The sequence below is a fragment of the Eleutherodactylus coqui genome, chromosome 6, assembly GCF_035609145.1.
Source record: "Eleutherodactylus coqui strain aEleCoq1 chromosome 6, aEleCoq1.hap1, whole genome shotgun sequence".
Classification (NCBI taxonomy): Eukaryota; Metazoa; Chordata; class Amphibia; order Anura; family Eleutherodactylidae; genus Eleutherodactylus; species Eleutherodactylus coqui.
In genome coordinates, this window is record NC_089842.1 from 111,557,136 (window position 1) to 111,629,224 (window position 72,089).

A 72,089-nucleotide genomic window follows, 5' to 3' on the forward strand; every position below is an offset into this window, starting at 1 on the left:
TAAAATTCCATTATGATGTCATAATGCAACATTCCATTATGATGTCATAATGCAACATTCCATTAAGATTTCATAATGCAACATTCCATTATGATGTCATAATGCAAAATCCCATTATGATGTCATAATGCAAAATTCCATTATGACGTCATAATGTAAAAATTCCATTACGATGTCATAATGCAAAATTCCATTATGATGTCATAATGTAAAAATTCCATTACAATGTCATAATGCAAAATTCCATAATTATGTCATAATGTAAAATTCCATTATGATGTCATAATGCAAAATTCCATTATGATGTCATAATGTAAAATTCCATTATGATGTCATAATGCAAAATTCCATTATGATGTCATAATGTAAAATTCCATTACGATGTCATAATGTAACATTCCATTATGATGTCATAATGCAAAATTCCATTATGATGTCATAATGTGACATTCCATTATGATGTCATAATGTAACATTCCATTATGATGTCATAATGCAAAATTCCATTATGATGTCATAATGTAAAATTCCATTATGATGTCATAATGAAAAAATTCCATTATGATGTCATAATGCAACATTCCATTATGATGTCATAATGCAAAATTCCATTATGATGTCATAATGTAAAAATTTTATTATGATATCATAATGCAAAATTCCATTATGATGTCATAATGTAAAATTCCATTATGATGTCATAATGTAAAATTCCATTATGATGTCATAATGTAAAAATTCCATTATGATGGCATAATGCAAAATTCCATTATGATGTCATAATGTAAAATTCCATTATGATGTCATAATGTAAAATTCCATTATGATGTAATAATGCAACATTCCATTATGATGTCATAATTCAAAATTCCATTATGATGTCATAATGCAACATTCCATTATGATGTCATAATGCAAAATTCCATTATGATGTCATAATGCAACATTCCATTATGATGGCATAATGTAAAATTCCATTATGATGTAATAATGCAACATTCCATTATGATGTCATAATGTAAAATTCCATTATGATGTCATAATGCAACATTCCATTATGATGTCATAATGCAACATTCCATTATGATGTCATAAGGTAACATTCCATTATGATGTCATAATGTAACATTCCATTATGATGTCATAATGTAAAATTCCATTATGATGTCATAATGCAACATTCCATTATGATGTCATAATGCAAAATTCCATTATGATGTCATAATGTAACATTCAATTAGGATGTCATAATGCAAAATTCCATAATGATGTCATAATGCAAAATTTTATTATGATGTCATAATGTAAAAATTCCATTATGATGTCATAATGCAAAATTCCATTATGATGTCATAATGTAAAAATTCAATTATGATGTCATAATGCAAAATTCCATTATGATGTCATAATGTAAAAATTGAATTATGATGTCATAATGCAAAATGCCATTATGATGTCATAATGTAAAAATTGAATTATGATGTCATAATGCAAAATTCCATTATGATGTCATAATGTAACATTCCATTATGATGTCCTAATGCAAAATTCCATTATGATGTCATAATGCAAAATTCCATTATGATGTCATAATGCAACATTACATTATGATGTCACAATGCAAAATTCCATTATGATGTCATAATGTAAAAATTCCATTATGATGTCATAATGCAAAATTCCATTATGATGTCATAATGTAAAAATTCCATTATGATGTCATAATGCAAAATTCCATTATGATGTCATAATGTAAAATTCCATTATGATGTCATAATGTAAAAATTCCATTATGATGTCATAATGCAACATTCCATTAAGATTTCATAATGCAACATTCCATTATGATGTCATAATGCAAAATCCCATTATGATGTCATAATGCAAAATTCCATTATGACGTCATAATGTAAAAATTCCATTACGATGTCATAATGCAAAATTCCATTATGATGTCATAATGTAAAAATTCCATTACAATGTCATAATGCAAAATTCCATAATTATGTCATAATGTAAAATTCCATTATGATGTCATAATGCAAAATTCCATTATGATGTCATAATGTAAAATTCCATTATGATGTCATAATGCAAAATTCCATTATGATGTCATAATGTAAAATTCCATTACGATGTCATAATGTAACATTCCATTATGATGTCATAATGCAAAATTCCATTATGATGTCATAATGTGACATTCCATTATGATGTCATAATGTAACATTCCATTATGATGTCATAATGCAAAATTCCATTATGATGTCATAATGTAAAATTCCATTATGATGTCATAATGAAAAAATTCCATTATGATGTCATAATGCAACATTCCATTATGATGTCATAATGCAAAATTCCATTATGATGTCATAATGTAAAAATTTTATTATGATATCATAATGCAAAATTCCATTATGATGTCATAATGTAAAATTCCATTATGATGTCATAATGTAAAATTCCATTATGATGTCATAATGTAAAAATTCCATTATGATGGCATAATGCAAAATTCCATTATGATGTCATAATGTAAAATTCCATTATGATGTCATAATGTAAAATTCCATTATGATGTAATAATGCAACATTCCATTATGATGTCATAATTCAAAATTCCATTATGATGTCATAATGCAACATTCCATTATGATGTCATAATGCAAAATTCCATTATGATGTCATAATGCAACATTCCATTATGATGGCATAATGTAAAATTCCATTATGATGTAATAATGCAACATTCCATTATGATGTCATAATGTAAAATTCCATTATGATGTCATAATGCAACATTCCATTATGATGTCATAATGCAACATTCCATTATGATGTCATAAGGTAACATTCCATTATGATGTCATAATGTAACATTCCATTATGATGTCATAATGTAAAATTCCATTATGATGTCATAATGCAACATTCCATTATGATGTCATAATGCAAAATTCCATTATGATGTCATAATGTAAAATTCCATTACGATGTCATAATGTAACATTCCATTATGATGTCATAATGCAAAATTCCATTATGATGTCATAATGTGACATTCCATTATGATGTCATAATGTAACATTCCATTATGATGTCATAATGCAAAATTCCATTATGATGTCATAATGTAAAATTCCATTATGATGTCATAATGAAAAAATTCCATTATGATGTCATAATGCAACATTCCATTATGATGTCATAATGCAAAATTCCATTATGATGTCATAATGTAAAAATTTTATTATGATATCATAATGCAAAATTCCATTATGATGTCATAATGTAAAATTCCATTATGATGTCATAATGTAAAATTCCATTATGATGTCATAATGTAAAAATTCCATTATGATGGCATAATGCAAAATTCCATTATGATGTCATAATGTAAAATTCCATTATGATGTCATAATGTAAAATTCCATTATGATGTAATAATGCAACATTCCATTATGATGTCATAATTCAAAATTCCATTATGATGTCATAATGCAACATTCCATTATGATGTCATAATGCAAAATTCCATTATGATGTCATAATGCAACATTCCATTATGATGGCATAATGTAAAATTCCATTATGATGTAATAATGCAACATTCCATTATGATGTCATAATGTAAAATTCCATTATGATGTCATAATGCAACATTCCATTATGATGTCATAATGCAACATTCCATTATGATGTCATAAGGTAACATTCCATTATGATGTCATAATGTAACATTCCATTATGATGTCATAATGTAAAATTCCATTATGATGTCATAATGCAACATTCCATTATGATGTCATAATGCAAAATTCCATTATGATGTCATAATGTAACATTCAATTAGGATGTCATAATGCAAAATTCCATAATGATGTCATAATGCAAAATTTTATTATGATGTCATAATGTAAAAATTCCATTATGATGTCATAATGCAAAATTCCATTATGATGTCATAATGTAAAAATTCAATTATGATGTCATAATGCAAAATTCCATTATGATGTCATAATGTAAAAATTGAATTATGATGTCATAATGCAAAATGCCATTATGATGTCATAATGTAAAAATTGAATTATGATGTCATAATGCAAAATTCCATTATGATGTCATAATGTAACATTCCATTATGATGTCCTAATGCAAAATTCCATTATGATGTCATAATGCAAAATTCCATTATGATGTCATAATGCAACATTACATTATGATGTCACAATGCAAAATTCCATTATGATGTCATAATGTAAAAATTCCATTATGATGTCATAATGCAAAATTCCATTATGATGTCATAATGTAAAAATTCCATTATGATGTCATAATGCAAAATTCCATTATGATGTCATAATGTAAAATTCCATTATGATGTCATAATGTAAAAATTCCATTATGATGTCATAATGCAACATTCCATTAAGATTTCATAATGCAACATTCCATTATGATGTCATAATGCAAAATCCCATTATGATGTCATAATGCAAAATTCCATTATGACGTCATAATGTAAAAATTCCATTACGATGTCATAATGCAAAATTCCATTATGATGTCATAATGTAAAAATTCCATTACAATGTCATAATGCAAAATTCCATAATTATGTCATAATGTAAAATTCCATTATGATGTCATAATGCAAAATTCCATTATGATGTCATAATGTAAAATTCCATTATGATGTCATAATGCAAAATTCCATTATGATGTCATAATGTAAAATTCCATTACGATGTCATAATGTAACATTCCATTATGATGTCATAATGCAAAATTCCATTATGATGTCATAATGTGACATTCCATTATGATGTCATAATGTAACATTCCATTATGATGTCATAATGCAAAATTCCATTATGATGTCATAATGTAAAATTCCATTATGATGTCATAATGAAAAAATTCCATTATGATGTCATAATGCAACATTCCATTATGATGTCATAATGCAAAATTCCATTATGATGTCATAATGTAAAAATTTTATTATGATATCATAATGCAAAATTCCATTATGATGTCATAATGTAAAATTCCATTATGATGTCATAATGTAAAATTCCATTATGATGTCATAATGTAAAAATTCCATTATGATGGCATAATGCAAAATTCCATTATGATGTCATAATGTAAAATTCCATTATGATGTCATAATGTAAAATTCCATTATGATGTAATAATGCAACATTCCATTATGATGTCATAATTCAAAATTCCATTATGATGTCATAATGCAACATTCCATTATGATGTCATAATGCAAAATTCCATTATGATGTCATAATGCAACATTCCATTATGATGGCATAATGTAAAATTCCATTATGATGTAATAATGCAACATTCCATTATGATGTCATAATGTAAAATTCCATTATGATGTCATAATGCAACATTCCATTATGATGTCATAATGCAACATTCCATTATGATGTCATAAGGTAACATTCCATTATGATGTCATAATGTAACATTCCATTATGATGTCATAATGTAAAATTCCATTATGATGTCATAATGCAACATTCCATTATGATGTCATAATGCAAAATTCCATTATGATGTCATAATGTAACATTCAATTAGGATGTCATAATGCAAAATTCCATAATGATGTCATAATGCAAAATTTTATTATGATGTCATAATGTAAAAATTCCATTATGATGTCATAATGCAAAATTCCATTATGATGTCATAATGTAAAAATTCAATTATGATGTCATAATGCAAAATTCCATTATGATGTCATAATGTAAAAATTGAATTATGATGTCATAATGCAAAATGCCATTATGATGTCATAATGTAAAAATTGAATTATGATGTCATAATGCAAAATTCCATTATGATGTCATAATGTAACATTCCATTATGATGTCCTAATGCAAAATTCCATTATGATGTCATAATGCAAAATTCCATTATGATGTCATAATGCAACATTACATTATGATGTCACAATGCAAAATTCCATTATGATGTCATAATGTAAAAATTCCATTATGATGTCATAATGCAAAATTCCATTATGATGTCATAATGTAAAAATTCCATTATGATGTCATAATGCAAAATTCCATTATGATGTCATAATGTAAAATTCCATTATGATGTCATAATGTAAAAATTCCATTATGATGTCATAATGCAACATTCCATTATGATGTCGTAATGCAACAATTCATTATGATGTCATAATGTAAAATTCCATTATGATGTCAAAATGCAACATTCCATTATGATGTCATAATGTAAAATTCCATTATGATGTCATAATGCAACATTCCATTATGATGTCATAATGCAACATTCCATTAAGATGTCATAATGCAACATTCCATTATGATGTCATAATGCAAAATCCCATTATGATGTCATAATTAAAGATGAGCGAACGTTTTCGGCTCTGCCCCTTTTCGCCCGAACACCGAACTTTGCGAGCAATTCCGTGCTAGGGCGAAAAAAGTTCGGGGGTCGCCGTGGCAGCGCGGGGGGGTGCGGCGGGGAGTGGGGGGGGAGAGGGAGAGAGAGAGGGCTCCCCTTGTTCCCCGCTGCTGCCGCCCACGCTGCCGTGCCTCTCCCCGCCCCCCGGCGCCCCCCGAATCTTTACGCGCGGACACTGAAGTCCTCGGTAAAGCCGGTGTCCGGGTGCGTAAGTGTTCGTTAAGAACACGTTCGCTCATCTCTAGTCATAGTGCAAAATTCCATTATGATGTCATAATGTAAAAATTCCATTACGATGTCATAATGCAAAATTCCATTATGATGTCATAATGTAAAAATTCCATTACGATGTCATAATGCAAAATTCCATTATGATGTCATAATGCAAAATTCCATTATGATGTCATAATGCAAAATTCCATTATGATGTCATAATGTAAAATTCCATTATGATGTCATAATGCAAAATTCCATTATGATGTCATAATGTAAAATTCCATTATGATGTCATAATGTAAAATTCCATTATGATGTCATAATGTAACATTCCATTATGATGTCATATTGCAAAATTCCATTATGATGTCATAATGTAACATTCCATTATGATGTCATAATGCAAAATTCCATTATGATGTCATAATGTAAAAATTCCATTATGATGTCATAATGTAAAAATTCCATTATGATGTCATAATGTAACATTCCATTATGATGTCATAATGTAAAAATTCCATTATGATGTCATAATGCAACATTCCATTATAATGTCATAATGTTAAATTCCATTATGATGTCATAATGCAACATTCCATTATGATTTCATAATGTAAAATTCCATTATGATGTCATAATGCAACATTCCATTATAATGTCATAATGTAAAATTCCATTATGATGTCATAATGTAAAATTCCATTATGATGTCATAATGCAACATTCCATTATGATGTCATAATGTAAAATTCCATTATGATGTCATAATGCAACATTCCATTATGATGTCATAATGTAAAATTCCATTATGATGTCATAATGCAACATTCCATTATGATGTCATAATGCAACATTCCATTATGATGTCATAATGCAACATTCCATTAAGATGTCATAATGCAACATTCCATTATGATGTCATAATGCAAAATCCCATTATGATGTCATAATTAAAGATGAGCGAACGTTTTCGGCTCCGCCCCTTTTCGCCCGAACACCGAACTTTGCGAGCAATTCCGTGCTAGGGCGAAAAAAGTTCGGGGGTCGCCGTGGCAGCGCGGGGGGGTGCGGCGGGGAGTGGGGGGGGGGAGAGGGAGAGAGAGAGGGCTCCCCTTGTTCCCCGCTGCTGCCGCCCACGCTGCCGTGCCTCTCCCCGCCCCCCGGCGCCCCCCGAATCTTTACGCGCGGACACTGAAGTCCTCGGTAAAGCCGGTGTCCGGGTGCGTAAGTGTTCGTTAAGAACACGTTCGCTCATCTCTAGTCATAGTGCAAAATTCCATTATGATGTCATAATGTAAAAATTCCATTACGATGTCATAATGCAAAATTCCATTATGATGTCATAATGTAAAAATTCCATTACGATGTCATAATGCAAAATTCCATTATGATGTCATAATGCAAAATTCCATTATGATGTCATAATGCAAAATTCCATTATGATGTCATAATGTAAAATTCCATTATGATGTCATAATGCAAAATTTCATTATGATGTCATAATGCAAAATTCCGTTATGATGTCATAATGCAACATTCCATTATGATGTCATAATGCAAAATTCCATTATGATGTCATAATGCAACATTCCATTATGATGTCATAATGCAAAATTCCATTATGATGTCATAATGCAACATTCCATTATGATGTCATAATGCAAAATTCCATTATGATGTCATAATGTAACATTCCATTATGATGTCATAATGTAACATTCCATTATGATGTCATACTGTAAAAATTCCATTATGATGTCATAATGCAAAATTCCATTATGATGTCATAATGTAAAAATTCCATTATGATGTCATAATGCAAAATTCCATTATGAAGTCATAATGTAAAATTCCATTATGATGTCAAAATGAAAGATTCCATTATGATGTCATAATATAAAATTCCATTATGATGTCATAATGCAAAATTTCATTATGATGTCATAATGTAAAACTCCATTATGATGTCATAATGCAACATTCCATTATGATGTCATAATGTAACATTCCATTATGATGTCATAATGCAAAATTCCATTATGATGTCATAATGTAACATTCCATTATGATGTCATAATGCAACATTCCATTATGATGCCATGATGCAACATTCCATTAAGATGTCACAATGCAACATTCCATTATGATGCCATGATGCAACATTCCATTAAGATGTCACAATGCAACATTCCATTATGATGTCATAATGCAACATTCCATTAAGATGTCACAATGCAACATTCCATTATGATATCATAATGCAAAATCCCATTATGATGTCATAATGCAACATTCCATTATGATGTCATAATGCAACATTCCATTATGATGGCATAATGCAAAATTCCATTATGATGGCATAATGCAAAATTCCATTATGATGTCATAATGTAAAAATTCCATTACGATGTCATAAAGCAAAATTGAATTATGATGTCATAATGTAAAATTCCATTACAATGTCATAATGCAAAATTCCATTATGATGTCATAATGTAAAATTCCATTATGATGTCATAATGCAAAATTCCATTATGATGTCATAATGTAAAATTCTATTATGATGTCATAATGTAACATTCCATTATGATGGCATAATGCAAAATTCCATTATGATGTCATAATGTAAAAATTCCATTATTATGGCATAATGCAAAATTCCATTATGATGTCATAATGTAAAAAATCCATTATTATGGCATAATGCAAAACTCCATTATGATGTCATAATGTAAAAATTCCATTCTTATGGCATAATGTAAAATTCCATTATGATGTCATAATGCAACATTCCATTATGTCATAATGCAAAATTCCATTATCATGTCATGATGCAACATTCCATTATGATGTCATAATGCAAAATTCCATTATGATGTCATAATGTGACATTCCATTATGATGTCATAATGTAACATTCCATTATGATGTCATAATGCAAAATTCCATTATGATGTCATAATGTAAAATTCCATTATGATGTCATAATGTAAAAATTCCATTATGATGTCATAATGAAAAATTCCATTATGATGTCATAATGCAACATTCCATTATGATGTCATAATGCAAAATTCCATTATGATGTCATAATGCAACATTCCATTATGATGGCATAATGTAAAATTCCATTATGATGTCATAATGCAAAATTCCATTATGATGTCATAATGTAAAATTCCATTATGATGTCATAATGTAAAAATTCCATTATGATGTCATAATGCAACATTCCATTATGATGTCATAATGTAAAATTCCATTATGATGTCATAATGCAACATTCCATTATCATGTCATAATGTAACATTCCATTATGATGTCATAATGCAAAATTCCATTATGATGTCATAATGTAAAAATTTTATTATGATATCATAATGCAAAATTCCATTATGATGTCATAATGTAAAATTCCATTATGATGTCATAATGTAAAATTCCATTATGATGTCATAATGCAAAATTCCATTATGATGTCATAATGTAAAAATTCCATTATGATGGCATAATGCAAAATTCCATTATGATGTCATGATGTAAAATTCCATTATGATGTCATAATGTAAAATTCTATTATGATGTCATAATGCAACATTCCATTATGATGTCATAATGCAGCATTCCATTATGATGTCATAATGTAAAATTCCATTATGATGTCGTAATGCAACATTCCATTATGATGTCATAATGTAAAATTCCATTATGATGTCATAATGCAACATTCCATTATGATGTCATAATGTAAAATTCCATTATGATGTCATAATGCAACATTCCATTATGATGTCATAATGCAACATTCCATTATGATGTCATAATGCAACATTCCATTATGATGTCATAATGCAAAATCCCATTATGATGTCATAATGCAAAATTCCATTATGATGTCATAATGTAAAAATTCCATTACGATGTCATAATGCAAAATTCCATTATGATGTCATAATGTAAAAATTCCATTACAATGTCATAATGCAAAATTCCATTATGATGTCATAATGTAAAATTCCATTATGATGTCATAATGCAAAATTCCATTATGATGTCATAATGTAAAATTCCATTATGATGTCATAATGCAAAATTCCATTATGATGTCATAATGTAAAATTCCATTACGATGTCATAATGTAACATTCCATTATGATGTCATAATGCAAAATTCCATTATGATGTCATAATGTAAAAATTCCATTATTATGGCATAATGCAAAATTCCATTATGATGTCATAATGTAAAAATTCCATTATGATGTCATAATGCAAAATTCCATTATGATGTCATAATGCAAAATTCCATTATGATGTCATAATGCAACATTCCATTATGATGGCTAATGTAAAATTCCATTATGATGTAATAATGCAACATTCCATTATGATGTCATAATGTAAAATTCCATTATGATGTCATAATGCAACATTCCATTATCATGTCATAATGTAACATTCCATTATGATGTCATAATGCAAAATTCCATTATAATGTCATAATGTAAAAATTTTATTATGATATCATAATGCAAAATTCCATTATGATGTCATAATGTAAAATTCCATTATGATGTCATAATGCAAAATTCCATTATGATGTCATAATGAAAAAATTCCATTATGATGGCATAATGCAAAATTCCATTATGATGTCATAATGTAAAATTCCATTATGATGTCATAATGTAAAATTCCATTATGATGTCATAATGCAACATTCCATTATGATGTCATATTGCAGCATTCCATTATGATGTCATAATGTAAAATTCCATTATGATGTCGTAATGCAACATTCCATTATGATGTCATAATGTAAAATTCCATTATGATGTCGTAATGCAACATTCCATTATGATGTCATAATGTAAAATTCCATTATGATGTCATAATGCAACATTCCATTATGATGTCATAATGTAAAATTCCATTATGATGTCATAATGCAACATTCCATTATGATGTCATAATGCAACATTCCATTAAGATTTCATAATGCAACATTCCATTATGATGTCATAATGCAAAATCCCATTATGATGTCATAATGCAAAATTCCATTATGACGTCATAATGTAAAAATTCCATTACGATGTCATAATGCAAAATTCCATTATGATGTCATAATGTAAAAATTCCATTACAATGTCATAATGCAAAATTCCATTATGATGTCATAATGTAAAATTCCATTATGATGTCATAATGCAAAATTCCATTATGATGTCATAATGTAAAATTCCATTATGATGTCATAATGCAAAATTCCATTATGATGTCATAATGTAAAATTCCTTTACAATGTCATAATGTAACATTCCATTATGATGTCATAATGCAAAATTCCATTATGATGTCATAATGTGACATTCCATTATGATGTCATAATGCAACATTCCATTATGTCATAATGCAAAATTCCATTATCATGTCATGATGCAACATTCCATTATGATGTCATAATGCAAAATTCCATTATGATGTCATAATGTGACATTCCATTATGATGTCATAATGTAACATTCCATTATGATGTCATAATGCAAAATTCCATTATGATGTCATAATGTAAAATTCCATTATGATGTCATAATGTAAAAATTCCATTATGATGTCATAATGCAAAATTCCATTATGATGTCATAATGAAAAATTCCATTATGATGTCATAATGCAACATTCCATTATGATGGCATAATGTAAAATTCCATTATGATGTAATAATGCAACATTCCATTATGATGTCATAATGTAAAATTCCATTATGATGTCGTAATGCAACATTCCATTATCATGTCATAATGTAACATTCCATTATGATGTCATAATGCAAAATTCCATTATGATGTCATAATGTAAAACTTTTATTATTATATCATAATGCAAAATTCCATTATGATGTCATAATGTAAAATTCCATTATGATGTCATAATGTAAAATTCCATTATAATGTCATAATGCAAAATTCCATTATGATGTCATAATGTAAAAATTCCATTATGATGGCATAATGCAAAATTCCATTATGATGTCATAATGTAAAATTCCATTATGATGTCATAATGTAAAATTCCATTATGATGTCATAATGCAACATTCCATTATGATGTCATAATGCAGCATTCCATTATGATGTCATAATGTAAAATTCCATTATGATGTCGTAATGCAACATTCCATTATGATGTCATAATGTAAAATTCCATTATGATGTCGTAATGCAACATTCCATTATGATGTCATAATGTAAAATTCCATTATGATGTCATAATGCAACATTCAATTATGATGTCATAATGTAAAATTCCATTATGATGTCATAATGCAACATTCCATTATGATGTCATAATGCAACATTCCATTAAGATGGCATAATGCAACATTCCATTATGATGTCATAATGCAAAATCCCATTATGATGTCATAATGCAAAATTACATTATGATGTCATAATGTAAAAATTCCATTACGATGTCATAATGCAAAATTCCATTATGATGTCATAATGTAAAAATTCCATTACAATGTCATAATGCAAAATTCCATTATGATGTCATAATGTAAAATTCCATTATGATGTCATAATGCAAAATTCCATTATGATGTCATAATGTAAAATTCTATTATGATGTCATAATGTAACATTCCATTATGATGGCATAATGCAAAATTCCATTATGATGTCATAATGTAAAAATTCCATTATTATGGCATAATGCAAAATTCCATTATGATGTCATAATGTAAAAATTCCATTATTATGGCATAATGCAAAACTCCATTATGATGTCATAATGTAAAAATTCCATTATTATGGCATAATGTAAAATTCCATTATGATGTCATAATGCAACATTCCATTATGTCATAATGCAAAATTCCATTATCATGTCATGATGCAACATTCCATTATGATGTCATAATGCAAAATTCCATTATGATGTCATAATGTGACATTCCAATATGATGTCATAATGTAACATTCCATTATGATGTCATAATGCAAAATTCCATTATGATGTCATAATGTAAAATTCCATTATGATGTCATAATGTAAAAATTCCATTATGATGTCATAATGCAAAATTCCATTATGATGTCATAATGAAAAATTCCATTATGATGTCATAATGCAACATTCCATTATGATGTCATAATGCAAAATTCCATTATGATGTCATAATGCAACATTCCATTATGATGGCATAATGTAAAATTCCATTATGATGTCATAATGCAAAATTCCATTATGATGTCATAATGTAAAATTCCATTATGATGTCATAATGTAAAAATTCCATTATGATGTCATAATGCAACATTCCATTATGATGTCATAATGTAAAATTCCATTATGATGTCATAATGCAACATTCCATTATCATGTCATAATGTAACATTCCATTATGATGTCATAATGCAAAATTCCATTATGATGTCATAATGTAAAAATTTTATTATGATATCATAATGCAAAATTCCATTATGATGTCATAATGTAAAATTCCATTATGATGTCATAATGTAAAATTCCATTATGATGTCATAATGCAAAATTCCATTATGATGTCATAATGTAAAAATTCCATTATGATGGCATAATGCAAAATTCCATTATGATGTCATAATGTAAAATTCCATTATGATGTCATAATGTAAAATTCTATTATGATGTCATAATGCAACATTCCATTATGATGTCATAATGCAGCATTCCATTATGATGTCATAATGTAAAATTCCATTATGATGTCGTAATGCAACATTCCATTATGATGTCATAATGTAAAATTCCATTATGATGTCATAATGCAACATTCCATTATGATGTCATAATGTAAAATTCTATTATGATGTCATAATGCAACATTCCATTATGATGTCATAATGCAACATTCCATTATGATGTCATAATGCAACATTCCATTATGATGTCATAATGCAAAATCCCATTATGATGTCATAATGCAAAATTCCATTATGATGTCATAATGTAAAAATTCCATTACGATGTCATAATGCAACATTCCATTATGATGTCATAATGTAAAAATTCCATTACAATGTCATAATGCAAAATTCCATTATGATGTCATAATGTAAAATTCCATTATGATGTCATAATGCAAAACTCCATTATGATGTCATAATGTAAAATTCCATTATGATGTCATAATGCAAAATTCCATTATGATGTCATAATGCAAAATTCCATTATGATGTCATAATGCAAAATTCCATTATGATGTCATAATGCAACATTCCATTATGATGGCTAATGTAAAATTCCATTATGATGTAATAATGCAACATTCCATTATGATGTCATAATGTAAAATTCCATTATGATGTCATAATGCAACATTCCATTATCATGTCATAATGTAACATTCCATTATGATGTCATAATGCAAAATTCCATTATAATGTCATAATGTAAAAATTTTATTATGATATCATAATGCAAAATTCCATTATGATGTCATAATGTAAAATTCCATTATGATGTCATAATGTAAAATTCCATTATGATGTCATAATGCAAAATTCCATTATGATGTCCTAATGTAAAAATTCCATTATGATGGCATAATGCAAAATTCCATTATGATGTCATAATGTAAAATTCCATTATGATGTCATAATGTAAAATTCCATTATGATGTCATAATGCAACATTCCATTATGATGTCATATTGCAGCATTCCATTATGATGTCATAATGTAAAATTCCATTATGATGTCGTAATGCAACATTCCATTATGATGTCATAATGTAAAATTCCATTATGATGTCGTAATGCAACATTCCATTATGATGTCATAATGTAAAATTCCATTATGATGTCATAATGCAACATTCCATTATGATGTCATAATGTAAAATTCCATTATGATGTCATAATGCAACATTCCATTATGATGTCATAATGCAACATTCCATTAAGATTTCATAATGCAACATTCCATTATGATGTCATAATGCAAAATCCCATTATGATGTCATAATGCAAAATTCCATTATGACGTCATAATGTAAAAATTCCATTACGATGTCATAATGCAAAATTCCATTATGATGTCATAATGTAAAAATTCCATTACAATGTCATAATGCAAAATTCCATTATGATGTCATAATGTAAAATTCCATTATGATGTCATAATGCAAAATTCCATTATGATGTCATAATGCAAAATTCCATTATGATGTCATAATGTGACATTCCATTATGATGTCATAATGCAAAATTCCATTATGATGTCATAATGTGACATTACATTATGATGTCATAATGCAACATTCCATTATGTCATAATGCAAAATTCCATTATCATGTCATGATGCAACATTCCATTATGATGTCATAATGCAAAATTCCATTATGATGTCATAATGTGACATTCCATTATGATGTCATAATGTAACATTCCATTATGATGTCATAATGCAAAATTCCATTATGATGTCATAATGTAAAATTCCATTATGATGTCATAATGTAAAAATTCCATTATGATGTCATAATGCAAAATTCCATTATGATGTCATAATGAAAAATTCCATTATGATGTCATAATGCAACATTCCATTATGATGTCATAATGCAAAATTCCATTATGATGTCATAATGCAACATTCCATTATGATGGCATAATGTAAAATTCCATTATGATGTAATAATGCAACATTCCATTATGATGTCATAATGTAAAATTCCATTATGATGTCGTAATGCAACATTCCATTATCATGTCATAATGCAAAATTCCATTATGATGTCATAATGTAAAACTTTTATTATGATATCATAATGCAAAATTCCATTATGATGTCATAATGTAAAAATTCCATTACAATGTCATAATGCAAAATTCCATTATGATGTCATAATGTAAAATTCCATTATGATGTCATAATGCAAAATTCCATTATGATGTCATAATGTAAAATTCCATTATGATGTCATAATGCAAAATTCCATTATGATGTCATAATGTAAAATTCCTTTACGATGTCATAATGTAACATTCCATTATGATGTCATAATGCAAAATTCCATTATGATGTCATAATGTGACATTCGATTATGATGTCATAATGCAACATTCCATTATGTCATAATGCAAAATTCCATTATCATGTCATGATGCAACATTCCATTATGATGCCATAATGCAAAATTCCATTATGATGTCATAATGTGACATTCCATTATGATGTCATAATGTAACATTCCATTATGATGTCATAATGCAAAATTCCATTATGATGTCATAATGTAAAATTCCATTATGATGTCATAATGTAAAAATTCCATTATGATGTCATAATGCAAAATTCCATTATGATGTCATAATGAAAAATTCCATTATGATGTCATAATGCAACATTCCATTATGATGTCATAATGCAAAATTCCATTATGATGTCATAATGCAACATTCCATTATGATGGCATAATGTAAAATTCCATTATGATGTAATAATGCAACATTCCATTATGATGTCATAATGTAAAATTCCATTATGATGTCGTAATGCAACATTCCATTTTCATGTCATAATGTAACATTCCATTATGATGTCATAATGCAAAATTCCATTATGATGTCATAATGTAAAACTTTTATTATGATATCATAATGCAAAATTCCATTATGATGTCATAATGTAAAATTCCATTATGATGTCATAATGTAAAATTCCATTATAATGTCATAATGCAAAATTCCATTATGATGTCATAATGTAAAAATTCCATTATGATGGCATAATGCAAAATTCCATTATGATGTCATAATGTAAAATTCCATTATGATGTCATAATGTAAAATTCCATTATGATGTCATAATGCAACATTCCATTATGATGTCATAATGCAGCATTCCATTATGATGTCATAATGTAAAATTCCATTATGATGTCGTAATGCAACATTCCATTATGATGTCATAATGTAAAATTCCATTATGATGTCGTAATGCAACATTCCATTATGATGTCATAATGTAAAATTCCATTATGATGTCATAATGCAACATTCAATTATGATGTCATAATGTAAAATTCCATTATGATGTCATAATGCAACATTCCATTATGATGTCATAATGCAACATTCCATTAAGATGTCATAATGCAACATTCCATTATGATGTCATAATGCAAAATCCCATTATGATGTCATAATGCAAAATTACATTATGATGTCATAATGTAAAAATTCCATTACGATGTCATAATGCAAAATTCCATTATGATGTCATAATGTAAAAATTCCATTACAATGTCATAATGCAAAATTCCATTATGATGTCATAATGTAAAATTCCATTATGATGTCATAATGCAAAATTCCATTATGATGTCATAATGTAAAATTCTATTATGATGTCATAATGTAACATTCCATTATGATGGCATAATGCAAAATTCCATTATGATGTCATAATGTAAAAATTCCATTATTATGGCATAATGCAAAATTCCATTATGATGTCATAATGTAAAAATTCCATTATTATGGCATAATGCAAAACTCCATTATGATGTCATAATGTAAAAATTCCATTATTATGGCATAATGTAAAATTCCATTATGATGTCATAATGCAACATTCCATTATGTCATAATGCAAAATTCCATTATCATGTCATGATGCGACATTCCATTATGATGTCATAATGTGACATTCCAATATGATGTCATAATGTAACATTCCATTATGATGTCATAATGCAAAATTCCATTATGATGTCATAATGTAAAATTCCATTATGATGTCATAATGTAAAAATTCCATTATGATGTCATAATGCAAAATTCCATTATGATGTCATAATGAAAAATTCCATTATGATGTCATAATGCAACATTCCATTATGATGTCATAATGCAACATTCCATTATGATGGCATAATGTAAAATTCCATTATGATGTCATAATGCAAAATTCCATTATGATGTCATAATGTAAAATTCCATTATGATGTCATAATGTAAAAATTCCATTATGATGTCATAATGCAACATTCCATTATGATGTCATAATGTAAAATTCCATTATGATGTCATAATGCAAAATTCCATTATGATGTCATAATGTAAAATTCCATTATGATGTCATAATGTAAAATTCCATTATGATGTCATAATGCAACATTCCATTATGATGTCATAATGTAAAATTCCATTATGATGTCATAATGCAACATTCCATTATGATGTCATAATGCAACATTCCATTATGATGTCATAATGCAAAATTCCATTATGATGTCATAATGTAAAATTCCATTATGATGTCATAATGCAAAACTCCATTATGATGTCATAATGTAAAATTCCATTATGATGTCATAATGCAAAATTCCATTATGATGTCATAATGTAAAATTCCATTACGATGTCATAATGTAACATTCCATTATGATGTCATAATGCAAAATTCCATTATGATGTCATAATGTAAAAATTCCATTATTATGGCATAATGCAAAATTCCATTATGATGTCATAATGTAAAAATTCAATTATGATGTCATAATGCAAAATTCCATTATGATGTCATAATGCAAAATTCCATTATGATGTCATAATGCAACATTCCATTATGATGGCTAATGTAAAATTCCATTATGATGTAATAATGCAACATTCCATTATGATGTCATAATGTAAAATTCCATTATGATGTCATAATGCAACATTCCATTATCATGTCATAATGTAACATTCCATTATGATGTCATAATGCAAAATTCCATTATAATGTCATAATGTAAAAATTTTATTATGATATCATAATGCAAAATTCCATTATGATGTCATAATGTAAAATTCCATTATGATGTCATAATGTAAAATTCCATTATGATGTCATAATGCAAAATTCCATTATGATGTCATAATGTAAAAATTCCATTATGATGGCATAATGCAAAATTCCATTATGATGTCATAATGTAAAATTCCATTATGATGTCATAATGTAAAATTCCATTATGATGTCATAATGCAACATTCCATTATGATGTCATATTGCAGCATTCCATTATGATGTCATAATGTAAAATTCCATTATGATGTCGTAATGCAACATTCCATTATGATGTCATAATGTAAAATTCCATTATGATGTCGTAATGCAACATTCCATTATGATGTCATAATGTAAAATTCCATTATGATGTCATAATGCAACATTCCATTATGATGTCATAATGTAAAATTCCATTATGATGTCATAATGCAACATTCCATTATGATGTCATAATGCAACATTCCATTAAGATTTCATAATGCAACATTCCATTATGATGTCATAATGCAAAATCCCATTATGATGTCATAATGCAAAATTCCATTATGACGTCATAATGTAAAAATTCCATTACGATGTCATAATGCAAAATTCCATTATGATGTCATAATGTAAAAATTCCATTACAATGTCATAATGCAAAATTCCATTATGATGTCATAATGTAAAATTCCATTATGATGTCATAATGCAAAATTCCATTATGATGTCATAATGTAAAATTCCATTATGATGTCATAATGCAAAATTCCATTATGATGTCATAATGTGACATTCCATTATGATGTCATAATGCAAAATTCCATTATGATGTCATAATGTGACATTCCATTATGATGTCATAATGCAACATTCCATTATGTCATAATGCAAAATTCCATTATCATGTCATGATGCAACATTCCATTATGATGTCATAATGCAAAATTCCATTATGATGTCATAATGTGACAATCCATTATGATGTCATAATGTAACATTCCATTATGATGTCATAATGCAAAATTCCATTATGATGTCATAATGTAAAATTCCATTATGATGTCATAATGTAAAAATTCCATTATGATGTCATAATGCAAAATTCCATTATGATGTCATAATGAAAAATTCCATTATGATGTCATAATGCAACATTCCATTATGATGTCATAATGCAAAATTCCATTATGATGTCATAATGCAACATTCCATTATGATGGCATAATGTAAAATTCCATTATGATGTAATAATGCAACATTCCATTATGATGTCATAATGTAAAATTCCATTATGATGTCGTAATGCAACATTCCATTATCATGTCATAATGTAACATTCCATTATGATGTCATAATGCAAAATTCCATTATGATGTCATAATGTAAAATTCCATTATGATGTCATAATGTAAAATTCCATTATGATGTCATAATGCAAAATTCCATTATGATGTCATAATGTAAAAATTCCATTATGATGGCATAATGCAAAATTCCATTATGATGTCATAATGTAAAATTCCATTATGATGTCATAATGTAAAATTCCATTATGATGTCATAATGCAACATTCCATTATGATGTCATAATGCAGCATTCCATTATGATGTCATAATGTAAAATTCCATTATGATGTCGTAATGCAACATTCCATTATGATGTCATAATGTAAAATTCCATTATGATGTCATAATGCAGCATTCCATTATGATGTCATAATGTAAAATTCCATTATGATGTCGTAATGCAACATTCCATTATGATGTCATAATGTAAAATTCCATTATGATGTCATAATGCAACATTCCATTATGATGTCATAATGCAACATTCCATTAAGATGTCATAATGCAACATTCCATTATGATGTCATAATGCAAAATCCCATTATGATGTCATAATGCAAAATTACATTATGATGTCATAATGTAAAAATTCCATTACGATGTCATAATGCAAAATTCCATTATGATGTCATAATGTAAAAATTCCATTACAATGTCATAATGCAAAATTCCATTATGATGTCATAATGTAAAATTCCATTATGATGTCATAATGCAAAATTCCATTATGATGTCATAATGTAAAATTCCATTATGATGTCATAATGCAAAATTCCATTATGATGTCATAATGTAAAATTCCATTACGATGTCATAATGTAACATTCCATTATGATGTCATAATGCAAAATTCCATTATGAAGTCATAATGTAAAAATTCCATTATTATGGCATAATGCAAAATTCCATTATGATGTCATTATGTAAAAATTCCATTATGATGTCATAATGCAAAATTCCATTATGATGTCATAATGCAAAATTCCATTATGATGTCATAATGCAACATTCCATTATGATGCCTAATGTAAAATTCCATTATGATGTAATAATGCAACATTCCATTATGATGTCATAATGTAAAATTCCATTATGATGTCATAATGCAACATTCCATTATGATGTAATATGGAAAATTCCATTATGATGTCATAATGTAAAAATTTTATTATGATATCATAATGCAAAATTCCATTATGATGTCATAATGTAAAATTCCATTATGATGTCATAATGTAAAATTCCATTATGATGTCATAATGCAAAATTCCATTATGATGTCATAATGTAAAAATTCCATTATGATGGCATAATGCAAAATTCCATTATGATGTCATAATGTAAAATTCCATTATGATGTCATAATGCAACATTCTATTATGATGTCATATTGCAGCATTCCATTATGATGTCATAATGTAAAATTCCATTATGATGTCGTAATGCAACATTCCATTATGATGTCATAATGTAAAATTCCATTATGATGTCGTAATGCAACATTCCATTATGATGTCATAATGTAAAATTCCATTATGATGTCATAATGCAACATTCCATTATGATGTCATAATGTAAAATTCCATTATGATGTCATAATGCAACATTCCATTATGATGTCATAATGTAAAATTCCATTATGATGTCATAATGCAACATTCCATTAAGATTTCATAATGCAACATCCCATTATGATGCCATAATGCAAAATCCCATTATGATGTCATAATGCAAAATTACATTATGACGTCATAATGTAAAAATTCCATTACGATGTCATAATGCAAAATTCCATTATGATGTCATAATGTAAAAATTCCATTACAATGTCATAATGCAAAATTCCATTATGATGTCATAATGTAAAATTCCATTATGATGTCATAATGCAAAATTTCATTATGATGTCATAATGTAAAATTCCATTATGATGTCATAATGCAAAATTCCATTATGATATCATAATGTAAAATTCCATTACGATGTCATAATGTAACATTCCATTATGATGTCATAATGCAAAATTCCATTATGATGTCATAATGTAAAATTCCATTATGATGTCATAATGTAAAAATTCCATTATGATGTCATAATGCAAAATTCCATTATGATGTCATAATGCAACATTCCATTATGATGTCATAATGCAAAATTCCATTATGATGTCATAATGTAAAAATTTTATTATGATATCATAATGCAAAATTCCATTATGATGTCATAATGTAAAATTCCATTATGATGTCATAATGTAAAATTCCATTATGATGTCATAATGCAAAATTCCATTATGATGTCATAATGTAAAAATTCCATTATGATGGCATAATGCAAAATTCCATTATGATGTCATAATGTGACATTCCATTATGATGTCATAATGTAACATTCCATTATGATGTCATAATGCAAAATTCCATTATGATGTCATAATGCAAAATTCCATTATGATGTCATAATGCAAAATTCCATTATGATGTCATAATGCAACATTCCATTATGATGGCATAATGTAAAATTCCATTATGATGTAATAATGCAACATTCCATTATGATGTCATAATGTAAAAATTCCATTATGATGGCATAATGCAAAATTCCATTATGATGTCATAATGTAAAATTCCATTATGATGTCATAATGTAAAATTCCATTATGATGTCATAATGCAAAATTCCATTATGATGTCATAATTCAAAATTCCATTATGATGTCATAATGCAACATTCCATTATGATGTCATAATGCAAAATTCCATTATGATGTCATAATGCAACATTCCATTATGATGGCATAATGTAAAATTCCATTATGATGTAATAATGCAACATTCCATTATGATGTCATAATGTAAAATTCCATTATGATGTCATAATGTAACATTCCATTATGATGTCATAATGCAAAATTCCATTATGATGTCATAATGTAAAAATTTTATTATGATATCATAATGCAAAATTCCATTATGATGTCATAATGTAAAATTCCATTATGATGTCATAATGTAAAATTCCATTATGATGTCATAATGCAAAAGTTCATTATGATGTCATAATGTAAAAATTCCATTATGATGGTATAATGCAAAATTCCATTATGATGTCATAATGTAAAATTCCATTATGATGTCATAATGTAAAATTCCATTATGATGTCATAATGCAACATTCCATTATGATGTCATATTGCAGCATTCCATTATGATGTCATAATGTAAAATTCCATTATGATGTCGTAATGCAACATTCCATTATGATGTCATAATGTAAAATTCCATTATGATGTCGTAATGCAACATTCCATTATGATGTCATAATGTAAAATTGCATTATGATGTCATAATGCAACATTCCATTATGATGTCATAATGTAAAATTCCATTATGATGTCATAATGCAACATTCCATTATGATGTCATAATGTAAAATTCCATTATGATGTCATAATGCAACATTCCATTATGATGTCATAATGCAACATTCCATTAAGATTTCATAATGCAACATTCCATTATGATGTCATAATGCAAAATCCCATTATGATGTCATAATGCAAAATTCCATTATGACGTCATAATGTAAAAATTCCATTACGATGTCATAATGCAAAATTCCATTATGATGTCATAATGTAAAAATTCCATTACAATGTCATAATGCAAAATTCCATTATGATGTCATAATGCAAAATTCCATTATGATGTCATAATGTAAAAATTCCATTATGATGGCATAATGCAAAATTCCATTATGATGTCATAATGTAAAATTCCATTATGATGTCATAATGCAACATTCTATTATGATGTCATATTGCAGCATTCCATTATGATGTCATAATGTAAAATTCCATTATGATGTCGTAATGCAACATTCCATTATGATGTCATAATGTAAAATTCCATTATGATGTCGTAATGCAACATTCCATTATGATGTCATAATGTAAAATTCCATTATGATGTCATAATGCAACATTCCATTATGATGTCATAATGTAAAATTCCATTATGATGTCATAATGCAACATTCCATTATGATGTCATAATGTAAAATTCCATTATGATGTCATAATGCAACATTCCATTAAGATTTCATAATGCAACATCCCATTATGATGCCATAATGCAAAATCCCATTATGATGTCATAATGCAAAATTACATTATGACGTCATAATGTAAAAATTCCATTACGATGTCATAATGCAAAATTCCATTATGATGTCATAATGTAAAAATTCCATTACAATGTCATAATGCAAAATTCCATTATGATGTCATAATGTAAAATTCCATTATGATGTCATAATGCAAAATTTCATTATGATGTCATAATGTAAAATTCCATTATGATGTCATAATGCAAAATTCCATTATGATATCATAATGTAAAATTCCATTACGATGTCATAATGTAACATTCCATTATGATGTCATAATGCAAAATTCCATTATGATGTCATAATGTAAAATTCCATTATGATGTCATAATGTAAAAATTCCATTATGATGTCATAATGCAAAATTCCATTATGATGTCATAATGCAACATTCCATTATGATGTCATAATGCAAAATTCCATTATGATGTCATAATGTAAAAATTTTATTATGATATCATAATGCAAAATTCCATTATGATGTCATAATGTAAAATTCCATTATGATGTCATAATGTAAAATTCCATTATGATGTCATAATGCAAAATTCCATTATGATGTCATAATGTAAAAATTCCATTATGATGGCATAATGCAAAATTCCATTATGATGTCATAATGTGACATTCCATTATGATGTCATAATGTAACATTCCATTATGATGTCATAATGCAAAATTCCATTATGATGTCATAATGCAAAATTCCATTATGATGTCATAATGCAAAATTCCATTATGATGTCATAATGCAACATTCCATTATGATGGCATAATGTAAAATTCCATTATGATGTAATAATGCAACATTCCATTATGATGTCATAATGTAAAAATTCCATTATGATGGCATAATGCAAAATTCCATTATGATGTCATAATGTAAAATTCCATTATGATGTCATAATGTAAAATTCCATTATGATGTCATAATGCAAAATTCCATTATGATGTCATAATTCAAAATTCCATTATGATGTCATAATGCAACATTCCATTATGATGTCATAATGCAAAATTCCATTATGATGTCATAATGCAACATTCCATTATGATGGCATAATGTAAAATTCCATTATGATGTAATAATGCAACATTCCATTATGATGTCATAATGTAAAATTCCATTATGATGTCATAATGTAACATTCCATTATGATGTCATAATGCAAAATTCCATTATGATGTCATAATGTAAAAATTTTATTATGATATCATAATGCAAAATTCCATTATGATGTCATAATGTAAAATTCCATTATGATGTCATAATGTAAAATTCCATTATGATGTCATAATGCAAAAGTTCATTATGATGTCATAATGTAAAAATTCCATTATGATGGTATAATGCAAAATTCCATTATGATGTCATAATGTAAAATTCCATTATGATGTCATAATGTAAAATTCCATTATGATGTCATAATGCAACATTCCATTATGATGTCATATTGCAGCATTCCATTATGATGTCATAATGTAAAATTCCATTATGATGTCGTAATGCAACATTCCATTATGATGTCATAATGTAAAATTCCATTATGATGTCGTAATGCAACATTCCATTATGATGTCATAATGTAAAATTGCATTATGATGTCATAATGCAACATTCCATTATGATGTCATAATGTAAAATTCCATTATGATGTCATAATGCAACATTCCATTATGATGTCATAATGTAAAATTCCATTATGATGTCATAATGCAACATTCCATTATGATGTCATAATGCAACATTCCATTAAGATTTCATAATGCAACATTCCATTATGATGTCATAATGCAAAATCCCATTATGATGTCATAATGCAAAATTCCATTATGACGTCATAATGTAAAAATTCCATTACGATGTCATAATGCAAAATTCCATTATGATGTCATAATGTAAAAATTCCATTACAATGTCATAATGCAAAATTCCATTATGATGTCATAATGTAAAATTCCATTATGATGTCATAATGCAAAATTCCATTATGATGTCATAATGTAAAATTCCAGTATGATGTCATAATGCAAAATTCCATTATGATGTCATAATGTAAAATTCCATTACGATGTCATAATGTAACATTCCATTATGATGTCATAATGCAAAATTCCATTATGATGTCATAATGTGACATTCCATTATGATGTCATAATGTAACATTCCATTATGATGTCATAATGCAAAATTCCATTATGATGTCATAATGCAAAATTCCATTATGATGTCATAATGCAACATTCCATTATGATGTCATAATGCAAAATTCCATTATGATGTCATAATGTAAAAATTTTATTATGATATCATAATGCAAAATTCCATTATGATGTCATAATGTAAAATTCGATTATGATGTCATAATGTAAAATTCCATTATGATGTCATAATGTAAAAATTCCATTATGATGGCATAATGCAAAATTCCATTATGATGTCATAATGTAAAATTCCATTATGATGTCATAATGTAAAATTCCATTATGATGTCATAATGCAACATTCCATTATGATGTCATAATGCAAAATTCCATTATGATGTCATAATGCAACATTCCATTATGATGTCATAATGCAAAATTCCATTATGATGTCATAATGCAACATTCCATTATGATGGCATAATGTAAAATTCCATTATGATGTAATAATGCAACATTCCATTATGATGTCATAATTCAAAATTCCATTATGATGTCATAATGCAACATTCCATTATGATGTCATAATGCAAAATTCCATTATGATGTCATAATGCAACTTTCCATTATGATGTCATAATGCAAAATTCCATTATGATGTCATAATGCAACATTCCATTATGATGGCATAATGTAAAATTCCATTATGATGTCATAATGTAACATTCCATTATGATGTCATAATGCAAAATTCCATTATGATGTCATAATGTAAAAATTTTATTATGATATCATAATGCAAAATTCCATTATGATGTCATAATGTAAAATTCCATTATGATGTCATAATGTAAAATTCCATTATGATGTCATAATGCAAAATTTCATTATGATGTCATAATGTAAAAATTCCATTATGATGGCATAATGCAAAATTCCATTATGATGTCATAATGTAAAATTCCATTATGATGTCATAATGTAAAATTCCATTATGATGTCATAATGCAACATTCCATTATGATGTCATATTGCAGCATTCCATTATGATGTCATAATGTAAAATTCCATTATGATGTCGTAATGCAACATTCCATTATGATGTCATAATCTAAAATTCCATTATGATGTCGTAATGCAACATTCCATTATGATGTCATAATGTAAAATTCCATTATGATGTCATAATGCAACATTCCATTATGATGTCATAATGTAAAATTCCATTATGATGTCATAATGCAACATTCCATTATGATGTCATAATGTAAAATTCCATTATGATGTCATAATGCAACATTCCATTATGATGTCATAATGCAACATTCCATTAAGATTTCATAATGCAACATTCCATTATGATGTCATAATGCAAAATCCCATTATGATGTCATAATGCAAAATTCCATTATGACGTCATAATGTAAAAAATTCCATTACGATGTCATAATGCAAAATTCCATTATGATGTCATAATGCAACATTCCATTATGATGTCATAATGCAAAATTCCATTATGATGTCATAATGTAAAAATTCCATTATGATGTCATAATGCAAAATTCCATTATGATGACATAATGTAAAAATTCCATTATGATGTCATAATGCAAAATTCCATTATGATGTCATAATGCAAAATTCCATTATGATGTCATAATGCAACATTCCATTATGATGTCATAATGCAAAATTCCATTATGATGTCATAATGTAAAAATTCCATTATGATGTCATAATGCAAAATTCCATTATGATGACATAATGTAAAAATTCCATTATGATGTCATAATGCAAAATTCCATTATGATGTCATAATGTAAAAATTCTATTATGATGTCATAATGCAAAATTCCATTATGATGTCATAATGTAAAAATTCAATTATGATGTCATAATGCAAAATGCCATTGAGATGTCATAATGTAAAAATTGAATTATGATGAAATAATGTAACATTCCATTATGATGGCCTAATGCAAAATTCCATTATGATGTCATAATGCAAAATTCCATTATGATGTCATAATGCAACATTCCATTATGATGTCATAATGCAAAATTCCATTATGATGTCATAATGTAAAAATTCCATTATGATGTCATAATGCAAAATTCCACTATGATGTCATAATGTAAAATTCCATTATGATGTCATAATGCAACATTCCATTATGATGTCATAATGTAAAATTCCATTATGATGTCATAATGCAACATTCCATTATGATATCATAATGTAAAAATTCCATTATGATGTCATAATGCAACATTCCATTATGATGTCATAATGCAACATTCTATTATGAAATCATAATGTAACATTCCATTATGATGTCATAATGCAAAATTCCATTATGATGTCATAATGCAACATTCCATTATGATGTCATAATGCAACATTCCATTATGATGTCATAATGTAAAAATGCCATTACAATGTCATAATGCAAAATTCCATTATTATGTCATAATGTAAAATTCCATTATGATGTCATAATGCAAAATTCCATTATGATGTCATAATGTAAAATTCCATTATGATGTCATAATGCAAAATACCATTATGATGTCATAATGTAAAATTCCATTACAATGTCATAATGTAACATTCCATTATGATGTCATAATGCAAAATTCCATTATGATGTCATAATGCAAAATTCCATTATGATGTCATAATGCAAAATTCCATTATGATGTCATAATGCAACATTCTATTATGAAGTCATAATGTAACATTCCATTATGATGTCATAATGCAAAATTCCATTATGATGTCATAATGCAACATTCCATTATGATGTCATAATGCAACATTCCATTATGATGTCATAATGTAAAAATGCCATTATGATGTCATAATGCAACATTCCGTTATGATGTCATAATGTAAAAATTCTATTATGATGTCATAATGTAAAAATTCAGTTATGATGTCATAATGCAAAATGCCATTATGATGTTATAATGTAAAAATTGAATTATGATGTCATAATGCAAAATTCCATTATGATGTCATAATGTAACATTCCATTATGATGTCATAATGCAAAATTCCATTATGATGTCATAATGCAAAATTCCATTATGATGTCATAATGCAACATTCCATTATGATGTCATAATGCAAAATTCCATTATGATGTCATAATGTAAAAATTCCATTATGATGTCATAATGCAAAATTCCATTATGATGACATAATGTAAAAATTCCATTATGATGTCATAATGCAAAATTCCATTATGATGTCATAATGTAAAAATTCTATTATGATGTCATAATGCAAAATTCCATTATGATGTCATAATGTAAAAATTCAATTATGATGTCATAATGCAAAATGCCATTGAGATGTCATAATGTAAAAATTGAATTATGATGAAATAATGTAACATTCCATTATGATGGCCTAATGCAAAATTCCATTATGATGTCATAATGCAAAATTCCATTATGATGTCATAATGCAACATTCCATTATGATGTCATAATGCAAAATTCCATTATGATGTCATAATGTAAAAATTCCATTATGATGTCATAATGCAAAATTCCACTATGATGTCATAATGTAAAATTCCATTATGATGTCATAATGCAACATTCCATTATGATGTCATAATGTAAAATTCCATTATGATGTCATAATGCAACATTCCATTATGATATCATAATGTAAAAATTCCATTATGATGTCATAATGCAACATTCCATTATGATGTCATAATGCAACATTCTATTATGAAATCATAATGTAACATTCCATTATGATGTCATAATGCAAAATTCCATTATGATGTCATAATGCAACATTCCATTATGATGTCATAATGCAACATTCCATTATGATGTCATAATGTAAAAATGCCATTACAATGTCATAATGCAACATTCCATTATTATGTCATAATGTAAAATTCCATTATGATGTCATAATGCAAAATTCCATTATGATGTCATAATGTAAAATTCCATTATGATGTCATAATGCAAAATACCATTATGATGTCATAATGTAAAATTCCATTACAATGTCATAATGTAACATTCCATTATGATGTCATAATGCAAAATTCCATTATGATGTCATAATGTGACATTCCATTATTATGGCATAATGCAAAATTCCATTATGATGTCATAATGTAAAAATTCCATTATAATGTCATAATGCAAAATTCCATTATGATGTCATAATGCAAAATTCCATTATGATGTCATAATGCAACATTCCATTATGATGGCTAATGTAAAATTCCATTATGATGTAATAATGCAACATTCCATTATGATGTCATAATGTAAAATTCCATTATGATGTCATAATGCAACATTCCATTATCATGTCATAATGTAACATTCCATTATGATGTCATAATGCAAAATTCCATTATAATGTCATAATGTAAAAATTTTATTATGATATCATAATGCAAAATTCCATTATGATGTCATAATGTAAAATTCCATTATGATGTCATAATGTAAAATTCCATTATGATGTCATAATGTAAAATTCCATTATGATGTCATAATGTAAAAATTCCATTATGATGTCATAATGCAAAATTCCATTATGATGTCATAATGCAACATTCCATTATGATGTCATAATGCAAAATTCCATTATGATGTCATAATGTAAAAATTTTATTATGATATCATAATGCAAAATTCCATTATGATGTCATAATGTAAAATTCCATTATGATGTCATAATGTAAAATTCCATTATGATGTCATAATGCAAAATTCCATTATGATGTCATAATGTAAAAATTCCATTATGATGGCATAATGCAAAATTCCATTATGATGTCATAATGTAAAATTCCATTATGATGTCATAATGCAACATTCCATTATGATGTCATAATGCAAAATTCCATTATCATGTCATAATGCAACATTCCATTATGATGTCATAATGCAAAATTCCATTATGATGTCATAATGCAACATTCCATTATGATGGCATAATGTAAAATTCCATTATGATGTAATAATGCAACATTCCATTATGATGTCATAATGTAAAAATTCCATTATGATGGCATAATGCAAAATTCCATTATGATGTCATAATGTAAAATTCCATTATGATGTCATAATGTAAAATTCCATTATGATGTCATAATGCAAAATTCCATTATGATGTCATAATTCAAAATTCCATTATGATGTCATAATGCAACATTCCATTATGATGTCATAATGCAAAATTCCATTATGATGTCATAATGCAACATTCCATTATGATGGCATAATGTAAAATTCCATTATGATGTAATAATGCAACATTCCATTATGATGTCATAATGTAAAATTCCATTATGATGTCATAATGTAACATTCCATTATGATGTCATAATGCAAAATTCCATTATGATGTCATAATGCAAAATTCCATTATGATGTCATAATGCAACATTCTATTATGAAGTCATAATGTAACATTCCATTATGATGTCATAATGCAAAATTCCATTATGATGTCATAATGCAACATTCCATTATGATGTCATAATGCAACATTCCATTATGATGTCATAATGTAAAAATGCCATTATGATGTCATAATGCAACATTCCGTTATGATGTCATAATGTAAAAATTCTATTATGATGTCATAATGTAAAAATTCAGTTATGATGTCATAATGCAAAATGCCATTATGATGTTATAATGTAAAAATTGAATTATGATGTCATAATGCAAAATTCCATTATGATGTCATAATGTAACATTCCATTATGATGTCATAATGCAAAATTCCATTATGATGTCATAATGCAAAATTCCATTATGATGTCATAATGCAACATTCCATTATGATGTCATAATGCAAAATTCCATTATGATGTCATAATGTAAAAATTCCATTATGATGTCATAATGCAAAATTCCATTATGATGACATAATGTAAAAATTCCATTATGATGTCATAATGCAAAATTCCATTATGATGTCATAATGTAAAAATTCTATTATGATGTCATAATGCAAAATTCCATTATGATGTCATAATGTAAAAATTCAATTATGATGTCATAATGCAAAATGCCATTGAGATGTCATAATGTAAAAATTGAATTATGATGAAATAATGTAACATTCCATTATGATGGCCTAATGCAAAATTCCATTATGATGTCATAATGCAAAATTCCATTATGATGTCATAATGCAACATTCCATTATGATGTCATAATGCAAAATTCCATTATGATGTCATAATGTAAAAATTCCATTATGATGTCATAATGCAAAATTCCACTATGATGTCATAATGTAAAATTCCATTATGATGTCATAATGCAACATTCCATTATGATGTCATAATGTAAAATTCCATTATGATGTCATAATGCAACATTCCATTATGATATCATAATGTAAAAATTCCATTATGATGTCATAATGCAACATTCCATTATGATGTCATAATGCAACATTCTATTATGAAATCATAATGTAACATTCCATTATGATGTCATAATGCAAAATTCCATTATGATGTCATAATGCAACATTCCATTATGATGTCATAATGCAACATTCCATTATGATGTCATAATGTAAAAATGCCATTACAATGTCATAATGCAAAATTCCATTATTATGTCATAATGTAAAATTCCATTATGATGTCATAATGCAAAATTCCATTATGATGTCATAATGTAAAATTCCATTATGATGTCATAATGCAAAATACCATTATGATGTCATAATGTAAAATTCCATTACAATGTCATAATGTAACATTCCATTATGATGTCATAATGCAAAATTCCATTATGATGTCATAATGCAAAATTCCATTATGATGTCATAATGCAAAATTCCATTATGATGTCATAATGCAACATTCTATTATGAAGTCATAATGTAACATTCCATTATGATGTCATAATGCAAAATTCCATTATGATGTCATAATGCAACATTCCATTATGATGGCTAATGTAAAATTCCATTATGATGTAATAATGCAACATTCCATTATGATGTCATAATGTAAAATTCCATTATGATGTCATAATGCAACATTCCATTATCATGTCATAATGTAACATTCCATTATGATGTCATAATGCAAAATTCCATTATAATGTCATAATGTAAAAATTTTATTATGATATCATAATGCAAAATTCCATTATGATGTCATAATGTAAAATTCCATTATGATGTCATAATGTAAAATTCCATTATGATGTCATAATGTAAAATTCCATTATGATGTCATAATGTAAAAATTCCATTATGATGTCATAATGCAAAATTCCATTATGATGTCATAATGCAACATTCCATTATGATGTCATAATGCAAAATTCCATTATGATGTCATAATGTAAAAATTTTATTATGATATCATAATGCAAAATTCCATTATGATGTCATAATGTAAAATTCCATTATGATGTCATAATGTAAAATTCCATTATGATGTCATAATGCAAAATTCCATTATGATGTCATAATGTAAAAATTCCATTATGATGGCATAATGCAAAATTCCATTATGATGTCATAATGTAAAATTCCATTATGATGTCATAATGCAACATTCCATTATGATGTCATAATGCAAAATTCCATTATCATGTCATAATGCAACATTCCATTATGATGTCATAATGCAAAATTCCATTATGATGTCATAATGCAACATTCCATTATGATGGCATAATGTAAAATTCCATTATGATGTAATAATGCAACATTCCATTATGATGTCATAATGTAAAAATTCCATTATGATGGCATAATGCAAAATTCCATTATGATGTCATAATGTAAAATTCCATTATGATGTCATAATGTAAAATTCCATTATGATGTCATAATGCAAAATTCCATTATGATGTCATAATTCAAAATTCCATTATGATGTCATAATGCAACATTCCATTATGATGTCATAATGCAAAATTCCATTATGATGTCATAATGCAACATTCCATTATGATGGCATAATGTAAAATTCCATTATGATGTAATAATGCAACATTCCATTATGATGTCATAATGTAAAATTCCATTATGATGTCATAATGTAACATTCCATTATGATGTCATAATGCAAAATTCCATTATGATGTCATAATGTAAAAATTTTATTATGATATCATAATGCAAAATTCCATTATGATGTCATAATGTAAAATTCCATTATGATGTCATAATGTAAAATTCCATTATGATGTCATAATGCAAAAGTTCATTATGATGTCATAATGTAAAAATTCCATTATGATGGTATAATGCAAAATTCCATTATGATGTCATAATGTAAAATTCCATTATGATGTCATAATGTAAAATTCCATTATGATGTCATAATGCAACATTCCATTATGATGTCATATTGCAGCATTCCATTATGATGTCATAATGTAAAATTCCATTATGATGTCGTAATGCAACATTCCATTATGATGTCATAATGTAAAATTCCATTATGATGTCGTAATGCAACATTCCATTATGATGTCATAATGTAAAATTGCATTATGATGTCATAATGCAACATTCCATTATGATGTCATAATGTAAAATTCCATTATGATGTCATAATGCAACATTCCATTATGATGTCATAATGTAAAATTCCATTATGATGTCATAATGCAACATTCCATTATGATGTCATAATGCAACATTCCATTAAGATTTCATAATGCAACATTCCATTATGATGTCATAATGCAAAATCCCATTATGATGTCATAATGCAAAATTCCATTATGACGTCATAATGTAAAAATTCCATTACGATGTCATAATGCAAAATTCCATTATGATGTCATAATGTAAAAATTCCATTACAATGTCATAATGCAAAATTCCATTATGATGTCATAATGTAAAATTCCATTATGATGTCATAATGCAAAATTCCATTATGATGTCATAATGTAAAATTCCAGTATGATGTCATAATGCAAAATTCCATTATGATGTCATAATGTAAAATTCCATTACGATGTCATAATGTAACATTCCATTATGATGTCATAATGCAAAATTCCATTATGATGTCATAATGTGACATTCCATTATGATGTCATAATGTAACATTCCATTATGATGTCATAATGCAAAATTCCATTATGATGTCATAATGCAAAATTCCATTATGATGTCATAATGCAACATTCCATTATGATGTCATAATGCAAAATTCCATTATGATGTCATAATGTAAAAATTTTATTATGATATCATAATGCAAAATTCCATTATGATGTCATAATGTAAAATTCCATTATGATGTCATAATGTAAAATTCCATTATGATGTCATAATGTAAAAATTCCATTATGATGGCATAATGCAAAATTCCATTATGATGTCATAATGTAAAATTCCATTATGATGTCATAATGTAAAATTCCATTATGATGTCATAATGCAACATTCCATTATGATGTCATAATGCAAAATTCCATTATGATGTCATAATGCAACATTCCATTATGATGTCATAATGCAAAATTCCATTATGATGTCATAATGCAACATTCCATTATGATGGCATAATGTAAAATTCCATTATGATGTAATAATGCAACATTCCATTATGATGTCATAATTCAAAATTCCATTATGATGTCATAATGCAACATTCCATTATGATGTCATAATGCAAAATTCCATTATGATGTCATAATGCAACTTTCCATTATGATGTCATAATGCAAAATTCCATTATGATGTCATAATGCAACATTCCATTATGATGGCATAATGTAAAATTCCATTATGATGTCATAATGTAACATTCCATTATGATGTCATAATGCAAAATTCCATTATGATGTCATAATGTAAAAATTTTATTATGATATCATAATGCAAAATTCCATTATGATGTCATAATGTAAAATTCCATTATGATGTCATAATGCAAAATTTCATTATGATGTCATAATGTAAAAATTCCATTATGATGGCATAATGCAAAATTCCATTATGATGTCATAATGTAAAATTCCATTATGATGTCATAATGTAAAATTCCATTATGATGTCATAATGCAACATTCCATTATGATGTCATATTGCAGCATTCCATTATGATGTCATAATGTAAAATTCCATTATGATGTCGTAATGCAACATTCCATTATGATGTCATAATCTAAAATTCCATTATGATGTCGTAATGCAACATTCCATTATGATGTCATAATGTAAAATTCCATTATGATGTCATAATGCAACATTCCATTATGATGTCATAATGTAAAATTCCATTATGATGTCATAATGCAACATTCCATTATGATGTCATAATGTAAAATTCCATTATGATGTCATAATGCAACATTCCATTATGATGTCATAATGCAACATTCCATTAAGATTTCATAATGCAACATTCCATTATGATGTCATAATGCAAAATCCCATTATGATGTCATAATGCAAAATTCCATTATGACGTCATAATGTAAAAATTCCATTACGATGTCATAATGCAAAATTCCATTATGATGTCATAATGTAAAAATTCCATTACAATGTCATAATGCAAAATTCCATTATTATGTCATAATGTAAAATTCCATTATGATGTCATAATGCAAAATTCCATTATGATGTCATAATGTAAAATTCCATTATGATGTCATAATGCAAAATTCCATTATGATGTCATAATGTAAAATTCCATTACAATGTCATAATGTAACATTCCATTATGATGTCATAATGCAAAATTCCATTATGATGTCATAATGTGACATTCCATTATTATGGCATAATGCAAAATTCCATTATGATGTCATAATGTAAAAATTCCATTATGATGTCATAATGCAAAATTCCATTATGATGTCATAATGCAAAATTCCATTATGATGTCATAATGCAACATTCCATTATGATGGCTAATGTAAAATTCCATTATGATGTAATAATGCAACATTCCATTATGATGTCATAATGTAAAATTCCATTATGATGTCATAATGCAACATTCCATTATCATGTCATAATGTAACATTCCATTATGATGTCATAATGCAAAATTCCATTATAATGTCATAATGTAAAAATTTTATTATGATATCATAATGCAAAATTCCATTATGATGTCATAATGTAAAATTCCATTATGATGTCATAATGTAAAATTCCATTATGATGTCATAATGCAAAATTCCATTATGATGTCATAATGTAAAAAATCCATTATGATGGCATAATGCAAAATTCCATTATGATGTCATAATGTAAAATTCCATTATGATGTCATAATGTAAAATTCCATTATGATGTCATAATGCAACATTCCATTATGATGTCATATTGCAGCATTCCATTATGATGTCATAATGTAAAATTCCATTATGATGTCGTAATGCAACATTCCATTATGATGTCATAATGTAAAATTCCATTATGATGTTGTAATGCAACATTCCATTATGATGTCATAATGTAAAATTCCATTATGATGTCATAATGCAACATTCCATTATGATGTCATAATGTAAAATTCCATTATGATGTCATAATGCAACATTCCATTATGATATCATAATGCAACATTCCATTAAGATTTCATAATGCAACATTCCATTATGATGTCATAATGCAAAATCCCATTATGATGTCATAATGCAAAATTCCATTATGACGTCATAATGTAAAAATTCCATTACGATGTCATAATGCAAAATTCCATTATGATGTCATAATGTAAAAATTCCATTACAATGTCATAATGCAAAATTCCATTATGATGTCATAATGTAAAATTCCATTATGATGTCATAATGCAAAATTCCATTATGATGTCATAATGTAAAATTCCATTATGATGTCATAATGCAAAATTCCATTATGATGTCATAATGTAAAATTCCTTTACGATGTCATAATGTAACATTCCATTATGATGTCATAATGCAAAATTCCATTATGATGTCATAATGTGACATTCCATTATGATGTCATAATGCAACATTCCATTATGTCATAATGCAAAATTCCATTATCATGTCATGATGCAACATTCCATTATGATGTCATAATGCAAAATTCCATTATGATGTCATAATGTGACATTCCATTATGATGTCATAATGTAACATTCCATTATGATGTCATAATGCAAAATTCCATTATGATGTCATAATGTAAAATTCCATTATGATGTCATAATGTAAAAATTCCATTATGATGTCATAATGCAAAATTCCATTATGATGTCATAATGAAAAATTCCATTATGATGTCAAAATGCAACATTCCATTATGATGTCATAATGCAAAATTCCATTATGATGTCATAATGCAACATTCCATTATGATGGCATAATGTAAAATTCCATTATGATGTAATAATGCAACATTCCATTATGATGTCATAATGTAAAATTCCATTATGATGTCGTAATGCAACATTCCATTATCATGTCATAATGTAACATTCCATTATGATGTCATAATGCAAAATTCCATTATGATGTCATAATGTAAAACTTTTATTATGATATCATAATGCAAAATTCCATTATGATGTCATAATGTAAAATTCCATTATGATGTCATAATGTAAAATTCCATTATAATGTCATAATGCAAAATTCCATTATGATGTCATAATGTAAAAATTCCATTATGATGGCATAATGCAAAATTCCATTATGATGTCATAATGTAAAATTCCATTATGATGTCATAATGTAAAATTCCATTATGATGTCATAATGCAACATTCCATTATGATGTCATAATGCAGCATTCCATTATGATGTCATAATGTAAAATTCCATTATGATGTCGTAATGCAACATTCCATTATGATGTCATAATGTAAAATTCCATTATGATGTCGTAATGCAACATTCCATTATGATGTCATAATGTAAAATTCCATTATGATGTCATAATGCAACATTCAATTATGATGTCATAATGTAAAATTCCATTATGATGTCATAATGCAACATTCCATTATGATGTCATAATGCAACATTCCATTAAGATGTCATAATGCAACATTCCATTATGATGTCATAATGCAAAATCCCATTATGATGTCATAATGCAAAACTACATAATGATGTCATAATGTAAAAATTCCATTACGATGTCATAATGCAAAATTCCATTATGATGTCATAATGTAAAAATTCCATTACAATGTCATAATGCAAAATTCCATTATGATGTCATAATGTAAAATTCCATTATGATGTCATAATGCAAAATTCCATTATGATGTCATAATGTAAAATTCTATTATGATGTCATAATGTAACATTCCATTATGATGGCATAATGCAAAATTCCATTATGATGTCATAATGTAAAAATTCCATTATTATGGCATAATGCAAAATTCCATTATGATGTCATAATGTAAAAATTCCATTATTATGGCATAATGCAAAACTCCATTATGATGTCATAATGTAAAAATTCCATTATTATGGCATAATGTAAAATTCCATTATGATGTCATAATGCAACATTCCATTATGTCATAATGCAAAATTCCATTATCATGTCATGATGCAACATTCCATTATGATGTCATAATGCAAAATTCCATTATGATGTCATAATGTGACATTCCATTATGATGTCATAATGTAACATTCCATTATGATGTCATAATGCAAAATTCCATTATGATGTCATAATGTAAAATTCCATTATGATGTCATAATGTAAAAATTCCATTATGATGTCATAATGCAAAATTCCATTATGATGTCATAATGAAAAATTCCATTATGATGTCATAATGCAACATTCCATTATGATGTCATAATGCAAAATTCCATTATGATGTCATAATGCAACATTCCATTATGATGGCATAATGTAAAATTCCATTATGATGTCATAATGCAAAATTCCATTATGATGTCATAATGTAAAATTCCATTATGATGTCATAATGTAAAAATTCCATTATGATGTCATAATGCAACATTCCATTATGATGTCATAATGTAAAATTCCATTATGATGTCATAATGCAACATTCCATTATCATGTCATAATGTAACATTCCATTATGATGTCATAATGCAAAATTCCATTATGATGTCATAATGTAAAAATTTTATTATGATATCATAATGCAAAATTCCATTATGATGTCATAATGTAAAATTCCATTATGATGTCATAATGTAAAATTCCATTATGATGTCATAATGCAAAATTCCATTATGATGTCATAATGTAAAAATTCCATTATGATGGCATAATGCAAAATTCCATTATGATGTCATAATGTAAAATTCCATTATGATGTCATAATGTAAAATTCTATTATGATGTCATAATGCAACATTCCATTATGATGTCATAATGCAGCATTCCATTATGATGTCATAATGTAAAATTCCATTATGATGTCGTAATGCAACATTCCATTATGATGTCATAATGTAAAATTCCATTATGATGTCATAATGCAACATTCCATTATGATGTCATAATGTAAAATTCCATTATGATGTCATAATGCAACATTCCATTATGATGTCATAATGCAACATTCCATTATGATGTCATAATGCAACATTCCATTATGATGTCATAATGCAAAATCCCATTATGATGTCATAATGCAAAATTCCATTACGATGTCATAATGCAACATTCCATTATGATGTCATAATGTAAAAATTCCATTACAATGTCATAATGCAAAATTCCATTATGATGTCATAATGTAAAATTCCATTATGATGTCATAATGCAAAATTCCATTATGATGTCATAATGTAAAATTCCATTATGATGTCATAATGCAAAATTCCATTATGATGTCATAATGTAAAATTCCATTACGATGTCATAATGTAACATTCCATTATGATGTCATAATGCAAAATTCCATTATGAAGTCATAATGTAAAAATTCCATTATTATGGCATAATGCAAAACTCCATTATGATGTCATAATGTAAAAATTCCATTATTATGGCATAATGTAAAATTCCATTATGATGTCATAATGCAACATTCCATTATGTCATAATGCAAAATTCCATTATCATGTCATGATGCAACATTCCATTATGATGTCATAATGCAAAATTCCATTATGATGTCATAATGTGACATTCCATTATGATGTCATAATGTAACATTCCATTATGATGTCATAATGCAAAATTCCATTATGATGTCATAATGTAAAATTCCATTATGATGTCATAATGTAAAAATTCCATTATGATGTCATAATGCAAAATTCCATTATGATGTCATAATGAAAAATTCCATTATGATGTCATAATGCAACATTCCATTATGATGTCATAATGCAAAATTCCATTATGATGTCATAATGCAACATTCCATTATGATGGCATAATGTAAAATTCCATTATGATGTCATAATGCAAAATTCCATTATGATGGCATAATGTAAAATTCCATTATGATGTCATAATGTAAAAATTCCATTATGATGTCATAATGCAACATTCCATTATGATGTCATAATGTAAAATTCCATTATGATGTCATAATGCAACATTCCATTATGATGTCATAATGTAAAAATTTTATTATGATATCATAATGCAAAATTCCATTATGATGTCATAATGTAAAATTCCATTATGATGTCATAATGTAAAATTCCATTATGATGTCATAATGCAAAATTCCATTATGATGTCATAATGTAAAAATTCCATTATGATGTCATAATGCAAAATTCCATTATGATGTCATAATGCAACATTCCATTATGATGTCATAATGCAAAATTCCATTATGATGTCATAATGTAAAAATTTTATTATGATATCATAATGCAAAATTCCATTATGATGTCATAATGTAAAATTCCATTATGATGTCATAATGTAAAATTCCATTATGATGTCGTAATGCAACATTCCATTATGATGTCATAATGTAAAATTCCATTATGATGTCATAATGCAACATTCCATTATGATGTCATAATGTAAAATTCCATTATGATGTCATAATGCAACATTCCATTATGATGTCATAATGCAACATTCCATTATGATGTCATAATGCAACATTCCATTATGATGTCATAATGCAAAATCCCATTATGATGTCATAATGCAAAATTCCATTATGATGTCATAATGTAAAAATTCCATTACGATGTCATAATGCAACATTCCATTATGATGTCATAATGTAAAAATTCCATTACAATGTCATAATGCAAAATTCCATTATGATGTCATAATGTAAAATTCCATTATGATGTCATAATGCAAAATTCCATTATGATGTCATAATGTAAAATTCCATTATGATGTCATAATGCAAAATTCCATTATGATGTCATAATGTAAAATTCCATTACGATGTCATAATGTAACATTCCATTATGATGTCATAATGCAAAATTCCATTATGAAGTCATAATGTAAAAATTCCATTATTATGGCATAATGCAAAACTCCATTATGATGTCATAATGTAAAAATTCCATTATTATGGCATAATGTAAAATTCCATTATGATGTCATAATGCAACATTCCATTATGTCATAATGCAAAATTCCATTATCATGTCATGATGCAACATTCCATTATGATGTCATAATGCAAAATTCCATTATGATGTCATAATGTGACATTCCATTATGATGTCATAATGTAACATTCCATTATGATGTCATAATGCAAAATTCCATTATGATGTCATAATGTAAAATTCCATTATGATGTCATAATGTAAAAATTCCATTATGATGTCATAATGCAAAATTCCATTATGATGTCATAATGAAAAATTCCATTATGATGTCATAATGCAACATTCCATTATGATGTCATAATGCAAAATTCCATTATGATGTCATAATGCAACATTCCATTATGATGGCATAATGTAAAATTCCATTATGATGTCATAATGCAAAATTCCATTATGATGGCATAATGTAAAATTCCATTATGATGTCATAATGTAAAAATTCCATTATGATGTCATAATGCAACATTCCATTATGATGTCATAATGTAAAATTCCATTATGATGTCATAATGCAACATTCCATTATGATGTCATAATGTAAAAATTTTATTATGATATCATAATGCAAAATTCCATTATGATGTCATAATGTAAAATTCCATTATGATGTCATAATGTAAAATTCCATTATGATGTCATAATGCAAAATTCCATTATGATGTCATAATGTAAAAATTCCATTATGATGTCATAATGCAAAATTCCATTATGATGTCATAATGCAACATTCCATTATGATGTCATAATGCAAAATTCCATTATGATGTCATAATGTAAAAATTTTATTATGATATCATAATGCAAAATTCCATTATGATGTCATAATGTAAAATTCCATTATGATGTCATAATGTAAAATTCCATTATGATGTCATAATGCAAAATTCCATTATGATGTCATAATGTAAAAATTCCATTATGATGGCATAATGCAAAATTCCATTATGATGTCATAATGTAAAATTCCATTATGATGTCATAATGCAACATTCCATTATGATGTCATAATGCAAAATTCCATTATCATGTCATAATGCAACATTCCATTATGATGTCATAATGCAAAATTCCATTATGATGTCATAATGCAACATTCCATTATGATGGCATAATGTAAAATTCCATTATGATGTAATAATGCAACATTCCATTATGATGTCATAATGTAAAAATTCCATTATGATGGCATAATGCAAAATTCCATTATGATGTAATAATGTAAAATTCCATTATGATGTCATAATGTAAAATTCCATTATGATGTCATAATGCAAAATTCCATTATGATGTCATAATGCAAAATTCCATTATGATGTCATAATGCAACATTCCATTATGATGGCATAATGTAAAATTCCATTATGATGTAATAATGCAACATTCCATTATGATGTCATAATGTAAAATTCCATTATGATGTCATAATGTAACATTCCATTATGATGTCATAATGCAAAATTCCATTATGATGTCATAATGTAAAAATTTTATTATGATATCATAATGCAAAATTCCATTATGATGTCATAATGTAAAATTCCATTATGATGTCATAATGTAAAATTCCATTATGATGTCATAATGCAAAAGTTCATTATGATGTCATAATGTAAAAATTCCATTATGATGGTATAATGCAAAATTCCATTATGATGTCATAATGTAAAATTCCATTATGATGTCATAATGTAAAATTCCATTATGATGTCATAATGTAAAATTCCATTATGATGTCATAATGCAACATTCCATTATGATGTCATATTGCAGCATTCCATTATGATGTCATAATGTAAAATTCCATTATGATGTCGTAATGCAACATTCCATTATGATGTCATAATGTAAAATTCCATTATGATGTCGTAATGCAACATTCCATTATGATGTCATAATGTAAAATTGCATTATGATGTCATAATGCAACATTCCATTATGATGTCATAATGTAAAATTCCATTATGATGTCATAATGCAACATTCCATTATGATGTCATAATGTAAAATTCCATTATGATGTCATAATGCAACATTCCATTATGATGTCATAATGCAACATTCCATTAAGATTTCATAATGCAACATTCCATTATGATGTCATAATGCAAAATCCCATTATGATGTCATAATGCAAAATTCCATTATGACGTCATAATGTAAAAATTCCATTACGATGTCATAATGCAAAATTCCATTATGATGTCATAATGTAAAAATTCCATTACAATGTCATAATGCAAAATTCCATTATGATGTCATAATGTAAAATTCCATTATGATGTCATAATGCAAAATTCCATTATGATGTCATAATGTAAAATTCCAGTATGATGTCATAATGCAAAATTCCATTATGATGTCATAATGTAAAATTCCATTACGATGTCATAATGTAACATTCCATTATGATGTCATAATGCAAAATTCCATTATGATGTCATAATGTGACATTCCATTATGATGTCATAATGTAACATTCCATTATGATGTCATAATGCAAAATTCCATTATGATGTCATAATGCAAAATTCCATTATGATGTCATAATGCAACATTCCATTATGATGTCATAATGCAAAATTCCATTATGATGTCATAATGTAAAAATTTTATTATGATATCATAATGCAAAATTCCATTATGATGTCATAATGTAAAATTCCATTATGATGTCATAATGTAAAATTCCATTATGATGTCATAATGTAAAATTCCATTATGATGTCATAATGCAACATTCCATTATGATGTCATAATGCAAAATTCCATTATGATGTCATAATGCAACATTCCATTATGATGTCATAATGCAAAATTCCATTATGATGTCATAATGCAACATTCCATTATGATGGCATAATGTAAAATTCCATTATGATGTAATAATGCAACATTCCATTATGATGTCATAATTCAAAATTCCATTATGATGTCATAATGCAACATTCCATTATGATGTCATAATGCAAAATTCCATTATGATGTCATAATGCAACTTTCCATTATGATGTCATAATGCAAAATTCCATTATGATGTCATAATGTAAAAATTTTATTATGATATCATAATGCAAAATTCCATTATGATGTCATAATGTAAAATTCCATTATGATGTCATAATGTAAAATTCCATTATGATGTCATAATGCAAAATTTCATTATGATGTCATAATGTAAAAATTCCATTATGATGGCATAATGCAAAATTCCATTATGATGTCATAATGTAAAATTCCATTATGATGTCATAATGTAAAATTCCATTATGATGTCATAATGCAACATTCCATTATGATGTCATATTGCAGCATTCCATTATGATGTCATAATGTAAAATTCCATTATGATGTCGTAATGCAACATTCCATTATGATGTCATAATCTAAAATTCCATTATGATGTCGTAATGCAACATTCCATTATGATGTCATAATGTAAAATTCCATTATGATGTCATAATGCAACATTCCATTATGATGTCATAATGTAAAATTCCATTATGATGTCATAATGCAACATTCCATTATGATGTCATAATGTAAAATTCCATTATGATGTCATAATGCAACATTCCATTATGATGTCATAATGCAACATTCCATTAAGATTTCATAATGCAACATTCCATTATGATGTCATAATGCAAAATCCCATTATGATGTCATAATGCAAAATTCCATTATGACGTCATAATGTAAAAATTCCATTACGATGTCATAATGCAAAATTCCATTATGATGTCATAATGTAAAAATTCCATTACAATGTCATAATGCAAAATTCCATTATTATGTCATAATGTAAAATTCCATTATGATGTCATAATGCAAAATTCCATTATGATGTCATAATGTAAAATTCCATTATGATGTCATAATGCAAAATTCCATTATGATGTCATAATGTAAAATTCCATTACAATGTCATAATGTAACATTCCATTATGATGTCATAATGCAAAATTCCATTATGATGTCATAATGTGACATTCCATTATTATGGCATAATGCAAAATTCCATTATGATGTCATAATGTAAAAATTCCATTATGATGTCATAATGCAAAATTCCATTATGATGTCATAATGCAAAATTCCATTATGATGTCATAATGCAACATTCCATTATGATGGCTAATGTAAAATTCCATTATGATGTAATAATGCAACATTCCATTATGATGTCATAATGTAAAATTCCATTATGATGTCATAATGCAACATTCCATTATCATGTCATAATGTAACATTCCATTATGATGTCATAATGCAAAATTCCATTATAATGTCATAATGTAAAAATTTTATTATGATATCATAATGCAAAATTCCATTATGATGTCATAATGTAAAATTCCATTATGATGTCATAATGTAAAATTCCATTATGATGTCATAATGCAAAATTCCATTATGATGTCATAATGTAAAAAATCCATTATGATGGCATAATGCAAAATTCCATTATGATGTCATAATGTAAAATTCCATTATGATGTCATAATGTAAAATTCCATTATGATGTCATAATGCAACATTCCATTATGATGTCATATTGCAGCATTCCATTATGATGTCATAATGTAAAATTCCATTATGATGTCGTAATGCAACATTCCATTATGATGTCATAATGTAAAATTCCATTATGATGTTGTAATGCAACATTCCATTATGATGTCATAATGTAAAATTCCATTATGATGTCATAATGCAACATTCCATTATGATGTCATAATGTAAAATTCCATTATGATGTCATAATGCAACATTCCATTATGATATCATAATGCAACATTCCATTAAGATTTCATAATGCAACATTCCATTATGATGTCATAATGCAAAATCCCATTATGATGTCATAATGCAAAATTCCATTATGACGTCATAATGTAAAAATTCCATTACGATGTCATAATGCAAAATTCCATTATGATGTCATAATGTAAAAATTCCATTACAATGTCATAATGCAAAATTCCATTATGATGTCATAATGTAAAATTCCATTATGATGTCATAATGCAAAATTCCATTATGATGTCATAATGTAAAATTCCATTATGATGTCATAATGCAAAATTCCATTATGATGTCATAATGTAAAATTCCTTTACGATGTCATAATGTAACATTCCATTATGATGTCATTATGCAAAATTCCATTATGATGTCATAATGTGACATTCCATTATGATGTCATAATGCAACATTCCATTATGTCATAATGCAAAATTCCATTATCATGTCATGATGCAACATTCCATTATGATGTCATAATGCAAAATTCCATTATGATGTCATAATGTGACATTCCATTATGATGTCATAATGTAACATTCCATTATGATGTCATAATGCAAAATTCCATTATGATGTCATAATGTAAAATTCCATTATGATGTCATAATGTAAAAATTCCATTATGATGTCATAATGCAAAATTCCATTATGATGTCATAATGAAAAATTCCATTATGATGTCAAAATGCAACATTCCATTATGATGTCATAATGCAAAATTCCATTATGATGTCATAATGCAACATTCCATTATGATGGCATAATGTAAAATTCCATTATGATGTAATAATGCAACATTCCATTATGATGTCATAATGTAAAATTCCATTATGATGTCGTAATGCAACATTCCATTATCATGTCATAATGTAACATTCCATTATGATGTCATAATGCAAAATTCCATTATGATGTCATAATGTAAAACTTTTATTATGATATCATAATGCAAAATTCCATTATGATGTCATAATGTAAAATTCCATTATGATGTCATAATGTAAAATTCCATTATAATGTCATAATGCAAAATTCCATTATGATGTCATAATGTAAAAATTCCATTATGATGGCATAATGCAAAATTCCATTATGATGTCATAATGTAAAATTCCATTATGATGTCATAATGTAAAATTCCATTATGATGTCATAATGCAACATTCCATTATGATGTCATAATGCAGCATTCCATTATGATGTCATAATGTAAAATTCCATTATGATGTCGTAATGCAACATTCCATTATGATGTCATAATGTAAAATTCCATTATGATGTCGTAATGCAACATTCCATTATGATGTCATAATGTAAAATTCCATTATGATGTCATAATGCAACATTCAATTATGATGTCATAATGTAAAATTCCATTATGATGTCATAATGCAACATTCCATTATGATGTCATAATGCAACATTCCATTAAGATGTCATAATGCAACATTCCATTATGATGTCATAATGCAAAATCCCATTATGATGTCATAATGCAAAACTACATAATGATGTCATAATGTAAAAATTCCATTACGATGTCATAATGCAAAATTCCATTATGATGTCATAATGTAAAAATTCCATTACAATGTCATAATGCAAAATTCCATTATGATGTCATAATGTAAAATTCCATTATGATGTCATAATGCAAAATTCCATTATGATGTCATAATGTAAAATTCTATTATGATGTCATAATGTAACATTCCATTATGATGGCATAATGCAAAATTCCATTATGATGTCATAATGTAAAAATTCCATTATTATGGCATAATGCAAAATTCCATTATGATGTCATAATGTAAAAATTCCATTATTATGGCATAATGCAAAACTCCATTATGATGTCATAATGTAAAAATTCCATTATTATGGCATAATGTAAAATTCCATTATGATGTCATAATGCAACATTCCATTATGTCATAATGCAAAATTCCATTATCATGTCATGATGCAACATTCCATTATGATGTCATAATGCAAAATTCCATTATGATGTCATAATGTGACATTCCATTATGATGTCATAATGTAACATTCCATTATGATGTCATAATGCAAAATTCCATTATGATGTCATAATGTAAAATTCCATTATGATGTCATAATGTAAAAATTCCATTATGATGTCATAATGCAAAATTCCATTATGATGTCATAATGAAAAATTCCATTATGATGTCATAATGCAACATTCCATTATGATGTCATAATGCAAAATTCCATTATGATGTCATAATGCAACATTCCATTATGATGGCATAATGTAAAATTCCATTATGATGTCATAATGCAAAATTCCATTATGATGTCATAATGTAAAATTCCATTATGATGTCATAATGTAAAAATTCCATTATGATGTCATAATGCAACATTCCATTATGATGTCATAATGTAAAATTCCATTATGATGTCATAATGCAACATTCCATTATCATGTCATAATGTAACATTCCATTATGATGTCATAATGCAAAATTCCATTATGATGTCATAATGTAAAAATTTTATTATGATATCATAATGCAAAATTCCATTATGATGTCATAATGTAAAATTCCATTATGATGTCATAATGTAAAATTCCATTATGATGTCATAATGCAAAATTCCATTATGATGTCATAATGTAAAAATTCCATTATGATGGCATAATGCAAAATTCCATTATGATGTCATAATGTAAAATTCCATTATGATGTCATAATGTAAAATTCTATTATGATGTCATAATGCAACATTCCATTATGATGTCATAATGCAGCATTCCATTATGATGTCATAATGTAAAATTCCATTATGATGTCGTAATGCAACATTCCATTATGATGTCATAATGTAAAATTCCATTATGATGTCATAATGCAACATTCCATTATGATGTCATAATGTAAAATTCCATTATGATGTCATAATGCAACATTCCATTATGATGTCATAATGCAACATTCCATTATGATGTCATAATGCAACATTCCATTATGATGTCATAATGCAAAATCCCATTATGATGTCATAATGCAAAATTCCATTATGATGTCATAATGTAAAAATTCCATTACGATGTCATAATGCAACATTCCATTATGATGTCATAATGTAAAAATTCCATTACAATGTCATAATGCAAAATTCCATTATGATGTCATAATGTAAAATTCCATTATGATGTCATAATGCAAAATTCCATTATGATGTCATAATGTAAAATTCCATTATGATGTCATAATGCAAAATTCCATTATGATGTCATAATGTAAAATTCCATTACGATGTCATAATGTAACATTCCATTATGATGTCATAATGCAAAATTCCATTATGAAGTCATAATGTAAAAATTCCATTATTATGGCATAATGCAAAACTCCATTATGATGTCATAATGTAAAAATTCCATTATTATGGCATAATGTAAAATTCCATTATGATGTCATAATGCAACATTCCATTATGTCATAATGCAAAATTCCATTATCATGTCATGATGCAACATTCCATTATGATGTCATAATGCAAAATTCCATTATGATGTCATAATGTGACATTCCATTATGATGTCATAATGTAACATTCCATTATGATGTCATAATGCAAAATTCCATTATGATGTCATAATGTAAAATTCCATTATGATGTCATAATGTAAAAATTCCATTATGATGTCATAATGCAAAATTCCATTATGATGTCATAATGAAAAATTCCATTATGATGTCATAATGCAACATTCCATTATGATGTCATAATGCAAAATTCCATTATGATGTCATAATGCAACATTCCATTATGATGGCATAATGTAAAATTCCATTATGATGTCATAATGCAAAATTCCATTATGATGGCATAATGTAAAATTCCATTATGATGTCATAATGTAAAAATTCCATTATGATGTCATAATGCAACATTCCATTATGATGTCATAATGTAAAATTCCATTATGATGTCATAATGCAACATTCCATTATCATGTCATAATGTAACATTCCATTATGATGTCATAATGCAAAATTCCATTATGATGTCATAATGTAAAAATTTTATTATGATATCATAATGCAAAATTCCATTATGATGTCATAATGTAAAATTCCATTATGATGTCATAATGTAAAATTCCATTATGATGTCATAATGCAAAATTCCATTATGATGTCATAATGTAAAAATTCCATTATGATGGCATAATGCAAAATTCCATTATGATGTCATAATGTAAAATTCCATTATGATGTCATAATGTAAAATTCTATTATGATGTCATAATGCAACATTCCATTATGATGTCATAATGCAGCATTCCATTATGATGTCATAATGTAAAATTCCATTATGATGTCGTAATGCAACATTCCATTATGATGTCATAATGTAAAATTCCATTATGATGTCATAATGCAACATTCCATTATGATGTCATAATGTAAAATTCCATTATGATGTCATAATGCAACATTCCATTATGATGTCATAATGCAACATTCCATTATGATGTCATAATGCAACATTCCATTATGATGTCATAATGCAAAATCCCATTATGATGTCATAATGCAAAATTCCATTATGATGTCATAATGTAAAAATTCCATTACGATGTCATAATGCAACATTCCATTATGATGTCATAATGTAAAAATTCCATTACAATGTCATAATGCAAAATTCCATTATGATGTCATAATGTAAAATTCCATTATGATGTCATAATGCAAAATTCCATTATGATGTCATAATGTAAAATTCCATTATGATGTCATAATGCAAAATTCCATTATGATGTCATAATGTAAAATTCCATTACGATGTCATAATGTAACATTCCATTATGATGTCATAATGCAAAATTCCATTATGAAGTCATAATGTAAAAATTCCATTATTATGGCATAATGCAAAATTCCATTATGATGTCATTATGTAAAAATTCCATTATGATGTCATAATGCAAAATTCCATTATGATGTCATAATGCAACATTCCATTATGATGCCTAATGTAAAATTCCATTATGATGTAATAATGCAACATTCCATTATGATGTCATAATGTAAAATTCCATTATGATGTCATAATGCAACATTCCATTATGATGTAATATGGAAAATTCCATTATAATGTCATAATGTAAAAATTTTATTATGATATCATAATGCAAAATTCCATTATGATGTCATAATGTAAAATTCCATTATGATGTCATAATGTAAAATTCCATTATGATGTCATAATGCAAAATTCCATTATGATGTCATAATGTAAAAATTCCATTATGATGGCATAATGCAAAATTCCATTATGATGTCATAATGTAAAATTCCATTATGATGTCATAATGTAAAATTCCATTATGATGTCATAATGCAACATTCTATTATGATGTCATATTGCAGCATTCCATTATGATGTCATAATGTAAAATTCCATTATGATGTCGTAATGCAACATTCCATTATGATGTCATAATGTAAAATTCCATTATGATGTCGTAATGCAACATTCCATTATGATGTCATAATGTAAAATTCCATTATGATGTCATAATGCAACATTCCATTATGATGTCATAATGTAAAATTCCATTATGATGTCATAATGCAACATTCCATTATGATGTCATAATGTAAAATTCCATTATGATGTCATAATGCAACATTCCATTAAGATTTCATAATGCAACATCTCATTATGATGCAATAATGCAAATTCCCATTATGATGTCATAATGCAAAATTACATTATGACGTCATAATGTAAAAATTCCATTACGATGTCATAATGCAAAATTCCATTATGATGTCATAATGTAAAAATTCCATTACAATGTCATAATGCAAAATTCCATTATGATGTCATAATGTAAAATTCCATTATGATGTCATAATGTAAAATTCCATTATGATGTCATAATGTAAAAATTCCATTATGATGTCATAATGCAAAATTCCATTATGATGTCATAATGCAACATTCCATTATGATGTCATAATGCAAAATTCCATTATGATGTCATAATGTAAAAATTTTATTATGATATCATAATGCAAAATTCCATTATGATGTCATAATGTAAAATTCCATTATGATGTCATAATGTAAAATTCCATTATGATGTCATAATGCAAAATTCCATTATGATGTCATAATGTAAAAATTCCATTATGATGGCATAATGCAAAATTCCATTATGATGTCATAATGTAAAATTCCATTATGATGTCATAATGTAAAATTCCATTATGATGTCATAATGCAACATTCCATTATGATGTCATAATGCAAAATTCCATTATCATGTCATAATGCAACATTCCATTATGATGTCATAATGCAAAATTCCATTATGATGTCATAATGCAACATTCCATTATGATGGCATAATGTAAAATTCCATTATGATGTAATAATGCAACATTCCATTATGATGTCATAATGTAAAAATTCCATTATGATGGCATAATGCAAAATTCCATTATGATGTCATAATGTAAAATTCCATTATGATGTCATAATGTAAAATTCCATTATGATGTCATAATGCAAAATTCCATTATGATGTCATAATTCAAAATTCCATTATGATGTCATAATGCAACATTCCATTATGATGTCATAATGCAAAATTCCATTATGATGTCATAATGCAACATTCCATTATGATGGCATAATGTAAAATTCCATTATGATGTAATAATGCAACATTCCATTATGATGTCATAATGTAAAATTCCATTATGATGTCATAATGTAACATTCCATTATGATGTCATAATGCAAAATTCCATTATGATGTCATAATGTAAAAATTTTATTATGATATCATAATGCAAAATTCCATTATGATGTCATAATGTAAAATTCCATTATGATGTCATAATGTAAAATTCCATTATGATGTCATAATGCAAAAGTTCATTATGATGTCATAATGTAAAAATTCCATTATGATGGTATAATGCAAAATTCCATTATGATGTCATAATGTAAAATTCCATTATGATGTCATAATGTAAAATTCCATTATGATGTCATAATGCAACATTCCATTATGATGTCATATTGCAGCATTCCATTATGATGTCATAATGTAAAATTCCATTATGATGTCGTAATGCAACATTCCATTATGATGTCATAATGTAAAATTCCATTATGATGTCGTAATGCAACATTCCATTATGATGTCATAATGTAAAATTGCATTATGATGTCATAATGCAACATTCCATTATGATGTCATAATGTAAAATTCCATTATGATGTCATAATGCAACATTCCATTATGATGTCATAATGTAAAATTCCATTATGATGTCATAATGCAACATTCCATTATGATGTCATAATGCAACATTCCATAAAGATTTCATAATGCAACATTCCATTATGATGTCATAATGCAAAATCCCATTATGATGTCATAATGCAAAATTCCATTATGACGTCATAATGTAAAAATTCCATTACGATGTCATAATGCAAAATTCCATTATGATGTCATAATGTAAAAATTCCATTACAATGTTATAATGCAAAATTCCATTATGATGTCATAATGTAAAATTCCATTATGATGTCATAATGCAAAATTCCATTATGATGTCATAATGTAAAATTCCAGTATGATGTCATAATGCAAAATTCCATTATGATGTCATAATGTAAAATTCCATTACGATGTCATAATGTAACATTCCATTATGATGTCATAATGCAAAATTCCATTATGATGTCATAATGTGACATTCCATTATGATGTCATAATGTAACATTCCATTATGATGTCATAATGCAACATTCCATTATGATGTCATAATGTAAAAATTCCATTACAATGTCATAATGCAAAATTCCATTATGATGTCATAATGTAAAATTCCATTATGATGTCATAATGCAAAACTCCATTATGATGTCATAATGTAAAATTCCATTATGATGTCATAATGCAAAATTCCATTATGATGTCATAATGTAAAATTCCATTACGATGTCATAATGTAACATTCCATTATGATGTCATAATGCAAAATTCCATTATGATGTCATAATGTAAAAATTCCATTATTATGGCATAATGCAAAATTCCATTATGATGTCATAATGTAAAAATTCCATTATGATGTCATAATGCAAAATTCCATTATGATGTCATAATGCAAAATTCCATTATGATGTTATAATGCAACATTCCATTATGATGGCTAATGTAAAATTCCATTATGATGTAATAATGCAACATTCCATTATGATGTCATAATGTAAAATTCCATTATGATGTCATAATGCAACATTCCATTATCATGTCATAATGTAACATTCCATTATGATGTCATAATGCAAAATTCCATTATAATGTCATAATGTAAAAATTTTATTATGATATCATAATGCAAAATTCCATTATGATGTCATAATGTAAAATTCCATTATGATGTCATAATGTAAAATTCCATTATGATGTCATAATGCAAAATTCCATTATGATGTCATAATGTAAAAATTCCATTATGATGGCATAATGCAAAATTCCATTATGATGTCATAATGTAAAATTCCATTATGATGTCATAATGTAAAATTCCATTATGATGTCATAATGCAACATTCCATTATGATGTCATATTGCAGCATTCCATTATGATGTCATAATGTAAAATTCCATTATGATGTCGTAATGCAACATTCCATTATGATGTCATAATGTAAAATTCCATTATGATGTCGTAATGCAACATTCCATTATGATGTCATAATGTAAAATTCCATTATGATGTCGTAATGCAACATTCCATTATGATGTCATAATGTAAAATTCCATTATGATGTCATAATGCAACATTCCATTATGATGTCATAATGCAACATTCCATTAAGATTTCATAATGCAACATTCCATTATGATGTCATAATGCAAAATCCCATTATGATGTCATAATGCAAAATTCCATTATGATGTCATAATGTAAAAATTCCATTACGATGTCATAATGCAAAATTCCATTATGATGTCATAATGTAAAAATTCCATTACAATGTCATAATGCAAAATTCCATTATGATGTCATAATGTAAAATTCCATTATGATGTCATAATGCAAAATTCGATTATGATGTCATAATGTAAAATTCCATTATGATGTCATAATGCAAAATTCCATTATGATGTCATAATGTAAAATTCCTTTACGATGTCATAATGTAACATTCCATTATGATGTCATAATGCAAAATTCCATTATGATGTCATAATGTGACATTCCATTATGATGTCATAATGCAACATTCCATTATGTCATAATGCAAAATTCCATTATCATGTCATGATGCAACATTCCATTATGATGTCATAATGCAAAATTCCATTATGATGTCATAATGTGACATTCCATTATGATGTCATAATGTAACATTCCATTATGATGTCATAATGCAAAATTCCATTATGATGTCATAATGTAAAATTCCATTATGATGTCATAATGTAAAAATTCCATTATGATGTCATAATGCAAAATTCCATTATGATGTCATAATGAAAAATTCCATTATGATGTCATAATGCAACATTCCATTATGATGTCATAATGCAAAATTCCATTATGATGTCATAATGCAACATTCCATTATGATGGCATAATGTAAAATTCCATTATGATGTAATAATGCAACATTCCATTATGATGTCATAATGTAAAATTCCATTATGATGTCGTAATGCAACATTCCATTATCATGTCATAATGTAACATTCCATTATGATGTCATAATGCAAAATTCCATTATGATGTCATAATGTAAAACTTTTATTATGATATCATAATGCAAAATTCCATTATGATGTCATAATGTAAAATTCCATTATGATGTCATAATGTAAAATTCCATTATGATGTCATAATGCAAAATTCCATTATGATGTCATAATGTAAAAATGCCATTATGATGGCATAATGCAAAATTCCATTATGATGTCATAATGTAAAATTCCATTATGATGTCATAATGTAAAATTCCATTATGATGTCATAATGCAACATTCCATTATGATGTCATAATGCAGCATTCCATTATGATGTCATAATGTAAAATTCCATTATGATGCCGTAATGCAACATTCCATTATGATGTCATAATGTAAAATTCCATTATGATGTCGTAATGCAACATTCCATTATGATGTCATAATGTAAAATTCCATTATGATGTCATAATGCAACATTCAATTATGATGTCATAATGTAAAATTCCATTATGATGTCATAATGCAACATTCCATTATGATGTCATAATGCAACATTCCATTAAGATGTCATAATGCAACATTCCATTATGATGTCATAATGCAAAATCCCATTATGATGTCATAATGCAAAATTACATTATGATGTCATAATGTAAAAATTCCATTACGATGTCATAATGCAAAATTCCATTATGATGTCATAATGTAAAAATTCCATTACAATGTCATAATGCAAAATTCCATTATGATGTCATAATGTAAAATTCCATTATGATGTAATAATGCAACATTCCATTATGATGTCATAATGTAAAATTCCATTATGATGTCATAATGTAACATTCCATTATGATGTCATAATGCAAAATTCCATTATGATGTCATAATGTAAAAATTTTATTATGATATCATAATGCAAAATTCCATTATGATGTCATAATGTAAAATTCCATTATGATGTCATAATGTAAAATTCCATTATGATGTCATAATGCAAAAGTTCATTATGATGTCATAATGTAAAAATTCCATTATGATGGTATAATGCAAAATTCCATTATGATGTCATAATGTAAAATTCCATTATGATGTCATAATGTAAAATTCCATTATGATGTCATAATGCAACATTCCATTATGATGTCATATTGCAGCATTCCATTATGATGTCGTAATGCAACATTCCATTATGATGTCATAATGTAAAATTCCATTATGATGTCGTAATGCAACATTCCATTATGATGTCATAATGTAAAATTGCATTATGATGTCATAATGCAACATTCCATTATGATGTCATAATGTAAAATTGCATTATGATGTCATAATGCAACATTCCATTATGATGTCATAATGTAAAATTCCATTATGATGTCATAATGCAACATTCCATTATGATGTCATAATGCAACATTCCATTAAGATTTCATAATGCAACATTCCATTATGATGTCATAATGCAAAATCCCATTATGACGTCATAATGCAAAATTCCATTATGACGTCATAATGTAAAAATTCCATTACGATGTCATAATGCAAAATTCCATTATGATGTCATAATGTAAAAATTCCATTACAATGTCATAATGCAAAATTCCATTATGATGTCATAATGTAAAATTCCATTATGATGTCATAATGCAAAATTCCATTATGATGTCATAATGTAAAATTCCAGTATGATGTCATAATGCAAAATTCCATTATGATGTCATAATGTAAAATTCCATTACGATGTCATAATGTAACATTCCATTATGATGTCATAATGCAAAATTCCATTATGATGTCATAATGTGACATTCCATTATGATGTCATAATGTAACATTCCATTATGATGTCATAATGCAACATTCCATTATGATGTCATAATGTAAAAATTCCATTACAATGTCATAATGCAAAATTCCATTATGATGTCATAATGTAAAATTCCATTATGATGTCATAATGCAAAACTCCATTATGATGTCATAATGTAAAATTCCATTATGATGTCATAATGCAAAATTCCATTATGATGTCATAATGTAAAATTCCATTACGATGTCATAATGTAACATTCCATTATGATGTCATAATGCAAAATTCCATTATGATGTCATAATGTAAAAATTCCATTATTATGGCATAATGCAAAATTCCATTATGATGTCATAATGTAAAAATTCCATTATGATGTCATAATGCAAAATTCCATTATGATGTCATAATGCAAAATTCCATTATGATGTCATAATGCAACATTCCATTATGATGGCTAATGTAAAATTCCATTATGATGTAATAATGCAACATTCCATTATGATGTCATAATGTAAAATTCCATTATGATGTCATAATGCAACATTCCATTATCATGTCATAATGTAACATTCCATTATGATGTCATAATGCAAAATTCCATTATAATGTCATAATGTAAAAATTTTATTATGATATCATAATGCAAAATTCCATTATGATGTCATAATGTAAAATTCCATTATGATGTCATAATGTAAAATTCCATTATGATGTCATAATGCAAAATTCCATTATGATGTCATAATGTAAAAATTCCATTATGATGGCATAATGCAAAATTCCATTATGATGTCATAATGTAAAATTCCATTATGATGTCATAATGTAAAATTCCATTATGATGTCATAATGCAACATTCCATTATGATGTCATATTGCAGCATTCCATTATGATGTCATAATGTAAAATTCCATTATGATGTCGTAATGCAACATTCCATTATGATGTCATAATGTAAAATTCCATTATGATGTCGTAATGCAACATTCCATTATGATGTCATAATGTAAAATTCCATTATGATGTCATAATGCAACATTCCATTATGATGTCATAATGTAAAATTCCATTATGATGTCATAATGCAACATTCCATTATGATGTCATAATGCAACATTCCATTAAGATTTCATAATGCAACATTCCATTATGATGTCATAATGCAAAATCCCATTATGATGTCATAATGCAAAATTCCATTATGACGTCATAATGTAAAAATTCCATTACGATGTCATAATGCAAAATTCCATTATGATGTCATAATGTAAAAATTCCATTACAATGTCATAATGCAAAATTCCATTATGATGTCATAATGTAAAATTCCATTATGATGTCATAATGCAAAATTCCATTATGATGTCACAATGTAAAATTCCATTATGATGTCATAATGCAAAATTCCATTATGATGTCATAATGTAAAATTCCTTTACGATGTCATAATGTAACATTCCATTATGATGTCATAATGCAAAATTCCATTATGATGTCATAATGTGACATTCCATTATGATGTCATAATGCAACATTCCATTATGTCATAATGCAAAATTCCATTATCATGTCATGATGCAACATTCCATTATGATGTCATAATGCAAAATTCCATTATGATGTCATAATGTGACATTCCATTATGATGTCATAATGTAACATTCCATTATGATGTCATAATGCAAAATTCCATTATGATGTCATAATGTAAAATTCCATTATGATGTCATAATGTAAAAATTCCATTATGATGTCATAATGCAAAATTCCATTATGATGTCATAATGAAAAATTCCATTATGATGTCATAATGCAACATTCCATTATGATGTCATAATGCAAAATTCCATTATGATGTCATAATGCAACATTCCATTATGATGGCATAATGTAAAATTCCATTATGATGTAATAATGCAACATTCCATTATGATGTCATAATGTAAAATTCCATTATGATGTCGTAATGCAACATTCCATTATGATGTCATAATGTAAAACTTTTATTATGATATCATAATGCAAAATTCCATTATGATGTCATAATGTAAAATTCCATTATGATGTCATAATGTAAAATTCCATTATGATGTCATAATGCAAAATTCCATTATGATGTCATAATGTAAAAATTCCATTATGATGGCATAATGCAAAATTCCATTATGATGTCATAATGTAAAATTCCATTATGATGTCATAATGTAAAATTCCATTATGATGTCATAATGCAACATTCCATTATGATGTCATAATGCAGCATTCCATTATGATGTCATAATGTAAAATTCCATTATGATGTCGTAATGCAACATTCCATTATGATGTCATAATGTAAAATTCCATTATGATGTCGTAATGCAACATTCCATTATGATGTCATAATGTAAAATTCCATTATGATGTCATAATGCAACATTCAATTATGATGTCATAATGTAAAATTCCATTATGATGTCATAATGCAACATTCCATTATGATGTCATAATGCAACATTCCATTAAGATGTCATAATGCAACATTCCATTATGATGTCATAATGTAAAAATTACATTATGATGTCATAATGCAAAATTCAATTTTGATGTCATAATGTAAAATTCCATTATGATGTCATAATGCGAAATTCCATTATGATGTCATAATGCAACATGCCATTATGATGTCATAATGCAGCATTCCATTATGATGTCATAATGCAAAATTCCATTATGATGTCATAATGTAAAAATTCCATTATGATGTCATAATGCAACATTCCATTATGATGTCATAATGCAACATTCCATTATGATGTCATAATGTAAAAATTCCATTATGATGTCATAATGCGAAATTCCATTATGATGTCATAATGCAACATTCCATTATGATGTCATAATGCAACATTCCATTATGATGTCATAATGCAAAATTCCATTATGATGTCATAATGCAAAATTCCATTATGATGTCATAATGCAACATTCCATTATGATGTCATAATGCAAAATTCCATTATGATGTCATAATGCAAAATGCCATTATGATGTCATAATGTAAAAATTGAATTATGATGTCATAATGCAAAATTTCATTATGATGTCATAATGTAACATTCCATAATGATGTCATACTGCAACATTCCATTATGATGTCATAATGTAAAAATTCCATTATGATGTCATAATGCAAAATTCCATTATGATGTCATAATGTAAAAATTCCATTATGATGTCATAATGCAAAATTCCATTATGATGTCATAATGTAAAAATTCCATTATGATGTCTTAATGCAAAATTCCATTATGATGTCATAATGTAAAAATTCTATTATGATGTCATAATGCAAAATTCCATTATGATGTCATAATGTAAAAATTCCATTATGATGTCATAATGCAAAATTCCATAATGCTGTCATAATGCAAAATTCCATTATGATGTCATAATGTAAAAATTCCATTATGATGTCATAATGCAAAATGCCATTATGATGTAAATAATGCAAAATTCCATTATGATGTCATAATGTAAAAATTCCATTACGATGTCATAATGCAAAATCCCATTATGATGTCATAATGTAAAATTCCATTATGATGTCATAATGCAAAATTCCATTATGATGTCATAATGTAAAATTCCATTATGATGTCATAATGCAAAATTCCATTATGATGTCATAATGTAAAATTCCATTACGATGTCATAATGTAACATTCCATTATGATGTCATAATGCAAAATTCCATTATGAAGTCATAATGTAAAAATTCCATTATTATGGCATAATGCAAAATTCCATTATGATGTCATTATGTAAAAAATCCATTATGATGTCATAATGCAAAATTCCATTATGATGTCATAATGCAAAATTCCATTATGATGTCATAATGCAACATTCCATTATGATGCCTAATGTAAAATTCCATTATGATGTAATAATGCAACATTCCATTATGATGTCATAATGTAAAATTCCATTATGATGTCATAATGCAACATTCCATTATGATGTAATATGGAAAATTCCATTATGATGTCATAATGTAAAAATTTTATTATGATATCATAATGTAAAATTCCATTATGATGTCATAATGTAAAATTCCATTATGATGTCATAATGTAAAATTCCATTATGATGTCATAATGCAAAATTCCATTATGATGTCATAATGCAAAATTCCATTATGATGTCATAATGTAAAAATTCCATTATGATGGCATAATGCAAAATTCCATTATGATGTCATAATGTAAAATTCCATTATGATGTCATAATGTAAAATTCCATTATGATGTCATAATGCAACATTCTATTATGATGTCATATTGCAGCATTCCATTATGATGTCATAATGTAAAATTCCATTATGATGTCGTAATGCAACATTCCATTATGATGTCATAATGTAAAATTCCATTATGATGTCGTAATGCAACATTCCATTATGATGTCATAATGTAAAATTCCATTATGATGTCATAATGCAACATTCCATTATGATGTCATAATGTAAAATTCCATTATGATGTCATAATGCAACATTCCATTATGATGTCATAATGTAAAATTCCATTATGATGTCATAATGCAACATTCCATTAAGATTTCATAATGCAACATCCCATTATGATGCCATAATGCAAAATCCCATTATGATGTCATAATGCAAAATTACATTATGACGTCATAATGTAAAAATTCCATTACGATGTCATAATGCAAAATTCCATTATGATGTCATAATGTAAAAATTCCATTACAATGTCATAATGCAAAATTCCATTATGATGTCATAATGTAAAATTCCATTATGATGTCATAATGCAAAATGCCATTGTGATGTCATAATGTAACATTCCATTATGATGTCATAATTCAAAATTCCATTATGATGTCATAATGTAACATTCCATTATGATGTCATAATGCAACATTCCATTATGATGTCATAATGCAACATTCCATTATGATGTCATAATGCAACATTCCATTATGATGTCATAATGCAAAATTCCATTATGATGTCATAATGCAACATTCCATTATGATGTCATAATGCAACATTCCATTATGATGTCATAATGTAAAAATTCCATTATGATGTCATAATGCAACATTCCATTATGATGTCATAATGTAAAAATTACATTATGATGTCATAATGCAAAATTCAATTTTGATGTCATAATGTAAAATTCCATTATGATGTCATAATGCGAAATTCCATTATGATGTCATAATGCAACATGCCATTATGATGTCATAATGCAGCATTCCATTATGATGTCATAATGCAAAATTCCATTATGATGTCATAATGTAAAAATTCCATTATGATGTCATAATGCAACATTCCATTATGATGTCATAATGCAACATTCCATTATGATGTCATAATGTAAAAATTCCATTATGATGTCATAATGCGAAATTCCATTATGATGTCATAATGCAACATTCCATTATGATGTCATAATGCAACATTCCATTATGATGTCATAATGCAAAATTCCATTATGATGTCATAATGCAAAATTCCATTATGATGTCATAATGCAACATTCCATTATGATGTCATAATGCAAAATTCCATTATGATGTCATAATGCAAAATGCCATTATGATGTCATAATGTAAAAATTGAATTATGATGTCATAATGCAAAATTTCATTATGATGTCATAATGTAACATTCCATAATGATGTCATACTGCAACATTCCATTATGATGTCATAATGTAAAAATTCCATTATGATGTCATAATGCAAAATTCCATTATGATGTCATAATGTAAAAATTCCATTATGATGTCATAATGCAAAATTCCATTATGATGTCATAATGTAAAAATTCCATTATGATGTCTTAATGCAAAATTCCATTATGATGTCATAATGTAAAAATTCTATTATGATGTCATAATGCAAAATTCCATTATGATGTCATAATGTAAAAATTCCATTATGATGTCATAATGCAAAATTCCATAATGCTGTCATAATGCAAAATTCCATTATGATGTCATAATGTAAAAATTCCATTATGATGTCATAATGCAAAATGCCATTATGATGTAAATAATGCAAAATTCCATTATGATGTCATAATGTAAAAATTCCATTACGATGTCATAATGCAAAATCCCATTATGATGTCATAATGTAAAATTCCATTATGATGTCATAATGCAAAATTCCATTATGATGTCATAATGTAAAATTCCATTATGATGTCATAATGCAAAATTCCATTATGATGTCATAATGTAAAATTCCATTACGATGTCATAATGTAACATTCCATTATGATGTCATAATGCAAAATTCCATTATGAAGTCATAATGTAAAAATTCCATTATTATGGCATAATGCAAAATTCCATTATGATGTCATTATGTAAAAAATCCATTATGATGTCATAATGCAAAATTCCATTATGATGTCATAATGCAAAATTCCATTATGATGTCATAATGCAACATTCCATTATGATGCCTAATGTAAAATTCCATTATGATGTAATAATGCAACATTCCATTATGATGTCATAATGTAAAATTCCATTATGATGTCATAATGCAACATTCCATTATGATGTAATATGGAAAATTCCATTATGATGTCATAATGTAAAAATTTTATTATGATATCATAATGCAAAATTCCATTATGATGTCATAATGTAAAATTCCATTATGATGTCATAATGTAAAATTCCATTATGATGTCATAATGCAAAATTCCATTATGATGTCATAATGCAAAATTCCATTATGATGTCATAATGTAAAAATTCCATTATGATGGCATAATGCAAAATTCCATTATGATGTCATAATGTAAAATTCCATTATGATGTCATAATGTAAAATTCCATTATGATGTCATAATGCAACATTCTATTATGATGTCATATTGCAGCATTCCATTATGATGTCATAATGTAAAATTCCATTATGATGTCGTAATGCAACATTCCATTATGATGTCATAATGTAAAATTCCATTATGATGTCGTAATGCAACATTCCATTATGATGTCATAATGTAAAATTCCATTATGATGTCATAATGCAACATTCCATTATGATGTCATAATGTAAAATTCCATTATGATGTCATAATGCAACATTCCATTATGATGTCATAATGTAAAATTCCATTATGATGTCATAATGCAACATTCCATTAAGATTTCATAATGCAACATCCCATTATGATGCCATAATGCAAAATCCCATTATGATGTCATAATGCAAAATTACATTATGACGTCATAATGTAAAAATTCCATTACGATGTCATAATGCAAAATTCCATTATGATGTCATAATGTAAAAATTCCATTACAATGTCATAATGCAAAATTCCATTATGATGTCATAATGTAAAATTCCATTATGATGTCATAATGCAAAATTTCATTATGATGTCATAATGTAAAATTCCATTATGATGTCATAATGCAAAATTCCATTATGATATCATAATGTAAAATTCCATTACGATGTCATAATGTAACATTCCATTATGATGTCATAATGCAAAATTCCATTATGATGTCATAATGTAAAATTCCATTATGATGTCATAATGTAAAAATTCCATTATGATGTCATAATGCAAAATTCCATTATGATGTCATAATGCAACATTCCATTATGATGTCATAATGCAAAATTCCATTATGATGTCATAATGTAAAAATTTTATTATGATATCATAATGCAAAATTCCATTATGATGTCATAATGTAAAATTCCATTATGATGTCATAATGTAAAATTCCATTATGATGTCATAATGCAAAATTCCATTATGATGTCATAATGTAAAAATTCCATTATGATGGCATAATGCAAAATTCCATTATGATGTCATAATGTAAAATTCCATTATGATGTCATAATGTAAAATTCCATTATGATGTCATAATGCAACATTCCATTATGATGTCATAATGCAAAATTCCATTATGATGTCATAATGCAACATTCCATTATGATGGCATAATGTAAAATTCCATTATGATGTAATAATGCAACATTCCATTATGATGTCATAATGTAAAAATTCCATTATGATGGCATAATGCAAAATTCCATTATGATGTCATAATGTAAAATTCCATTATGATGTCATAATGTAAAATTCCATTATGATGTCATAATGCAAAATTCCATTATGATGTCATAATTCAAAATTCCATTATGATGTCATAATGCAACATTCCATTATGATGTCATAATGCAAAATTCCATTATGATGTCATAATGCAACATTCCATTATGATGGCATAATGTAAAATTCCATTATGATGTAATAATGCAACATTCCATTATGATGTCATAATGTAAAATTCCATTATGATGTCATAATGCAAAATTCCATTATGATATCATAATGTAAAATTCCATTACGATGTCATAATGTAACATTCCATTATGATGTCATAATGCAAAATTCCATTATGATGTCATAATGTAAAATTCCATTATGATGTCATAATGTAAAAATTCCATTATGATGTCATAATGCAAAATTCCATTATGATGTCATAATGCAACATTCCATTATGATGTCATAATGCAAAATTCCATTATGATGTCATAATGTAAAAATTTTATTATGATATCATAATGCAAAATTCCATTATGATGTCATAATGTAAAATTCCATTATGATGTCATAATGTAAAATTCCATTATGATGTCATAATGTAAAAATTCCATTATGATGGCATAATGCAAAATTCCATTATGATGTCATAATGTAAAATTCCATTATGATGTCATAATGTAAAATTCCATTATCATGTCATAATGCAACATTCCATTATGATGTCATAATGCAAAATTCCATTATGATGTCATAATGCAACATTCCATTATGATGGCATAATGTAAAATTCCATTATGATGTAATAATGCAACATTCCATTATGATGTCATAATGTAAAAATTCCATTATGATGGCATAATGCAAAATTCCATTATGATGTCATAATGTAAAATTCCATTATGATGTCATAATGTAAAATTCCATTATGATGTCATAATGCAAAATTCCATTATGATGTCATAATTCAAAATTCCATTATGATGTCATAATGCAACATTCCATTATGATGTCATAATGCAAAATTCCATTATGATGTCATAATGCAACATTCCATTATGATGGCATAATGTAAAATTCCATTATGATGTAATAATGCAACATTCCATTATGATGTCATAATGTAAAATTCCATTATGATGTCATAATGTAACATTCCATTATGATGTCATAATGCAAAATTCCATTATGATGTCATAATGTAAAAATTTTATTATATCATAATGCAAAATTCCATTATGATGTCATAATGTAAAATTCCATTATGATGTCATAATGCAAAAGTTCATTATGATGTCATAATGTAAAAATTCCATTATGATGGTATAATGCAAAATTCCATTATGATGTCATAATGTAAAATTCCATTATGATGTCATAATGTAAAATTCCATTATGATGTCATAATGCAACATTCCATTATGATGTCATATTGCAGCATTCCATTATGATGTCATAATGTAAAATTCCATTATGATGTCGTAACGCAACATTCCATTATGATGTCATAATGTAAAATTCCATTATGATGTCGTAATGCAACATTCCATTATGATGTCATAATGTAAAATTGCATTATGATGTCATAATGCAACATTCCATTATGATGTCATAATGTAAAATTCCATTATGATGTCATAATGCAACATTCCATTATGATGTCATAATGTAAAATTCCATTATGATGTCATAATGCAACATTCCATTAAGATTTCATAATGCAACATTCCATTATGATGTCATAATGCAAAATCCCATTATGATGTCATAATGCAAAATTCCATTATGACGTCATAATGTAAAAATTCCATTACGATGTCATAATGCAAAATTCCATTATGACGTCATAATGTAAAAATTCCATTACAATGTCATAATGCAAAATTCCATTATGATGTCATAATGCAAAATTCCATTATGATGTCATAATGTAAAATTCCATTATGATGTCATAATGTAAAATTCCATTATGATGTCATAATGCAACATTCCATTATGATGTCATATTGCAGCATTCCATTATGATGTCATAATGTAAAATTCCATTATGATGTCGTAACGCAACATTCCATTATGATGTCATAATGTAAAATTCCATTATGATGTCGTAATGCAAAATTCCATTATGATGTCATAATGTAAAATTCCATTACGATGTCATAATGTAACATTCCATTATGATGTCATAATGCAAAATTCCATTATGATGTCATAATGTGACATTCCATTATGATGTCATAATGTAACATTCCATTATGATGTCATAATGCAAAATTCCATTATGATGTCATAATGCAAAATTCCATTATGATGTCATAATGCAAAATTCCATTATGATGTCATAATGCAACATTCCATTATGATGTCATAATGCAAAATTCCATTATGATGTCATAATGTAAAAATTTTATTATGATATCATAATGCAAAATTCCATTATGATGTCATAATGTAAAATTCCATTATGATGTCATAATGTAAAATTCCATTATGATGTCATAATGTAAAAATTCCATTATGATGGCATAATGCAAAATTCCATTATGATGTCATAATGTAAAATTCCATTATGATGTCATAATGTAAAATTCCATTATGATGTCATAATGCAACATTCCATTATGATGTCATAATGCAAAATTCCATTATGATGTCATAATGCAACATTCCATTATGATGTCATAATGCAAAATTCCATTATGATGTCATAATGCAACATTCCATTATGATGGCATAATGTAAAATTCCATTATGATGTAATAATGCAACATTCCATTATGATGTCATAATTCAAAATTCCATTATGATGTCATAATGCAACATTCCATTATGATGTCATAATGCAAAATTCCATTATGATGTCATAATGCAACTTTCCATTATGATGTCATAATGCAAAATTCCATTATGATGTCATAATGCAACATTCCATTATGATGGCATAATGTAAAATTCCATTATGATGTCATAATGTAACATTCCATTATGATGTCATAATGCAAAATTCCATTATGATGTCATAATGTAAAAATTTTATTATGATATCATAATGCAAAATTCCATTATGATGTCATAATGTAAAATTCCATTATGATGTCATAATGTAAAATTCCATTATGATGTCATAATGCAAAATTTCATTATGATGTCATAATGTAAAAATTCCATTATGATGGCATAATGCAAAATTCCATTATGATGTCATAATGTAAAATTCCATTATGATGTCATAATGTAAAATTCCATTATGATGTCATAATGCAACATTCCATTATGATGTCATATTGCAGCATTCCATTATGATGTCATAATGTAAAATTCCATTATGATGTCGTAATGCAACATTCCATTATGATGTCATAATCTAAAATTCCATTATGATGTCGTAATGCAACATTCCATTATGATGTCATAATGTAAAATTCCATTATGATGTCATAATGCAACATTCCATTATGATGTCATAATGTACAATTCCATTATGATGTCATAATGCAACATTCCATTATGATGTCATAATGTAAAATTCCATTATGATGTCATAATGCAACATTCCATTATGATGTCATAATGCAACATTCCATTAAGATTTCATAATGCAACATTCCATTATGATGTCATAATGCAAAATCCCATTATGATGTCATAATGCAAAATTCCATTATGACGTCATAATGTAAAAATTCCATTACGATGTCATAAAGCAAAATTCCATTATGATGTCATAATGTAAAAATTCCTTTACAATGTCATAATGCAAAATTCCATTATTATGTCATAATGTAAAATTCCATTATGATGTCATAATGCAAAATTCCATTATGATGTCATAATGTAAAATTCCATTATGATGTCATAATGCAAAATTCCATTATGATGTCATAATGTAAAA